General features: G+C 43.8%; 8 non-coding genes across 8 annotated transcripts; all 8 read left to right on the top strand.

Moving 5' to 3' along the window:
* The first annotated feature begins 12,160 nt into the window (after nucleotides 1–12,160).
* On the top strand, nucleotides 12,161–12,233 carry trnav-cac (transfer RNA valine (anticodon CAC)). The gene has a single exon. It is a non-coding gene; the product is annotated as a tRNA-Val (tRNA).
* Nucleotides 12,234–30,689: 18,456 nt separating this feature from the next.
* trnav-cac (transfer RNA valine (anticodon CAC)) lies at nucleotides 30,690–30,762 on the top strand. The gene has a single exon. It is a non-coding gene; the product is annotated as a tRNA-Val (tRNA).
* Nucleotides 30,763–46,068: 15,306 nt separating this feature from the next.
* trnav-cac (transfer RNA valine (anticodon CAC)) lies at nucleotides 46,069–46,141 on the top strand. Its single transcript has one exon. It is a non-coding gene; the product is annotated as a tRNA-Val (tRNA).
* Nucleotides 46,142–46,686: 545 nt separating this feature from the next.
* Nucleotides 46,687–46,759, top strand: trnav-cac (transfer RNA valine (anticodon CAC)). Its single transcript has one exon. It is a non-coding gene; the product is annotated as a tRNA-Val (tRNA).
* A 1,572-nt stretch (nucleotides 46,760–48,331) lies between these two features.
* Nucleotides 48,332–48,404, top strand: trnav-cac (transfer RNA valine (anticodon CAC)). Its single transcript has one exon. It is a non-coding gene; the product is annotated as a tRNA-Val (tRNA).
* A 16,438-nt stretch (nucleotides 48,405–64,842) lies between these two features.
* On the top strand, nucleotides 64,843–64,915 carry trnav-cac (transfer RNA valine (anticodon CAC)). Its single transcript has one exon. It is a non-coding gene; the product is annotated as a tRNA-Val (tRNA).
* A 545-nt stretch (nucleotides 64,916–65,460) lies between these two features.
* On the top strand, nucleotides 65,461–65,533 carry trnav-cac (transfer RNA valine (anticodon CAC)). The gene has a single exon. It is a non-coding gene; the product is annotated as a tRNA-Val (tRNA).
* Nucleotides 65,534–67,105: 1,572 nt separating this feature from the next.
* trnav-cac (transfer RNA valine (anticodon CAC)) lies at nucleotides 67,106–67,178 on the top strand. Its single transcript has one exon. It is a non-coding gene; the product is annotated as a tRNA-Val (tRNA).
* Nucleotides 67,179–72,089: the final 4,911 nt, after the last annotated feature.

Below are 72,089 nucleotides of genomic sequence, written 5' to 3'. Positions count from 1 at the left end.
GTGTGGTACCGTTGTGAGGTAAAGGAAGTATTTGTGAAATTTCAGACACATCCTGAAACCCATACACAGACACTGTTTCTCTTCCTAAGTGATAGTCATTACTTTGGAATAAAGAGTTTGACGGCTTTTTTGGGTTGTTCGTATGTTTGTCATTGGTGTTATAAGGCCTTCAATGATAAGCTTAAGCACCACTGTGACGGTTACTGTAACGTCTGTTTCAATCCGCAATGTCATAAGGATTTGGCCCCTACCATCCGATGTAAAGATTGCTTAAGGATTTGTCTCTCAGCGTTCTGTTTTTCCGAGCATAAGGTACAGAGGGCCGCTGCTGAGGGGGTTAAAAAACTGAGTTATTGTGATCAAACTAAATATTGCCCGCAGTGTTGCCTCCAGTACCGTTTTCATGAGGTTAAACCACACAAATGTCTGGAGCCGAGATGCAGGATCTGTAATGCTGATTTAACCCCGGGGTCCGAACACCAGTGCTTTATTCAGCCGGTTAAAAAGGAGCCGCCGCACAACGGTATGTCTTTTTTGATTTTGAATGCCGGCAAGAAAACGGGGTCCACGTTGCTAATTATATACACTGTATTGACATGTTGGATCGTGAGTGGTCAGCTAGTGGTGAGAGTTGTGTCAGGGATTTCTTTACGCGGTATCGCGGTCCAAAATACCTCAATTACACATTTGTTGCCCACAATGCTAAGGGTTATGATTCTTACATTTTGATGAAGTATCTGGTGGAAAATGGGGTGACCCCAAAAATAATAGCTCAGGGTAGCAAGATCATGTGTTTCACCGACGAAGCTTTCAACTAACGTTACATAGACTCGTTAAATTTCCTCCCCATGAAATTGAGCGCTTTGCCTAAGGCTCTGGGTTTTGAGGCTCAGAAGAAAGGTTGGTTCTGCCATTTTTTTAATACTAAGGACACTCAAAATTATCGAGGGTCCTACCCGCCCGCCTCTTATTATGGGGTTGATACTATGATGTCTCATGAGAGGGAGGAATTCTTTAAATGGTACAATACGGTTAAGGGAGGTGTTTTTGATTTCCGAGAAGAGATGGCCGCTTATTGTAAAAATGATGTGGTGATCCTTAAAGAAGCCTGTGTGCGTTTCCGCGCCGAGGTTATCAACACATCGGGTCTCGACCCTTTGCAAAGTGTGACCATAACGTCTCTCTGCATGAAAATGTATCGGTCCAATTTCTTGCAGAAAAACACTATAGCGGTCACCACTTCTGACAACTATCGTGTTAGACAAAAGAACTTTTCGACTGTCTCCATACAGTGGCTGGAATACCTGAGTGCCCGGGATAACATCTTCATCAGACATGCTTTAAATCAAGGGGAAGTCAAAATGGGGCCTTACTACTTAGACGGTTTTAGCGACGTGTTCGGGCGGCGTACCGCTTATGAGTTTGCAGGTTGTATTTACCATGGCTGTCCTCAGTGCTTCGACCCAAACACCTTTAACCCCGTAACACAAAAACTCTGCGGTGATATGTACTATGATTTCCAGGAACGAATTGAAACTTTAAAAAACACCTATGGTTTGAACGTGCTGGTGATTTGGAAACACGAGTGGACGACCCTGAAGCAACAGGAAGCGGGGGTACAACGGTTTATGGAAACCTTGGACTTTCCTGAACGTCTAGAGCCCCGGGATGCGTTATTTGGGGGTCGAACCAACGCCCTCTGTTTACATTATGAGGTAAAGGAGGGTGAGAGAGTAGATTACTATGATTTCACCAGTCTGTACCCTTATGTCAACAAGACCAAAATGTACCCGGTGGGGCGTCCAACCATTGTTTATCGTGACTTTCTCGAAATTGGACATTACTTTGGTTTGATCAAAGTCACCATGTACCCTCCTCGCGAGCTGTTCTTACCCGTGTTGCCTTACAGGTGTTCGGGAAAATTGATGTTCCCTCTGTGTAGAACGTGTGTGGAAACTGAAAATCAAACTACCTCTTGTCTGCACAGTGATGAAGATAGAGCGCTGACGGGTGTCTGGTGTAGCATTGAGCTTGACAAGGCGGTGTAGAAAGGTTACAGAGTCGGTAAGGTGTATGAGGTTTGGCATTTTTCTGAAAAATCTGATACTCTTTTTGCTGATTACATTATGACCCATCTGAAAGGGAAACAGGAGGCATCGGGCTATCCCTCATGGTGTGTTGACTCCGCGGCCAAAGAGCGATACGTTCATCAATATTTTGAAAAGGAAGGGATCCGTCTAGAGCCGGGGAACATAACTGTAAACCCCGCCAAGAGACAAATGTCCAAACTGATTTTAAACAGTCTGTGGGGTAAGTTTGGGGAAAGAAATTACCGTCTAAACACAACCTTGATTAAAACCCCTGAACAGTTTATAGAATTTACGTTTTCCAAACAACATGCAGTATCACACTTTCAATTCTTAAATGACCACGTGGCACAGGTCCAGTGGAGGGCCCCTAAAGATTTCCCCACCAAACAGGGGAACGTTAATGTTTTCATAGCGGTTTTTACCACGGCTTACGCCCGGCTTGAATTGTACAACTTAATGGATCAGTTGCAGGAACGCACGCTCTATCATGATACTGACTCTGTAATCTTTGTCACCAGGCCAGGGGATTGGGTCCCTCCCCTCGGGGACTACCTTGGGGAGTTAACGAGCGAACTAGATCCTCAGGACCACATAGTGGAGTTTGTTTCAGGGGGTCCTAAGACGCATACAGAACGGCTGCGGGTAAGACCTGTATGAAAGTTAAGGGTTTCACTCTGAACCATTGTAACAACAAGCTCATTAACATCAAGTCTCTGACGACCCTGGTAGAAAGTTTTGTAACCGAGAAAGACGCGCCTCCTCGTGAGATTATTACAGCCGGAAATCATATCTATCGCAATAAAAAGGGGTACACGTTGGAAAATAGATCACTAAACAAACGGTTCAGGGTGGTGTACAATAAAAGAGTCTTGAAGACTGATTATACCACTCTGCCTTATGGATATTAGTGGTGGTTTTGATAACAGACTTCAACACCCTTTCTCCTGTATTATAGCCGGTCCCTCCAATTCGGGGAAGAGCTATCTTATAAAGAACATCATAGAAGATGTGGACGCAACCGTGTCCCAAGCTCTTGACAACATAGTGTGGTGTTACTCTTGCTGGCAACCTCTCTACGATGATTTGGCTTCGAAAAAAAATAATCTGTAATTTGTGCAAGGTCTCCCCGCCTCGTTGTGTGATGATGACTTGTTCCCGCCCGGTCAAACTAATCTAGTGATCCTTGATGACCTGATGGAGCAGGCCGGTGACAACAGTGAAGTGGAAAAAGCTTTCACAAAGTACACTCATCATAGGAATTTAAGTATTATTTATTTAGTTCAAAATCTATTTTTTCAAGGTAAAAAAAGCCGCTCTATTAATTTATATGCCAATTATATAATTCTTTTTAAAAACCCCAGAGATAAACTACAGGTCACCGTCTTGGCTCGTCAAATGTACCCTAACCAGACCAAGTTCTTTTTGGAGGCATTTGAGGATGCCACCAAAAAACCCTACGGGTACTTGATTGCGGACTTAAAAGCACAAACCCCAGAAGACTTTCGCCTCAGAACAGGTTTGTGCCCGCCCGATTGGCCGGCAGTGTATGTGCTAAAGAAAAGGAAATAAATAAGAATGTCTGTTCGGATTAAAAGAAATCTGCCACTTTTGCAAATGTTATTTGAGGGGAGCCCGCGCCATAGGAAAGCTGTTCTGGCAGGGGCCCCCTCGGATTTGATCGAGACCCTGTGTGAAATAGCTTTTAACATCTTACGCGGTAATATACCCCTAACCCCTTCTCAACATTCTAAACTCAAAAAACAAAAAGCGGTTATCAAGATCATCGCTAATAAGAAGTATTCTATTAAAAGAAAAAGAAAGAAGATTAATCAAACCGGGGGTTTTATAGGACCGCTGTTGAGCATAGCCGTGCCTTTCCTAACCAGTCTTCTAGCTTCCAGAGTGGGTTAATAATGGAATATGCTCAGAAAATGTTTTTGATCCCTCAGGAGCAGCTTGAGAAACTGAGAAAAAATGTTGTCGGGCCAGAGCCCATTAGACAAACGGCCGAAAACAACCTGGACTCTGAAATGAAAGCTATACAGGCCAGGGCCGATTTAAATCAGTATTCCAAAGCCCAGTTGTATACCAACATGTTACAGCGCTACCTCCGTCTGGTTAGACAGGGTGAAAAAGATCAATACATTTTAACTTTAACCATGGCCTCTCAAGAAAATGGTTCTGGGGCTGATGCGGGGGGTTCGGTTGATAAAGATGTTGCGGTGACCGAACCTGTTGAGAGTTCAGAGGGAGATGTTGTAACGGATGTTTTGAGAAACATGCCGGCCAGAAGCAAAAGACATGCAGAATATATCCTGCACAAAATGGTTCAGAAACCGCGGGTAACGGCTTGGAATGAACAGGGTGAATTTGTTTTTAAGGGACAACTGATCAAAGGTTCACACGTTTGATTTGTTGAAGAGTGTCACTAGCACTAATAAGGTACCCGATAGTCGCCGACCTGTAGGCTGGAATGCTTTCCTACAGGTGATGGCCTGTCTGAACATGCCCCAATCAACAGTTCCTAACCAGGAAACGCGATAAAAAATCCATCTGTGTAAAGAGGTGGAGCCTGATCTGACTCCGATATCTCATTACTCTGACCGTGCTGAGCGACCATCCTCAGGATCTATCCATCGTTGGGAAGCTTATTAATCTCATGTTTTTATTTGTCTCCCCTGTAAATAATGACCCGACAAACAATTTTTTTTTTTTTTTTTTTTTTTTTTCAAATGTTGTACATTTATTTATACCATAACCCCTGCTTTGTATAAGAATTGTGTTGAATAAAAACAAAACTAATGATTCAAAGGCTGTTTTCATTATTTTTTCACCTTAACACGCATGACATCTTTTAAAATCCTCACAAGAACACCCCATCTGTATACATGGCTGGCTAGGGTCGTAAGTCATTGTGTTATAAGGGGGGGTCCACAGTGTCCTGACAAACTCTGCCACTTTTTTATCATTTTGGCCTAAATCCTCACTGTACAAGGCCATAATATCGGGGTATGACCTTCCTTTAGATCTATGATATAAGAAAAACACACAGTGTTGACCACAAGTGAAGGTCTGAAGACTTTGTACTTGACGACCGCTGTAAATGGTTTCTTGACAGTTGTTGAGCAGAAAGTTATTGATCTTCCGAGGGAAAGGTCTGAAATCCGGGGGGTTTCCATAGGAATCAAAAAATTCACCACGGTGGTCCTCCCTTAGATAAATAGCCAGCCAATGTTCTCCGGGCATATTTTTAGGGTGTGTGTTGATTATGTACATTGCAGGTAAATTCTTGATCTTAAATTTAGGCAGCTGATCGCAGGCGTAGACTCCTTGAAACAGTTTCCGTGAGCTGGCCAGGGCATTCATGATGTGGTTGAGCTCTCTGGTGTTCATTTTTATAATAATCATACATAACGTTTCTCCTCTGATTCACCTCAATAATGTTGTCAAACACAGCATACACGACCATGTTTACAGTGCGTGGTAGAGGCTGCTTGAAACGCATCTCCAAACGCATATTGCCCGTCTTCATCAGTGAAAAATGTTGTCCACACTCTTCGTCAGGGGTCAGGTTGAAACCGTACAGGGTGTAACCGCTGCAGTATTCCCGGCGATCGATCAGCAGAGTTTGATCCTTGAGATGGCGACCCGTAGCCAGTACTAGACTGTAATATTCACGAACCGCATTGCCGTTTTCAAAGTCAGGTTGAAAAGGTCTGGATGGAACCTGCACACCATCGACGTACAACGCAATAAATTCCGGGTTATAATGTTTAAAGTTAAAGGGGTTCTTGTTGTAAACCCCGGTAAATGCATCATTATCCACGAGACCTATAATAACCTGTTTTGGGAGCTGTCCTAGAAACAGATTTTCCTGGTTCATCACCCGTGTCCCTGCGGGGATACTGTGGACTTTCATATAGACTCTTTCGATCGGGTACTCGGCGTTTTCCGTCATTAACGCCTGCGCGTGTCCTAGTTTAACCGCCGGGAAGACGGACACTTTTTTCACAAACAGCGAGGCCGATAATATGGTCAGTTTATATTTTTCCGTATCAGGGGTCATCAGACAAAAAGCACTTTTACTACGGATCATTTTAATTTTAATGTCTACCCCGTTGAGCATGAGTTTTTCTTGGAAAAATATGTCTGCATGGATATGCCCCATTAGCTCAAAGGTCCTCCCTTCTGTTGAAGAGGCCGTTCTTTTTTGCAAACCCTTATTGAGTCCCTCTGGATCCTTATCGTCCATAGCTACCGGGATGTCTTTGAAGAAAAGGCCGGGGCTGAACTGTTTGCTTAGGGTCTCCTCACTATAATTAAGGATACACTCCATCATGGCTCTATAGGGGTAAGTATTGCTGCTTTGACTAATGAGCCGATCTCCAAGGGTCACATCCACCTGTGAAAACATGGTGGCCACCGGGTAATTGATGACCCCAGCGTTGGCCGTCTTCTCGATTGCATCGCCATCCTCATCAGTCACTTTACAGTTCATTAAAATAAATGTGTTATTCAAATCAATATAATCCTCGCCATTGCCAGCTATAAAAAACTCCAGAGGGGCCGTGTCTGAAATTGCAGAAAGAGGGGGAATCTCTACATATATGATCTTATCTATACTCGTTTGAGTGTATGGAACTGTAAACAGATCCAGTTCTGATTTGACGCATTCTTCCGATAGACTGTGGACAAAAGACATGTTTAAAAGATGTATCCTGAGGCTCTATTTTTCTTTCTTTGAGACTTTCTTTTTGCAGGTTTTTTCTTGTGCTGCTTCCTTCTCCGAGTGTATCCACGATATGTTGGAGAATGAGAGATTCTTCGTTTTTTGTTAGCCACGAATCTTCGTCGCCCTGGTGGACACATGCTGTTTCTTCTTTTACCCCCCCTCCTCGCCATTACCATGAGACCCGAACCCTCCTGATGCTCATGGCTAGCTGCCCGGTTCATAACATTGGTGAACACGTCACTAACAATATTTTTAGCCGCTGATTTCAAGTGGGGTCTGGCTATAGCAAAGCCTCTCTTAAGCAGGGGTACGGCCATTCTAAAGAGACCACGAAAGAGTCCCCCTAGACCGGCGCCATACATTGTGGGGGCTCCTACAAAACCGGGCAAGCCGTTCCCGGCTTGCATCTTGTAATAATCCACATAGGCGCTAGGATCTACATAACCCCTCGAGGTAGCCATTTTAATAATGTACACACTGTTTCAGGGGTCGAAAATGTAGTTTGACATTAACTTTACCGAAGCGGAAGGGTACGTTGATATTCTGATCCGATTTTACTTCGATCGTGATGTTGTCAAAGTGGGTCTTTGAGACTGGTACGTAGTGTGGTTTGTCATAAGTAATTGTGACCATGTCATTGCTTTTACCTTTAATAAGTACATTTCTCAAAAGGGGGACATAACTATCCCCGACCCTCTGGTGGGTTATGATATCCGTATACACATAAAGAGTATAAAAGCCGCCCCACCACTTCTGAGAACCTGCTCTCTGTGTCAGAATAGAACCCTAATATACGCCCCAGTTGGCCGCTGGTTTGAATGCTAATACCTGGTTTTGACACCTTGTACACTCTGTTTTTAATAGGGTTGTAATATAGCTTGATGTTGGGGGTGCCTTCTGAGAACTGTTTATGCATCTCATCTAATATTTTATCCACATTGTCATAATAACCTCCTTGTATCGTGAATGTCCATTGACTCTTTTTAACATCATCAAAAATGGCGAAGGTGGCATCCTTATCTTGTAAAACAGCCCAAGTGTAAGGATACTGTATTTCCGCCAACCCCACTTCCCACGACACCCTTAGATCTATAGATTTTCCAAATTGTACCGTGTAACTGGATATTTCATTTTTAGGGTATATATCGAGAGAGGCGTTACTGGGTAGAGTCACGTAGAAGCCTCCTGATTCCATCTTGAGAATCGAAAGTAATGCCCCCAACACACCCGCGGGCATGTTGTTATAAGGATTGAATATCGCAAACCTGTTGTTCCGGGACCCAACTATTGAACTTTTCAGGCCATCCAAGCCATTTCATCAACACATATTTTTTCCGGTTCTGGGTTTTTTCATCTAATATCTTTTCAACTCTGTATACACTGTCTTTACCCACAATAATTTTTTGTAACTTGGCTTCGTAAAACGTTCCTTCTATATCCTCCCCGTCATAGTCTTTTAACCGGTACACGGGGGGGTCTCTAGCCAACTGTTCAGTAACTGTAAAATATTCGTCAGAAAATGTTTGTTCATAACCTTTGGCAAAAGTACTCCTTAGCTTTGAAACGCGAACCACATCACCGATGTTGAACTTATAAGTAGTTTTTCCCTTCTTAATAAATGGTCCGTATAATTTTTTATAGACCTTAAAAGAATTACTTTGATCAACATCTATAGGCTTCATTTTAATACTGGTGTGATACCCTTGGTTGTAAGCATCGATAAAATCTTGAACTTTATCAAAATACTTGAACGTGTTGACCGCTGTAAAATATCTCCACATTTTGGTCTTCATGGTGCGGTTAAACATCTCCACTACCGATGCCTTAAGCTCATTACCGGTGGTGAAATGATGTATTTTGTGTCTCTTCAGTAGATTCTGAAATTCTCTGGTGAGAAACTCTTTTCCTTTATCAGTCTGCAGTTTTTTAGGACATCGACCCTGGGACAATATATCCTCAAAGGCCCTTGTCACCGCCCGACCTGTTTTATTATGTAGAATGCGAGCCCAGGCATATTTTGATAACACATCGATACACATCAACATCAATTTGTGACCATTGTTATGTTTTGATAAATTTGACATATCGACTAGATCCATTTGCCATTGTGAGTCTATGTCAGTTGCATATACGCAGTTTCTTTTAAAGTTAATCCTGAGAGGTTTATGTAAGGTATAGGCGTCTTGTTCCCGTAACCATTCTGAAACAACCACATCATTAACCTTCACTCCGGCCTCAGCGAGTCCTCTTTGAAAACCCTTCTTACCCGCCAAACCCCCAATCTTGGCTGGGTTGTAGTATAGTTCCTGCATTTGGGGAGCTTGCCGAGTCATTCTGTCAAATAACCACACAGACCCACACTATGCGCAAAGTTTTTATACAAGGTTTTTTATTCAACTTCAGGAGAGCAGATACCCCTTTTTAGACATTTGAGAAAAGTATAACATACACAACAATTTTTTCTACGGTCCAGACAAAAAGAAATCAGATGATTGGTTACTTGATCTATATCAACAAATATACCTGTTTCTTTATCTTGTAGGCACACACCTCAGTTACATATGTAAATAAAACAACAATATGACCTATTTTAAAAGTAAACAGAGGTGTATTAAACATGCTCAGTAAAAGGTCATACAGATGTTGATGAAATGGCCTAATATCATTCTTGGCCCCCTTGAGCGCTTCATCCCAGTGTTCGTACCCCCCGGTCTTTGTTACAGCAGCCATTAACTTTTCCAGGTTTGAAAGTTGATCCTCATCGATGGTTAAATCTGTAGAGAAAAGGCTCGCGTTGGCTACTTTTCTGTCAAGCACATGGTGTAATAGCGCTCTCAGGTTAGCTGCAGAGTGTTGATGACAGAACCAGTTGCAGAAGCAGTCCAGAACATTCCCCATGTTCAAAGTCCCTTAGTTCAGGTCAGAGTCTGAATCAGTGGCGTAGATGTCGAATTCTTCGTCGCTGCCCCCAGCTTTAACTTCTTTACGGAAGAAATAAGCTTTTAGCTTGCCAGCGGTTTTTCTACTCGGCTCATCCAGGTCATTGAGCAGCTGCCCAAGTTTCTCTATTATAAACGGCTCCTTTTTCAGCTCCAGCAAAATCTCATCTATGATTTTCTGGACTTGTCCCGCAGTGACATGTATGTGGGAGTAAGACAGCGCCTTGATTAGTGCCGGTTTCAGCCACGGTTTGTTCAGTCTTCTGTAAAACACGTTGAAATAGAACAGGAAATAGTAACGGTCTGGTTCAAACAAACAACTGTGTCTCAACTGACTGGGGTGATTCACTTCACACCCCCGACAGACTTCTTTCAGAGCTTGGTCGATGAGAGCACTCAGAATATACACCAGGGTGCTTTTAACCACTCTGCTTACTTGGTCACATACCCCGGGCATAAATCCTGCGTCTTCATCACGCCCCCGGGACAGTCCGATGCTCATTGGGTCGCCTGGTGGTTTGTGGGGTGTTTCTCCATCCATTGGACTGACCCCCTGCTGAGACGCACAGACGGTAGACAATTCGGCAAAATCGAGGCCCTCCATGAGCTCCAGAGGCTGGGGATCCCCGAGACTCATTTGGACATCCATCGCACCGCATGTTGTTTCGTCCTGAGGGACCGGGGTCTGAGGTCTTGGAGAGTAACCGCAGTCAAAGGGTTCCAGAGTGTATACAAAATCTGGGGAATAGAACCAGGGGTGATCCCGGGTTTGAAGAGGCCTGTAGAGCCTGTCGACGTCCGCAGCTTTCAGGTAAGACATTCTCTTTAATTTTCAACCATGATTGAATTGTTGCGCCTTTTATCCTATCTCTTCACTACGTCACGACACACCGCCCTCTTAGAAGAGAGTAGCCCCTGAGCCGTCAGACCCCCCTCCAAAACCCCACACGTCGTCTGTTTTATCATCGTCGTCGTCATTCAAGGGGGATATATAATCCATAATCCAGCATTTTCTCCTTCTAACCAAATCCAGTTGCGAACATTTGGTCAAGATGTCAAAACCATCATTTATACAGTTTATGACCTCTTTCAAGAACGGCCAGTCCACGGCGTCAAACATAATTTCAGTAACCTGTTTTTCTGGATCCTCCACACCCCCTTCAATAGGGTTTGTAATCAGGGTACTGCTAAACAAAACCTTACGATCTGTAGTTAGAGATAGACTCTTCACCACTCTACCGTAGTTCTGCAAGCTTTCCCATTCACACCTTTCAAAACCCTGAGTCGGAGACTCCATTTCGCATTCTCTTGGACCCTCTTGCAAGCCTTCTAGAGTCTTATCCACAAGCCCCAGATCTCTCCAGGCCATCACCTTCAACCAGTCCTCATAAGAGTATTCAATTACCGTCTCAAAAGGTTCCAACGTACCCTTCTTCTCTCCCAAAGCAAAAAGCTCCACTCCAACATAGCTGGGATACCTTTTAAAGCGGTAACCCCGTCGAGCCCCCCAGAACAACACCCAGGAGCGTTCAATCTTCAAAATGGTGAGTACAGGAACCCTTGCCCGGGATTGTTTCTTGCGGGGTTTCATGTTGATGTCGCTGGACATGTTGAAGAAGCGGGATGTTTCTGATGCTGAGAATTAAAGAGGTATTGCCTAAAAGCAGCGCGGGTTCTTAAATAGAGAGGAGAGTTTCGGGGCGTTGCCTTCAGAGGGGTGGGGGTATTTATGGGTGGCCTTGATGTTCAGGGTTTTATGGGTGTACACTTTCTGACGGATATGACGTAGGAATAATTAAGGAAATAACTCTACCTAAAATCACGCCCCCCAATTATGACGTAGGAATATTAATAAGCTTAGGGCATACGTCATAACAAATAGGCCGCGCCCAAAAAACCCTACTATCTACTCTTATGTAGTTGAAGGCGCAGTATAGCTCTGATAGTCTCTGATAGATGGTCTTTTAATTAAAATCTGATGATGATGATGATGATGATGATATTGTTGTTGTTGTTGTTGTTGTTGTTGTTGTTCTTGTTGTCGTCGTAGTCGCCGTCATTATTATTGTTAAAGTAAAGCAGTAGTTAGATTTGTTGCTACCGTAAGGTGTAGAAGGCACAATAGCTCTGTGATTGTCTGATGGTGGCACAAGACGAGCAGCAACTGTTTGAACAAGCCATTGAGCATCACCTTGTTGGGAAAAGTGTAAGTCTTGTCATAGCTCAGGGCGTTCTTCCTTTGAAAGAGTTTCCAAAGTGTCCTGATGTGCCCTTGAGCAATGCAAAATAGGTCAGTGAAAATAGAAACCTTTATCTCACAGGCTGGCCCACGGGAAACGCCTGTGTGCGTTTTACCAGCCGGCTTCGATGGGAGCCATTCGAAACTCCAGGACGGGTCGGTTTCCGTAGTGTAGTGGCTATCACGTTCGCCTCACACGCGAAAGGTCCCCGGTTCGAAACCGGGCGGAAACAACCCGCGGTGCATGCGTGCCAGTGCTGTGTTACCCGTCCCCATCTCTCTGCCCCGAGGCTGGCCGTCGTTTTCTCTTGCTCGGAGTGGCAAGAAATCCTGACCTTGAGAACAAACGATCGCAGAAGGGTAGCTTTGCGAGGCGCTGGAACTGACACTTTTAAAATCGATACATGTTGTTGCTGTTACAATACGACCGTAGCAGGATCGGCGACATTGCTGTTACTCTTATGTAGTTGAAGGCGCAGTATAGCTCTGATAGTCTGGTGGTGACGGAAGACCACCAGCCGTTTGAACAAGCCATTCAGCATCACCTTGTTGGGCTAAGTGCAGGCACTGTCTGAGCGCAGGGCGTCCTGCCTTTGAAAGAGTTATCGAAGTGTCCCGAAATCGGTGCACTCAGAGCGTCCGTCCGTCGACAGGTTGAAATTGTTAACGCTCGTGTAGCCACTTTTAATTAAAATCTAATGATAATGATGATGATGATGATGATGTTGTTGTTCTTGTTGATGTTGTTGTTGTTCTTGTTGTTCTTGTTGTCGTCGTAGTCGCCGTCATTATTATTGTTAAAGTAAAGCAGTAGTTAGATTTGTTGCTACCGTAAGGTGTAGAAGGCACAATAGCTCTGTGATTGTCTGATGGTGGCACAAGACGAGCAGCAGCTGTTTGAACAAGCCATTGAGCATCACCTTGTTGGGGTAAGTGTAAGTCTTGTCATAGCTCAGGACGTTCTTCCTTTGAAAGAGTTTCCAAAGTGTCCTGATGTGCCCTTGAGCAATGCAAAATAGGTCAGTGAAAATAGAAACCTTTATCTCACAGGCTGGCCCACGGGAAACGCCTGTGCACGTTTTACCTGCCGGCTTCGATGGGAGCCATTCGAAACACCAGGACGGGTTGGTTTCTGTAGTTTGCCTCACACGCGAAAGGTCCCTGGTTTGAAACCGGGCGGAAACAACCCGCGGTGCACGCGTGCCAGTGCCGTGTTACCTGTCCCCATCTCTCTGCCCCAAGGCTGGATGTCGTTTTCTCTTCCTCGGAGTGGCAAGAAATCCTGACCTTGAGAACAAACGATGTAAGAAGGGTAGCTTTGCGAGGCGCAGGAACTGACACTTTTAAAATCGATACATGTTGTTGCTGTTACAATACGACCGTAGCAGGATCGGCGACATTGCTGTTACTCTTATGAGTAGATAGTAGGGTTTTTTGGGCGCGGCCTATTTTGTTATGACGTATGCCCTAAGCTTATTAATATTCCTACGTCATAATTGGGGGGCGTGATTTTAGGTAGAGTTATATCCTTAATTATTCCTACGTCATATCCGTCAGAAAGTGTACACCCATAAAACCCTGAACAACAAGGCCGCCCATAACCTGTTGTTCTTGTTGTTCTTGTTGGTCAACTGTAGAGTGTGAATGGGTCGGCTCTTCCTGTAGTGGTTGGGGGTCTTTTTTAAATATACATGTAATGGTTTAGTAAATCTAAACCGTTATAAGATCAACAAGTTCTGTTGTCTGTAATGGTCCCAGGTCTTAACAATGCCAGTTTTGAATAGTGCGTTTATCATATTCACACTGTCTCTGTCTGTCTCTCTCTCTATCTCGCCCAATCATTTTATAAGATTAACAAGTTCTGTTGTCTGTTATGATCCCAGGTCCTATCAATGCCTGTTTTGCATAGGGTATTTATGTTATCCACACTGTATCTGGCTCTGTCTCTCCCCTCAAATTTAATTAAAAATAAAATTAAAAAAGAGGGTGTGTGTGTGGGTGTTTGTGTGTATAGGTTAATTGTTTTTGTAAAAAAAAAAAAAAAAAGCTGTGGTTATATTTTATCTCTCACATAATGTGTTCAGTCGTTTTACTTAAATACATTCTAGGGTCTTAAAGCTCATAAGAGTTAGACTTAAGATAAGGATATGCTTTTAAGGTATTTTAGCAGTCTCAATCCCTGATGATAAGGAATCGTTTAAAAAATAAAAACAACTGATCACTCAATGCTAAATAGATCACAACACTCAAGGCTAAATCACTCACACCATGGGGGGCGGGGGTGGGCTCAGACAACAGTAGGTATGGCGTGTGGTATCAAAACATTCAGAATACTTTTAACCTATATAATTCATAAGCTTTGTAAAGTAAACCCAAATATCTCTTTTGCGGGGATAAACTCTGTTCTGAGTAGTTTGTGACTTGTTTAATACCAAACAAAGCATCGCTATTAAAAAAAAAAAAAAAAATCACTGTAAAAGCGCTAGTTATTTTAGATCTTTATGGTTATTTTCTTGGCTCAGGTTGTTTTTTAGCGCTTATAAAGGCCTGAAATATTCTTAGTGGTTGTTGACTATAGGTCTTGATGCTTAAAAATGTTTTTTTGAGAGACCAAAAGGTTCTAATAAAAGTTTAGAGTAGAGAGGAGAGAGATCGTCTCCATCTTGGTTTCTATTTGAAATTTGATGCAGTGTCATTTTATTGGTTGGTTTTGATATGTTAATTGGTAACAGGGCGGCACAAAGGCCAGACCAGAACAATGCCTTACAAGAAGATCCGGCATGTGGACATCAGTATAAGTATGAAGGTCTGGTCTTCAGCTCGACAGACTCATACTGACCTTTCGATTTAAGACTAAAGATCAACAGTGTCCGGAAACAACATCTGCGACTTCGATTTAAACGAGTTTTTTGGTAAGTCTTCAGATTATTTTCACTGACTCAGAGCGTGTTGTGTGCATGTATTGTAAATAAGGCTATAACATCTGTTTTAAGTTCTGTAAAATTATTTTTCAGCCAGTCAACAGGAGTTAATTCCCAACGCTGAGGAGATCATCTGGAACAACAACGGTAAGATTTTTGTGTTTGCGCTCATGGGTTCTTATGTATGGGTGTGTGTGGTTTTGAAGCGGCTCATTAGAGTTATGAAAACGTTTTAATACATATTAATGCCGGTCTCTTTAATTACACAGAAACTATCGAAAGGCCTGTGATTAATGTCTCCGAGGATCGACCAAGAGAAGTGGTTGTCCCTAGACAGGCTGTCTGCCGACCGGGTAAGAACTAAACCCCTGTTTGTTTGTATAACGTTTCTGTAAGATGTTTGAGTCCAGTTTTGTTAATTTTAAAAAATTATCCTGTCTAACAGTATTAAGAAACGTGGTTCGAGACAACGAAAGGCCTTCCACATCAAGGGCTTGTTTCGTTTTACCTTCGAGAACCGTAACCTTTCAAGAATCTGAAAGGCCGTCAGCCCCGGTATCTGATAGCTGTGAGTATATATCTGCAGCCTGTAAGAGGTTAAAGCTTTTTATAAAGCGGTGTGGTTAAAGGTTAAACATGTCTCTTACCTTCACAGCGGTGCAAAAAGCTAAACCAGCCGAAAAACTTAAGAAACGATTATTCTGTGGAGGTAAGTAAGATCTTTCAAACTTTAATGTTTTTAAAAGGGCTTTGTTTGCCCGTTGAGGGCTAATATTTAAGCAATGGGTGCCCGTTTCCTGTAGGGCGGGGGGTTCTGGGAAAGATCTTTAGAAGTCCGGACAGGTCTAGGCTTGTTTCTGGGGAACGTGTTTAGAAATGACCGATTGCCGTACCGTCTGGTTAGGAAGTAAAGCCGTCCGAAAGGGTTTAGTAAGTTGTTTGGCTTATCTCCCGCTATTATACTTCTGTTTTAAAGTGGTTGTAGGAAAAGGCTTGAAGGTGTTCATTGTATTTAATATTTAAACAGATCGTGAAAACGTTTGTGAAACAGGAAGTCCCGGGATCAGGAAGCGTTTACACTTGGAAGGTTCGTTTAAAAATGAAATGTTGTTGTGTGTGTGTGTGTTTTATTAACAATATTACAGTTTTTAAAGAAACATTTAAGAAACAGTTTATTTACAGTGGCTTCTCTGTTTTACATTTATTATCAAGTCCTAATAAATATATTGTCTGTAAATAATAAGGCGTTGTAGTGAATGTCTAAGGCTATTTTCAAAGGTCTAAAAAAGCTAAAGGTTTTGAATGTCCTGGACATGTTGTTTTAAGTTTGATTTCTGTCGCCGTTTAAAGATGTAAATGTAATGTATATTTTTATTCTTCCCAAGACTCTTGGGATAGTCATTCTGTGGATGAGCTATTGAGGACAATTACCCCGTCTAAGTGGGATCAAACATCTTCCCCGGTGAGATCACCGAGAGGATCCCCCACGGTGGTCTTGGAGACCCCCCAACATCTACTCAGGCCACAGCCTTCTGGGGGTAATTCAACACCCCAGATTCAGCCCGCCGCATTGTCGGGCGGAACAAATACAGGCATCCAACAACCTCAGGGGTCGCCATCAGTCAGGGCGGTCACACCACCCAACGACGGCCTGGTTTCAACATCGTCCCCCCAGACCCGTTTCTTGGCTACAGAAACGCGGAACAGTACCCCGCGCTTGGCCAGGGTGTCACCGCAAAGGCCTTCTTGGTCTCCGTCCATGAGTATACGCTCGCTCCCTGCCTCCTTCGACCGAGATTTACCGGAGCGACCATCCTTTGAAGCTGAGCCAGGCCACCAGCCCCCGGAGCTACTTCCTGAAAGTCGCCATGAGTTGCTACATACTTTGTTACAAAATCAAAGACTTGTGTTAGTGGGGCAAAACCTGGTGATAGAGAGCCAAAACACCCTTATTAATACCCTTACTAACGAATTGTACCGTATTTAATGTTTTAATAGACACAAAACGCCTTACTATTGTGGGTTGTTGGAAAAATAAAAAATAAATTAAAAAATGTCCTGACTTGGTAAAAGAACTCACAAACTAAAGGATTATGAACAAGCTAGGGCCCCAAAAAGACCTTCCCGAGAGAACATCCCCGGCCCTGTTGTGAACTCCTCTGATGTCCCAATGAACCTGGAACTATTACAAATGATAAATGATTTAAATAACCCCCAATTACCACCGATAGAATGTGAATTAACAGACTTACCGGTGAACCCCGACCTGTTACAGATGGTCAATGATCTAAATAACCACCTCCCACCGGTAGCGCTTATAGAGGTTCACCCCCTAGTTCACCCCGATTTGTTTGAAATGGTGGAGGCTTTGGAGGAGCTACCCCAACCAAATTCTGCCCCTTTTATAAATGATTTGAGACAATTAGAACACAGGATGGCGGCAGAAGCAGCCATCACTATAGAGGAGGGTCTTGGATATCTTTGAAGGACTTTTACAGGCTTTAAATGAGCCTCCTCAAAAAGGGGGTTTTGTAGATGTCAGCAGTGGGGGTGTTCGGAATGTGGAGGGTTCTGAGACTGATAAGGCTGTGGAGGACATGCTCTGTGAGAATGTAGGGGGTGAAGGCTTTGTTCAAAATGATGATGTGTCCAAGAGTACCAGTGATCCCGTGATTATAGATAGACCGGCCTATAACAATTTTGAAATGATTCAGCGTTTTAATTTTGCAGAACTTTTAAATTGTGACAATTATGCAGAAATATTTGTCAACATACACGAGGCCTTGCAGAAAATGCTTGAACAGGTTGCTGAAAGGGTCAGACCTCGAGATGTTGTACAGTTAGAACTCAGAGGGGATGATTTGTTTAGCAACCTATCTGTAATGCTGAGTGGAGATAATTTAGACGTCTGGCTAAAATCGAAGCGTTATTGCAAAGTAACGCAGCCATCATAGCTGATGAAAGTCTGTCTCTGGTAATGAATGTGGTTCGTAACCCTGAGGGTGGGGCGCTTAGAAGACTGTCGAAATGCTTGAAGAACGACATAATTAGGACCAAGCTCAGGCAATTAGTGGTGAGTTCCAGTGGGGACAATAAGCTCTGTTTTGCTTACAGTTTAATAAAACTACTCACCCCCGACATGCCTGAACCCCAAGCTCTGCAAGAAGCTTTAATGCTTCATCAGAGGGCCGGCTTAAACTCTCAACAGATGGTTGCCTTTTCAGACATCACCAAGTTTGAGGAGTTGTTGTCTTTAAAAATTGTTGTGTGGTACCGTTGTGAGGTAAAGGAAGTATTTGTGAAATTTCAGACACATCCTGAAACCCATACACAGACACTGTTTCTCTTCCTAAGTGATAGTCATTACTTTGGAATAAAGAGTTTGACGGCTTTTTTGGGTTGTTCGTATGTTTGTCATTGGTGTTATAAGGCCTTCAATGATAAGCTTAAGCACCGCTGTGACGGTTACTGTAACGTCTGTTTCAATCCGCAATGTCGTAAGGGTTTGGCCCCTACCATCCGATGTAAAGATTGCTTAAGGATTTGTCTCTCAGCGTTCTGTTTTTCCGAGCATAAGGTACAGAGGGCCGCTGCTGAGGGGGTTAAAAAACAGAGTTATTGTGATCAAACTAAATATTGCCCGCAGTGTTGCCTCCAGTACCGTTTTCATGAGGTTAAACCACACAAATGTCTGGAGCCGAGATGCAGGATCTGTAATGCTGATTTAACCCCGGGGTCCGAACACCAGTGCTTTATTCAGCCGGTTAAAAAGGAGCCGCCGCACAACCGGTATGTCTTTTTTGCTTTTGAATGCCGGCAAGAAAACGGGGTCCACGTTGCTAATTATATACTCTGTATTGACATGTTGGATCGTGAGTGGTCAGCTAGCGGTGAGAGTTGTGTCAGGGATTTCTTTACGCGGTATCGCGGTCCAAAATACCTCAATTACACATTTATTGCCCACAATGCTAAGGGTTATGATTCTTACATTTTGATGAAGTATCTGGTGGAAAATGGGGTGACCCCAAAAATAATAGATCAGGGTAGCAAGATCATGTGTTTCACCGACGAAGCTTTCAACTAACGTTACATAGACTCGTTAAATTTCATCCCCATGAAATTGAGCGCTTTGCCTAAGGCTCTGGGTTTTGAGGCTCAGAAGAAAGGTTGGTTCTGCCATTTTTTTAATACTATGGACACTCAAAATTATCGAGGGTCCTACCTGCCCGCCACTTATTATGGGGTTGATACTATGATGTCTCATGAGAGGGAGGAATTCTTTAAATGGTACAATACGGTTAAGGGAGGTGTTTTTGATGACCGAGAAGAGATGGCTGCTTATTGTAAAAATGATGTGGTGATCCTTAAAGAAGCCTGTGTGCGTTTCCGCGCCGAGGTTATCAACACATCGGGTCTCGACCCTTTGCAAAGTGTGACCATAGCGTCTCTCTGCATGAAAATGTATCGGTCCAATTTCTTGCAGAAAAACACTATAGCGGTCACCACTTCTGACAACTATCGTGCTAGACAAAAGAACTTTTCGACTGTCTCCATACAGTGGCTGGAATACCTGAGTGCCCGGGATAACATCTTCATCAGACATGCTTTAAATCAAGGGGAAGTCAAAATGGGGCCTTACTACTTAGACGGTTTTAGCGACGTGTCCGGGCGGCGTACCGCTTATGAGTTTGCAGGTTGTATTTACCATGGCTGTCCTCAGTGCTTCGACCCAAACACCTTTAACCCCGTAACACAAAAACTCTGCAGTGATATGTACTATGATTTCCAGGAACGAATTGAAACTTTAAAAAACACCTATGGTTTGAACGTGCTGGTGATTTGGGAACACGAGTGGACGACCCTGAAGCAACAGGATGCGGGGGTACAACGGTTTATGGAAACCTTGGACTTTCCTGAACGTCTTGAGCCCCGGGATGCGTTATTTGGGGGTCGTACCAACGCCCTCTGTTTACATTATGAGGTAAAGGAGGGTGAGAGAGTAGATTACTATGATTTCATCAGTCTGTACCCTTATGTCAACAAGACCAAAATGTACCCGGTGGGGCGTCCAACCATTGTTTATCGTGACTTTCTCGAAATCGGACATTACTTTGGTTTGATCAAAGTCACCATGTACCCTCCTCGCGAGCTGTTCTTACCCGTGTTGCCTTACAGGTGTTCGGGAAAATTGATGTTCCCTCTGTGTAGAACGTGTGTGGAAACTGAAAATCAAACTACCTCTTGTCTGCACAGTGATGAAGAGAGAGCGCTGACGGGTGTCTGGTGTAGCATTGAGCTTGACAAGGCGGTGGAGAAAGGTTACAGAGTCGGTAAGGTGTATGAGGTTTGGCATTTTTCTGAAAAATCTGATACTCTTTTTGCTGATTACATTATGACCCATCTGAAAGGGAAACAGGAGGCATCGGGCTATCCCTCATGGTGTGTTGACTCCGCGGCCAAAGAGCGATACGTTTAGCAATATTTTGAAAAGGAAGGGATCCGTCTAGAGCTGGGGAACATAACTGTAAACCCCGCCAAGAGACAAATGTCCAAACTGATTTTAAACAGTCTGTGGGGTAAGTTTGGGGAAAGAAATTACCGTCTAAACACAACCTTGATTAAAACCCCTGAACAGTTTATAGAATTTATGTTTTCCAAACAACATGCAGTATCACACTTTCAATTCTTAAATGACCACGTGGCACAGGTCCAGTGGAGGGCCCCTAAAGATTTCCCCACCAAACAGGGGAACGTTAATGTTTTCATAGCGGTTTTTACCACGGCTTACGCCCGGCTTGAACTGTACAACTTAATGGATCAGTTGCAGGAACGCACGCTCTATCATGATACTGACTCTGTAATCTTTGTCACCAGGCCAGGGGATTGGGTCCCTCCCCTCGGGGACTACCTTGGGGAGTTAACGAGCGAACTAGATCCTCAGGACCACATAGTGGAGTTTGTTTCAGGGGGTCCTAAGACTTACGCATACAGAACGGCTGCGGGTAAGACCTGTATGAAAGTTAAGGGTTTCACTCTGAACCATTGTAACAACAAGCTCATTAACATCAAGTCTCTGACGACCCTGGTAGAAAGTTTTGTAACCGAGAAAGACGCGCCTCCTCGTGAGATTATTACAGCCGGAAATCAGATCTATCGCAATAAAAAGGGGTACACGTTGGAAAATAGATCACTAAACAAACGGTTCAGGGTGGTGTACAATAAAAGAGTGTTGAAGACTGATTATACCACTCTGCCTTATGGATATTAGCGGTGGTTTTGAAAACAGACTTCAACACCCTTTCTCCTGTATTATAGCCGGTCCCTCCAATTCGGGGAAGAGCTATCTTATAAAGAACATCATAGAAGATGTGGACGCAACCGTGTCCCAAGCTCTTGACAACATAGTGTGGTGTTTCTCTTGCTGGCAACCTCTCTACGATGATTTGGCTTCGAAAAAAAATAATCTGAAATTTGTGCAAGGTCTCCCCGCCTCGTTGTGTGGCGATGACTTGTTCCCGCCCGGTAATACTAACCTAGTGATCCTTGATGACCTGATGGAGCAGGCCGGTGACAACAGTGAAGTGGAAAAAGCTTTCACAAAGTACACTCATCATAGGAATTTAAGTATTATTTATTTAGTTCAAAATCTATTTTTTCAAGGTAAAAAAAGCCGCACTATTAATTTATATGCCAATTATATAATTCTTTTTAAAAACCCCAGAGATAAACTACAGGTCACCGTCTTGGCTCGTCAAATGTACCCTAACCAGACCAAGTTCTTTTTGGAGGCATTTGAGGATGCCACCAAAAAACCCTACGGGTACTTGATTGCGGAATTAAATGCACAAACCCCAGAAGACTTTCCCCTAAGAACAGGTTTGTGCCCGCACGATTGGCCGGCAGTCTATGTGCTAAAGAAAAGGAAATAAATAAGAATGTCTGTTCGGATTAAAAGAAATCTGCCGCTTTTGCAAATGTTATTTGAGAGGAGCCCGCGCCATAGGAAAGCTGTGCTGGCAGGGGCCCCCTCGGATTTGATCGAGACCCTGTGTGAAATAGCTTTTAACATCTTACGCGGTAATATACCCCTAACCCCTTCTCAACATTCTAAACTCAAAAAACAAAAAGCGGTTATCAAGATCATCGCTAATAAGAAGTATTCTATTAAAAGAAAAAGAAAGAAGATTAATCAAACCGGGGGTTTTATAGGACCGCTGTTGAGCATAGCCGTGCCTTTCCTAACCAGTCTTCTAGCTTCCAGAGTGGGTTAATAATGGAATATGCTCAGAAAATGTTTTTGATCCCTCAGGAGCAGCTTGAGAAACTGAGAAAAAATGTTGTCGGGCCAGAGCCCATTAGACAAACGGCCGAAAACAACCTGGACTCTGAAATGAAAGCTATACAGGCCAGGGCCGATTTAAATCAGTATTCCAAAGCCCAGTTGTATACCAACACGTTACAGCGCTACCTCCGTCTGGTTAGACAGGGTGAAAAAGATCAAAACATTTTAACTTTAACCATGGCCTCTCAAGAAAATGGTTCTGGGGCTGATGCGGGGGGAACGGTTGATAAAGATGTTGCGGTGATCAAAGGTTCACACATGTTTGATTTGTTGAAGAGTGTCACTAGCACTAATAAGGTACCCGATAGTCGCCGACCTGTAGGCTGGAATGCTTTCCTACAGGCGATGGCCTGTCTGAACATGCCCCAATCAACAGTTCCTAACCAGGAAACGCGACAAAAAATCCGTCTGTGTAAAGAGGTGGAGCCTGATCTGACTCCGATATCTCATTACTCTGACCATGCTGAGCGACCATCCTCAGGATCTATCCATTGTTGGGAAGCTTATTAATCTCATGTTTTTATTTGTCTCCCCTGTAAATAATGACCCGACAAACAATTTTTTATTTTTATTTTTTATTTTTCAAATGTTGTACATTTATTTATACCATAACCCCTGCTTTGTATAAGAATTGTGTTGAATAAAAACAAAACTAATGATTCAAAGGCTGTTTTCATTATTTTTTCACCTTAACACGCATGACATCTTTTAAAATCCTCACAAGAACACCCCATCTGTATACACGGCTGGCTAGGGTCGTAAGTCATTGTGTTATAAGGGGGGGTCCACAGTGTCCTGACAAACTCTGCCACTTTTTTATCATTTTGGCCTAAATCCTCACTGTACAAGGCCATAATATCGGGGTATGACCTTCCTTTAGATCTATGATATAAGAAAAACACACAGTGTTGACCACAAGTGAAGGTCTGAAGACTTTGTACTTGACGACCGCTGTAAATGGTTTCTTGACAGTTGTTGAGCAGAAAGTTATTGATCTTCCGAGGGAAAGGTCTGAAATCCGGGGGGTTTGCATAGGAATCAAAAAATTCACCACGGTGGTCCTCCCTTAGATAAATAGCCAGCCAATGTTCTCCGGGCATGTTTTTAGGGTGTGTGTTGATTATGTACATTGCAGGTAAATTCTTGATCTTAAATTTAGGCAGCTGATCGCAGGTGTAGACTCCTTGAAACAGTTTCCGTGAGCTGGCCAGGGCATTCATGATGTGGTTGAGCTCTCTGGTGTTCATTTTAATAATAATCATACATAACGTTTCTCCTCTGATTCACCTCAATAATGTTGTCAAACACTGCATACACGACCATATTTACAGTGCGTGGTAGAGGCTGCTTGAAACGCATCTCCAAACGCATATTGCCCGTCTTCATCTGTGAAAAATGTTGTCCACACTCTTCGTCAGGGGTCAGGTTGAAACCGTACAGGGTGTAACCGCTGCAGTATTCCCGGCGATCGATCAGCCGGGAGTTTGATCCTTGAGATGGCGACCCGTAGCCAGTACTAGACTGTCATATTCACGAACCGCATTGCCGTTTTCAAAGTCAGGTTGAAAAGGTCTGGATGGAACCTGCACACCATCGACGTACAACGCTATAAATTCCGCGTTATAATGTTTAAAGTTAAAGGGGTTCTTGTTGTAAACCCCGGTAAATGCATCATTATCTTCGAGACCTATAATAACCTGTTTTGGGAGCTGTCCTAGAAACAGATTTTCCTGGTTCATCACCCGTGTCCCTGCGGGGATACTGTGGACTTTCATATAGACTCTTTCGATCGGGTACTTGGTGTTTGCCGTCATTAACGCCTGCGCGTGTCCTAGTTTAACCGCCGGGGAGACGGACACTTTTTTCACAAACAGCGAGGCCGATAATATGGTCAGTTTATATTTTTCAGTATCAGGGGTCATCAGACAAAAAGCACTTTTACTACGGATCATTTTAATTTTAATGTCTACCCCGTTGAGCATGAGTTTTTCTTGGAAAAATATGTCTGCATGGATATGCCCCATTAGCTCAAAGGTCCTCCCTTCTGTTGAAAAGGCCATTCTTTTTTGCAAACCCTTATTGAGTCCCTCTGGATCCTTGTCGTCCATAGCTTCCGGGATGTCTTTGAAGAAAAGGCCGGGGCTGAACTGTTTGCTTAGGGTCTCCTCACTATAATTAAGTATACACTCCATCATGGCTCTATAGGGGTAAGTATTGCTGCTTTGACTAATGAGCCGATCTCCCAGGGTCACATCCACCTGTGAAAACATGGTGGCCACCGGGTAATTGATGACCCCAGCGTTGGTCGTCTTCTCGATTGCATCGCCATCCTCATCAGTCACTTTACAGTTCATTAAAATAAATGTGTTATTCAAATCAATATAATCCTCGCCATTGCCAGCTATAAAAAACTCCAGAGGGGCCGTGTCTGAAATTGCAGAAAGAGGGGGAATCTCTACATATATGATCTTATCTATACTCGTTTGAGTGTATGGAACTGTAAACAGATCCAGTTCTGATTTGACGCATTCTTCCGATAGACTCTTCCGATGGACAAAAGACATGTTTAAAAGATGTATCCTGAGGCTCTATTTTTCTTTCTTTGAGACTTTCTTTTTGCAGGTTTTTTCTTGTGCTGCTTCCTTCTCCGAGTGTTTCCACGATATGTTGGAGAATGAGAGATTCTTCGTTTTTTGTTAGCCACGGATCTTTGTCGCCCCCTGGTGGACACATGCTGTTTCTTCTTTTACCCCCCCCTCCTCGCCATTACCATGAGACCCGAACCCTCCTGATGCTCATGGCTAGCTGGCCGGTTCATAACATTGGTGAACACGTCACTAACAATATTTTTAGCCGCTGATTTCAAGTGGGGTCTGGCTATAGCAAAGCCTCTCTTAAGCAGGGGTATGGCCATTCTAAAGAGACCACGAAAGAGTCCTCCTAGACCGGCGCCATACATTGTGGGGGCTCCTACAATACCGGGCAAGCCGTTCCATCTTGCATCTTGTAATAATCCACATAGGCGCTAGGATCTACATAACCCCTCGAGGTAGCCATTTTAATAATGTACAAACTGTTTCAGGGGTCGAAAATGTAGTTTGACATTAACTTTACTGAAGCGGAAGGGTACGTTGATATTCTGATCCGATTTTACTTCGATCGTGATGTTGTCAAAGTGGGTATTTGAGACTGGTACGTAGTGTGGTTTGTCATAAGTAATTGTGACCATGTCATTGCTTTTACCTTTAATAAGTACATTTCTCAAAAGGGGGACATAACTATCCCCGACCCTCTGGTGGGTTATGATATCCGTATACACATAAAGAGTGTAAAAGCCGCCCCACCACTTCTGAGAACCTGCTCTCTGTGTCAGAATAGAACCCAAATATACGCCCCAGTTGGCCGCTGGTTTGAATGCTAATACCTGGTTTTGACACCTTGTACACTCTGTTTTTAATAGGGTTGTAATATAGCTTGATGTTGGGGGTGCCTTCTGAGAACTGTTTATGCATCTCATCTAATATTTTATCCACATTGTCATAATAACCTCCTTGTATCGTGAATGTCCATTGACTCTTTTTAACATCATCAAAAATGGCGAAGGTGGCATCCTTATCTTGTAAAACAGCCCAAGTGTAAGGATACTGTATTTCCGCCAACCCCACTTCCCACGACCCCCTTAGATCTATAGATTTTCCAAATTGTACCGTGTAACTGGATATTTCATTTTTAGGATATATATCGAGATAGGCATTACTGGGTAGAGTCACGTAGAAGCCTCCTGATTCCATCTTGAGAATCGAAAGTAATGCCCCCAACACACCCGCGGGCATGTTGTAATAAGGATTGAATATCGCAAACCTGTTGTTCCGGGACCCAACTATTGAACTTTTCAGGCCATCCAAGCCATTTCATCAACACATATTTTTTCCGGTTCTGGGTTTTTTCAGCTAATATCTTTTCAACTCTGTATACACTGTCTTTACCCACAATAATTTTTTGTAACTCGGCTTCGTAAAACGTTCCTTCTATATCCTCCCTGTCATAGTCTTTTAACCGGTACACGGGGGGGTCTCTAGCCAACTGTTCGGTAACTGTAAAATATTCGTCAGAAAATGTTTGTTCATAACCTTTGGCAAAAGTACTCCTTAGCTTTGAAACGCGAACCACATCACCGATGTTGAACTAATAAGTAGTTTTTCCCTTCTTAATAAATGGTCGGTATAATTTTTTATAGACCTTAAAAGAATTACTTTGATCAACATCTAAAGGCTTCATTTTAATACTGGTGTGATACCCTTGGTTGTAAGCATCGATAAAATCCTGAACTTTATCAAAATACTTGAACGTGTTGACCGCTGTAAAATATCTCCACATTTTGGTCTTTATGGTGCGGTTAAACCTCTCCACTACCGATGCCCTAAGCTCATTACCGGTGGTGAAATGATGTATTTTGTGTCTCTTCAGTAGATTCTGAAATTCTCTGTTGAGAAACTCTTTTCCTTTATCAGTCTGCAGTTTTTTAGGACATCGACCCTGGGACAATATATCCTCAAAGGCCCTTGTCACCGCCCGACCTGTTTTATTATGTAGAATGCGAGCCCAGGCATATTTTGATAACACATCGATACACATCAACATCAATTTGTGACCATTGTTATGTTTTGATAAATTTGACATATCGACTAGATCCATTTGCCATTGTGAATCTATGTCAGTTGCATATACGCGGTTTCTTTTAAAGTTAATCCTGAGAGGTTTATGTAAGGTATAGGCGTCTTGTTCCCGTAACCATTCTGAAACAACCACATCATTAACCTTCACTCCGGCCTCAGCGAGTCCTCTTTGAAAACCCTTCTTACCCGCCAAACCCCCAATCTTGGCTGGGTTGTAGTATAGTTCCTGCATTTGGGGAGCTTGCCGAGTCATTCTGTCAAATAACCACACAGACCCACACTATGCGCAAAGTTTTTATACAAGGTTTTTTATTCAACTTCAGGAGAGCAGATACCCCTTTTTACACATTTGAGAAAAGTATAACATACACAACAATTTTTTCTACGGTCCAGACAAAAAGAAATCAGATGATTGGTTACTTGATCTATATCAACAAATATACCTGTTTCTTTATCTTGTAGGCACACACCTCAGTTACATATGTAAATAAAACAACAATATGACCTATTTTAAAAGTAAACAGAGGTGTATTAAACATGCTCAGTAAAAGGTCATACAGATGTTGATGAAATGGCCTAATATCATTCTTGGCCCCCTTGAGCCCTTCATCCCAGTGTTCGTACCCCCCGGTCTTTGTTACAGCAGCCATTCACTTTTCCAGGTTTGAAAGTTGATCCTCATCGATGGTTAAATCTGTAGAGAAAAGGCTCGCGTTGGCTACTTTTCTGTCAAGCACATGGTGTAATAGCGCTCTCAGGTTAGCTGCTGAGTGTTGATGACAGAACCAGTTGCAGAAGCAGTCCAGAACATTCCCCATGTTCAAAGTCCCTTAGTTCAGGTCAGAGTCTGAATCAGTGGCGTAGATGTCGAATTCTTCGTCGCTGCCCCCAGCTTTAACTTCTTTACGGAAGAAATAAGCTTTTAGCTTGCCAGCGGTTTTTCTACTCGGCTCATCCAGGTCATTGAGCAGCTGCCCAAGTTTCTCTATTATAAACGGCTCCTTTTTCAGCTCCAGCAAAATCTCATCTATGATTTTCTGGACTTGTCCCACAGTGACATGTATGTGGGAGTAAGAGAGCGCCTTGATTAGTGCCGGTTTCAGCCACGGTTTGTTCAGTCTTCTGTAAAACACGTTGAAATAGAACAGGAAATAGTAACGGTCTGGTTCAAACAAACAACTGTGTCTCAACTGACTGGGGTGATTCACTTCACACCCCCGACAGACTTCTTTCAGAGCTCGGTCGATGAGAGCACTCAGAATATACACCAGGGTGCTTTTAACCACTCTGCTTACTTGGTCACATACCCCGGGCAAGAATCCTGCGTCTTCATCACGCCCCCGGGACAGTCCGATGCTCATTGGGTCGCCTGGTGGTTTGTGGGGTGTTTCTCCATCCATTGGACTGACCCCCTCCTGAGACGCACAGACGTTAGACAATTCGGCAAAATCGAGGCCCTCCATGAGCTCCAGAGGCTGGGGATCCCCGAGACTCATTTGGACATCCATCGCACCGCATGTTGTTTCGTCCTGAGGGACCGGGGTCTGAGGTCTTGGAGAGTAACCACAGTCAAAGGGTTCCAGAGTGTATACAAAATCTGGGGAATAGAACCAGGGGTGATCCCGGGTTTGAAGAGGCCTGTAGAGCCTGTCGACGTCCGCAGCTTTCGGGTAAGACATTCTCTTTAATTTTAAACCATGAATGAATTGTTGCACCTTTTATCCTATCTCTTCACTACGTCACGACACACCGCCCTCTTAGAAGAGAGTAGCCCCTGAGCCGTCAGACCCCCCTCCAAAACCCCACACGTCGTCTGTCGTAGTTCTGCAAGCTTTCCCATTCACACCTTTCAAAACCCTGAGTCGGAGACTCCATTTCGCATTCTCTTGGACCCTCTTGCAAGCCTTCTAGAGTCTTATCCACAAGCCCCAGATCTCTCCAGGCCATCACCTTCAACCAGTCCTCATAAGAGTATTCAATTACCGTCTCAAAAGGTTCCAACGTACCCTCCTTCTCTCCCAAAGCAAGAAGCTCCACTCCAACATAGCTGGGATCCCTTTTAAAGCGGTTACCCCGTCGAGCCCCCCAGAACAACACCCAGGAGCGTTCAATCTTCAAATTGGTGAGTACAGGAACCCTTGCCCGGGATTGTTTCTTGCGGGGTTTCATGTTGATGTCGCTGGACATGTTGAAGAAGCGGGATGTTTCAGAAGCTGAGAATTAAAGAGGTATTGCCTAAAAGAAGCGCGGGTTCTTAAATAGAGAGGAGAGTTTCGGGGCATTGCCTTCAGAGGGGTGGGGGTATTTATGGGTGGCCTTGTTGTTCAGGGTTTTATGGGTGCACACTTTCTGACGGATATGACGTAGGAATAATTAAGGAAATAACTCTACCTAAAATCACGCCCCCCAATTATGACGTAGGAATATTAATAAGCTTAGGGCATACGTCATAACAAAATAGGCCGCGCCCAAAAACCCCTACTATCTACTCTTATGTAGTTGAAGGCGCAGTATAGCTCTCATAGTCTGGTGGTGACGGAAGACCACCAGCCGTTTGAACAAGCCATTCAGCATCACCTTGTTGGGTTAAGTGCAGGCACTGTCAGAGCGCAGGGCGTCCTGCCTTTGAAAGAGTTTCCGAAGTGTCCTGATGTGCCCTTTAGCAATGCAAAATAGGTCAGTGAAAATAGAAACCTTTATCTCACAGGCTGGCCCACGGGAAACGCCTGTGCGCGTTTTATCAGCCTGCTTCGATGGGAGGCATTCGAAACGCCAGGACGGGTCGTTTTCCGTAGTGTAGTGGCTATCACGTTTGCCTCACACGCGAAAGGTCCCCGGTTCGAAACCGGGCGGAAACAACCCGCGGTGCACGCGTGCCAGTGCCATGTTACCCGTCGCCATCTCTCTGCCCCAAGGCCGGCCGTCATTTTCTCTTCCTCGGAGTGGCAAGAAATCCTGACCTTGAGAATAAACGATCGCAGAAGGGTAGCTTTGCGAGGCGCTGGAACTCACACTTTTAAAATCGATACATGTTGTAGCTGTTACAATACGACCGTAGCAGGATCAGCGACATTGCTGTTACTCTTATGTAGTCGAAGGCGCAGTATAGCTCTGATAGTCTGGTGGTGACGGAGGACCTCCAGCCGTTTGAACAAGCCATTCAGCATCACCTTGTTGGGCTAAGTGCAGGCACTGTCAGAGCGCAGGGCGACCTGCCTTTGATAGAGTTTCCTAAGTGTCCCGAAATTGGTGCACTCAGAGCGTCCGTCCGTCGACAGGTTGAAATTGTAAACGCTGGTGTAGCCACTTTTAATTGAAATATGATGATGATGATGATGATGATGTTGTTGTTCTTGTTCTTGTTGTTGTTGTTGTTCTTGTTTTTCTTGTTGTCGTCGTGGTCGCCGTCATTATTATTGTTAAAGTAAAGCAGTAGTTAGATTTGTTGCTACCGTAAGGTGTAGAAGGCACAATAGCTTTGTGATTGTCTGATGGTGGCACAAGACGAGCAGCAGCTGTTTGAACAAGCCATTGAGCATCACCTTGTTGGGGTAAGTGTAAGTCTTGTCATAGCTCAGGGCGTTCTTCCTTTGAAAGAGTTTCCAAAGTGTCCTGATGTGCCCTTGAGCAATGCAAAATAGGTCAGTGAAAATAGAAACCTTTATCTCACAGGCTGGCCCACGGGAAACCCCTGTGCGCGTTTTACCAGCCGGCTTCGATGGGAGCCATTTGAAACACCAGGACGGGTCGGTTTCCGTAGTGTAGTGGCTATCACGTTCGCCTCACACGCGAAAGGTCCCTGGTTCGAAACCGGGCGGAAACAACCCGCGGTGCACGCGTGCCAGTGCCGTGTTACCCCTTCGCCATCTCTCTGCCCCAAGGCCGGCCGTCGTTTTCTCTTCCTCGGAGTGGCAAGAAATCCTGACCTTGAGAACAAACGATCGCAGAAGGGTAGCTTTGCGAGGCACTGGAACTGACACTTTTAAAATCGATACATGTTATTGCGTTACAATACGACCGTAGCAGGATCGGCGACATTGCTGTTACTCTTATGTAGTTGAAGGCGCAGTATAGCTCTGATAGTCTGGTGGTGACGGAAGACCACCAGCCGTTTGAACAAGCCATTCAGCATCACCTTGTAGGGCTAAACGCAGGCACTGTCAGAGCGCAGGTCGTCCTGCCTTTGAAAGAGTTTCCGAAGTGTCCCGAAATCGGTGCACTCAGAGCGTTCGTCCATCGACAGGTTGAAATTGTAAACGCTGGTGTAGCCACTTTTAATTAAAATCTGATGATGATGATGTTGTTGTTGTTATTCTTGTTGTCGTCGTAGTCGCCGTCATTATTAATGTTAAAGTAAAGCAGTAGTTAGATTTGTTGCTACCGTAAGGTGTAGAAGGCACAATAGCTTCAGATTATTTTCATTGACTCAGAGCGTGTTGTGTGCATGTATTGTAAATAAGGCTATAACATCTGTTTTAAGTTCTGTAAAATTATTTTTCAGCCAGTCAACAGCAGTTATTTCCCAACGCTGAGGAGATAATCTGGAACAACGACGGTAAGATTTTTGTGTTTGCGCTCATGGGTTCTTATGTATGGGTGTGTGTGGTTTTGAAGAGGCTCATTAGAGTTATGAAAACGTTTTAATATATATTAATGCCGGTCTCTTTAATTACACAGATACTATCGAAAGGCCTGTGATTAATGTCTCCGAGGATCGACCAAGAGAAGTGGTTGTCCCTAGACAGGCTGTCTGCCGACCGGGTAAGAACTAAACCCCTGTTTGTTTGTATAACGTTTCTGTAAGATGTTTGAGTCCAGTTTTGTTAATTTTAAAAAATTATCCTGTCTAACAGTATTAAGAAACGTGGTTCGAGACAACGAAAGGCCTTCCACATCGAGGGCTTGTTTCGTTTTACCTACTAGAACAGTAACCTTTCAAGAATCTGAAAGGCCGTCAGCCCCGGTATCTGATAGCTGTGAGTATATATCTGCAGCCTGTAAGAGGTTAAAGCTTTTTATAAAGCGGTGTGGTTAAAGGTTAAACATGTCTCTTACCTTCACAGCGGTGCAAAAAGCTAAACCAGCCAAAAAAAATAAGAAACGATTATTCTGTGGAGGTAAGTAAGATCTTTCAAACTTTAATGTTTTTAAAAGGGCTTTGTTTGCCCGTTGAGGGCTAATATTTAAGCGATTTAAGCGTTTCCTATAGGGCGGGGGGTTCTGGGAAAGATCTTTAGAAGTCCGGACAGGTCTAGGCTTGTTTCTGGGGAACGTGTTTAGAAATGACCGATTGCCGTACCGTCTGGTTAGGAAGTAAAGCCGTCCGAAAGGGTTTAGTAAGTTGTTTGACTTATCTCCCGCTATTATACTTCTGTTTTAAAGTGGTTGTAGGAAAAGGCTTGAAGGTGTTCATTGTATTTAATATTTAAACAGATCGTGAAAACGTTTGTGAAACAGGAAGTCCCGGGATCAGGAATCGTTTACACTTGGAAGGTTCGTTTAAAAATGAAATGTTGTTGTGTGTGTGTGTGTTTTATTAACAATATTACAGTTTTTAAAGAAACATTTAAGAAACAGTTTATTTACAGTTTATTTACAGCGGCTTCTCTGTTTTACATTTATTATCAAGTCCTAATAAATATATTGTCTGTAAATAATATTGCGTTGTATTGAATGTCTAAGGCTATTTTCAAAGGTCTAAAAAAGCTAAAGGTTTTGAATGTCCTGGACATGTTGTTTTAAGTTTGATTTCTGTCGCCGTTTAAAGATGTAAATGTAATGTATATTTTTATTCTTCCCAAGACTCTTGGGATAGTCATTCTGTGGATGAGCTATTGAGAACAATTACCCCGTCTAAGTGGGATCAAACATCTTCCCCGGTGAGATCACCAAGAGGATCCCCCACGGTGGTCATGGAGACCCCCCAACATCTACTCAGGCCACAGCCTTCTGGGGGTAATTCAACACCCCAGATTCAGCCCGCCGCATTGTCGGGCGGAACAAATAGAGGCATCCAACAACCTCATGGGTCGCCGTCAGTCAGGGCTGACACACCACCCAACGACGGCCTGGTTTCAACATCGTTCCCCCAGACCCATTTCTTGGCTACAGAAACGCGGAACAGTACCCCGCGCTTGGCCAGGGTGTCACCGCAAGGGCCTTCTTGGTCTCCGTCCATGAGTATACGCTCGCTCCCTGCCTCCTTCGACCGAGATTTACCGGAGCGACCATCCTTTGAAGCTGAGCCAGGCCACCAGCCCCCGGAGCTACTTCCTGAAGGTCAGCATGAGTTGCTACATACTTTGTTACAAAATCAAAGACTTGTGTTAGTGGGGCAAAACCTGGTGATAGAGAGCCAAAACACCCTTATTAATACCCTTACTAACGAATTGTACAGTATTTAATGTTATAATAGACACAAAACGCCTTACTATTGTGGGTTGTTGGAAAAATAAAAAATAAATTAAAAAATGTCCTGACTTGGTAAAAGAACTCACAAACTAAAGGATTATGAACAAGCTAGGGCCCCAAAAAGACCTTCCCGAGAGAACATCCCCGGCCCTGTTGTGAACTCCTCTGATGTCCCAATGAACCTGGAACTATTACAAATGATAAATGATGTAAATAACCCCCAATTACCACCGATAGAATGTGAATTAACAGACTTACCGGTGAACCCCGACCTGTTACAGATGGTCAATGATCTAAATAACCACCTCCCACCGGTAGCGCTTATAGAGGCTCACCCCCTAGTTCACCCCGATTTGTTTGAAATGGTGGAGGCTTTGGAGGAGCTACCCCGACCAAATTCTGCCCCTATTATAAATGATTTGAGACAATTAGAACACAGGATGGCGGCAGAAGCAGCCATCACTATAGAGGAGGGTCTTGACATTAACCGGTTGGATATCTTTGAAGGACTTTTACAGGCTTTAAATGAGCCTCCTCAAAAAGGGGGTTTTGTAGATGTCAGCAGTGGGGGTGTTCGGAATGTGGAGGGTTCTGAGACTGATAAGGCTGTGGAGGACATGCTCTGTGAGAATGTAGGGGGTGAAGGCTTTGTTCAAAATGATGATGTGTCCAAGAGTACCAGTGATCCCGTGATTATAGATAGACCGGCCTATAACAATTTTGAAATGATTCAGCGTTTTAATTTTGCAGAACTTTTAAATTGTGACAATTATGCAGAAATATTTGTCAACATACACGAGGCCTTGCAAAAAATGCTTGAACAGGTTGCTGAAAGGGTCAGACCTCGAGATGTTGTACAGTTAGAACTCAGAGGGGATGATTTGTTTAGCAACCTATCTGTAATGCTGAGTGGAGATAATTTAGATGTCTGGCTAAAATCGAAGCGTTATTGCAAAGTAACGCAGCCATCTTAGCTGATGAAAGTCTGTCTCTGGTAATGAATGTGGTTCGTAACCCTGAGGGTGGGGCGCTTAGAAGACTGTCGAAATGCTTGAAGAACGTCATAATTAGGACCAAGCTCAGGCAATTAGTGGTGAGTTCCAGTGGGGACAATAAGCTCTGTTTTGCTTACAGTTTAATAAAACTACTCACCCCCGACATGCCTGAACCCCAAGCTCTGCAAGAGGCTTTAATGCTTCATCAGAGGGCCGGCTTAAACTCTCAACAGATGGTTGCCTTTTCAGACATCACCAAGTTTGAGGAGTTGTTGTCTTTAAAAATTGTTGTGTGGTACCGTTGTGAGGTAAAGGAAGTATTTGTGAAATTTCAGACACATCCTGAAACCTATACACAGACACTGTTTCTCTTCCTAAGTGATAGTCATTACTTTGGAATAAAGAGTTTGACGGCTTTTTTGGGTTGTTCGTATGTTTGTCATTGGTGTTATAAGGCCTTCAATGATAAGCTTAAGCACCGCTGTGACGGTTACTGTAACGTCTGTTTCAATCCGCAATGTCTTAAGGGTTTGGCCCCTACCATCCGATGTAAAGATTGCTTAAGGATTTGTCTCTCAGCGTTCTGTTTTTCCGAGCATAAGGTACAGAGGGCCGCTGCTGAGGGGGTTTAAAAACGGAGTTATTGTGATCAAACTAAATATTGCCCGCAGTGTTGCCTCCAGTACCGTTTTCATGAGGTTAAACCACACAAATATCTGGAGCCGAGATGCAGGATCTGTAATGCTGATTTAACCCCGGGGTCCGAACACCAGTGCTTTATTCAGCCGGTTAAAAAGGAGCCGCCGCACAACCGGTATGTCTTTTTTGATTTTGAATGCCGGCAAGAAAACGGGGTCCACGTTGCTAATTATATACACTGCATTGACATGTTGGATCGTGAGTGGTCAGCTAGCGGTGAGAGTTGTGTCAGGGATTTCTTTACGCGGTATCGCGGTCCAAAATACCTCAATTACACATTTGTTGCCCACAATGCTAAGGGTTATGATTCTTACATTTTGATGAAGTATCTGGTGGAAAATGGGGTGACCCCAAAAATAATAGCTCAGGGTAGCAAGATCATGTGTTTCACCGACGAAGCTTTCAACTAACGTTACATAGACTCGTTAAATTTCCTCCCCATGAAATTGAGCGCTTTGCCTAAGGCTCTGGGTTTTGAGGCTCAGAAGAAAGGTTGGTTCTGCCATTTTTTTAATACTAAGGACACTCAAAATTATCGAGGGTCCTACCCGCCCGCCTCTTATTATGGGGTTGATACTATGATGTCTCATGAGAGGGAGGAATTCTTTAAATGGTACAATACGGTTAAGGGAGGTGTTTTTGATTTCCGAGAAGAGATGGCCGCTTATTGTAAAAATGATGTGGTGATCCTTAAAGAAGCCTGTGTGCGTTTCCGCGCCGAGGTTATCAACACATCGGGTCTCGACCCTTTGCAAAGTGTGACCATAGCGTCTCTCTGCATGAAAATGTATCGGTCCAATTTCTTGCAGAAAAACACTATAGCGGTCACCACTTCTGACAACTATCGTGCTAGACAAAAGAACTTTTCGACTGTCTCCATACAGTGGCTGGAATACCTGAGTGCCCGGGATAACATCTTCATCAGACATGCTTTAAATCAAGGGGAAGTCAAAATGGGGCCTTACTACTTAGACGATTTTAGCGACGTGTCCGGGCGGCGTACCGCTTATGAGTTTGCAGGTTGTATTTACCATGGCTGTCCTCAGTGCTTCGACCCAAACACCTTTAACCCCGTAACACAAAAACTCTGCGGTGATATGTACTATGATTTCCAGGAACGAATTGAAACTTTAAAAAACACCTATGGTTTGAACGTGCTGGTGATTTGGAAACACGAGTGGACGACCCTGAAGCAACAGGATGCGGGGGTACAACGGTTTATGGAAACCTTGGACTTTCCTGAACGTCTAGAGCCCCGGGATGTGTTATTTGGGGGTCGTACCAACGCCCTCTGTTTACATTATGAGGTAAAGGAGGGTGAGAGAGTAGATTACTATGATTTCACCAGTCTGTACCCTTATGTCAACAAGACCAAAATGTACCCGGTGGGGCGTCCAACCATTGTTTATCGTGACTTTCTCGAAATCGGACATTACTTTGGTTTGATCAAAGTCACCATGTACCCTCCTCGCGAGCTGTTCTTACCCGTGTTGCCTTACAGGTGTTCGGGAAAATTGATGTTCCCTCTGTGTAGAACGTGTGTGGAAACTGAAAATCAAACTACCTCTTGTCTGCACAGTGATGAAGAGAGAGCGCTGACGGGTGTCTAGTGTAACATTGAGCTTGACAAGGCGGTGGAGAAAGGTTACAGAGTCGGTAAGGTGCATGAGGTTTGGCATTTTTCTGAAAAATCTGATACTCTTTTTGCTGATTACATTATGACCCATCTGAAAGGGAAACAGGAGGCATCGGGCTATCCCTCATGGTGTGTTGACTCCGCGGCCAAAGAGCGATACGTTCAGCAATATTTTGAAAAGGAAGGGATCCGTCTAGAGCCGGGGAACATAACTGTAAACCCCGCCAAGAGACAAATGTCCAAACTGATTTTAAACAGTCTGTGGGGTAAGTTTGGGGAAAGAAATTACCGTCTAAACACAACCTTGATTAAAACCCCTGAACAGTTTATAGAATTTATGTTTTCCAAACAACATGCAGTATCACACTTTCAATTCTTAAATGACCACGTGGCACAGGTCCAGTGGAGGGCCCCTAAAGATTTCCCCACCAAACAGGGGAACGTTAATGTTTTCATAGCGGTTTTTACCACGGCTTACGCCCGGCTTGAACTGTACAACTTAATGGATCAGTTGCAGGAACGCACGCTCTATCATGATACTGACTCTGTAATCTTTGTCACCAGGCCAGGGGATTGGGTCCCTCCCCTCGGGGACTACCTTGGGGAGTTAACGAGCGAACTAGATCCTCAGGACCACATAGTGGAGTTTGTTTCAGGGGGTCCTAAGACTTACGCATACAGAACGGCTGCGGGTAAGACCTGTATGAAAGTTAAGGGTTTCACTCTGAACCATTGTAACAACAAGCTCATTAACATCAAGTCTCTGACGACCCTGGTAGAAAGTTTTGTAACCAAGAAAGACGCGCCTCCTCGTGAGATTATTACAGCCGGAAATCAGATCTATCGCAATAAAAAGGGGTACACGTTGGAAAATAGATCACTAAACAAACGATTCAGGGTGGTGTACAATAAAAGAGTGTTGAAGACTGATTATACCACTCTGCCTTATGGATATTAGCGGTGGTTTTGATAACAGATTTAACACCCTTTCTCCTGTATTATAGCCGGTCCCTCCAATTCGGGGAAGAGCTATCTTATAAAGAACATCATAGAAGATGTGGACGCAACCGTGTCCCAAGCTCTTGACAACATAGTGTGGTGTTACTCTTGCTGGCAACCTCTCTACGATGATTTGGCTTCGAAAAAAAATAATCTGAAATTTGTGCAAGGTCTCCCCGCCTCGTTGTGTGACGATGACTTGTTCCCGCCCGGTCAAACTAATCTAGTGATCCTTGATGACCTGATGGAGCAGGCCGGTGACAACAGTGAAGTGGAAAAAGCTTTCACAAAGTGCACTCATCATAGGAATTTAAGTATTATTTATTTAGTTCAAAATCTATTTTTTCAAGGTAAAAAAAGCCGCACTATTAATTTAAATGCCAATTATATAATTCTTTTTAAAAACCCCAGAGATAAACTACAGGTCACCGTCTTGGCTCGTCAAATGTACCCTAACCAGACCAAGTTCTTTTTGGAGGCATTTGAGGATGCCACCAAAAAACCCTACGGGTACTTGATTGCGGACTTAAAAGCACAAACCCCAGAAGACTTTCGCCTCAGAACAGGTTTGTGCCCGCCCGATTGGCCGGCAGTGTATGTGCTAAAGAAAAGGAAATAAATAAGAATGTCTGTTCGGATTAAAAGAAATCTGCCGCTTTTGCAAATGTTATTTGAGGGGAGCCCGCGCCATAGGAAAGCTGTGCTGGCAGGGGCCCCCTCGGATTTGATCGAGACCCTGTGTGAAATAGCTTTTAACATCTTACGTGGTAATATACCCCTAACCCCTTCTCAACATTCTAAACTCAAAAAACAAAAAGCGGTTATCAAGATCATCGCTAATAAGAAGTATTCTATTAAAAGAAAAAGAAAGAAGATAAATCAAACCGGGGGTTTTATAGGACCGCTGTTGAGCATAGCCGTGCCTTTCCTAACCAGTCTTCTAGCTTCCAGAGTGGGTTAATAATGGAATATGCTCAGAAAATGTTTTTGATCCCTCAGGAGCAGCTTGAGAAACTGAGAAAAAATGTTGTCGGGCCAGAGCCCATTAGACAAACGGCCGAAAACAACCTGGACTCTGAAATGAAAGCTATACAGGCCAGGGCCGATTTAAATCAGTATTCCAAAGCCCAGTTGTATACCAACACGTTACAGCGCTACCTCCGTCTGGTTAGACAGGGTGAAAAAGATCATAACATTTTAACTTTAACCATGGCCTATCAAGAAAATGGTTCTGGGGCTGATGCGGGGGGTACGGTTGATAAAGATGTTGCGGTGACCGAACCTGTTGAGAGTTCAGAGGGAGATGTTGTAACGGATGTTTTGAGAAACATGCCGGCCAGAAGCAAAAGACATGCACAATATATCCTGCACAAAATGGTTCAGAAACCGCGGGTAACTGCTTGGAATGAACAGGGTGAATTTGTTTTTAAAGGACAACTGATCAAAGGTTCACACATGTTTGATTTGTTGAAGAGTTTCACTAGCACTAATAAGGTACCCGATAGTCGCCGACCTGTAGGCTGGAATGCTTTCCTACAGGCGATGGCCTGTCTGAACATGCCCCAATCAACAGTTCCTAACCAGGAAACGCTACAAAAAATCCGCCCCTTGTAAAGAGGTGGAGCCTGATCTGACTCCGATATCTCATTACTCTGACCGTGCTGAGCGACCATCCTCAGGATCTATCCATCGTTGGGAAGCTTATTAATATCATGTTTTTATTTGTCTCCCATGTAAATAATGACCCGACAAACAATTTTTTTTTTTTTTTTTTTTTCAAATGTTGTACATTTATTTATACCATAACCCCTGCTTTGTATAAGAATTGTGTTGAATAAAAACAAAACTAATGATTCAAAGGCTGTTTTCATTATTTTTTCAACTTAACACGCATGACATCTTTTAAAATCCTCACAAGAACACCCCATCTGTATACATGGCTGGCTAGGGTCGTAAGTCATTGTGTTATAAGGGGGGGTCCACAGTGTACTGACAAACTCTGCCACTTTTTTATCATTTTGGCCTAAATCCTCACTGTACAAGGCCATAATATCGGGGTATGACCTTCCTTTAGATCTATGATATAAGAAAAACACACAGTGTTGACCACAAGTGAAGGTCTGAAGACTTTGTACTTGACGACCGCTGTAAATGGTTTCTTGACAGTTGTTGAGCAGAAAGTTATTTATCTTCCGAGGGAAAGGTCTGAAATCCGGGGGGTTTGCATAGGAATCAAAAAATTCACCACGGTGGTCCTCCCTTAGATAAATAGCCAGCCAATGTTCTCCGGGCATATTTTTAGGGTGTGTGTTGATTATGTACATTGCAGGTAAATTCTTGATCTTAAATTTAGGCAGCTGATCGCAGGCGTAGACTCCTTGAAACAGTTTCCGTGAGCCGGCCAGGGCATTCATGATGTGGTTGAGCTCTCTGGTGTTCATTTTAATAATAATCATACAGAACGTTTCTCCTCTGATTCTCCTCAATAATGTTGTCAAACACAGCATTCACGACCATATTTACAGTGCGTGGTAGAGGCTGCTTGAAACGCATCACCAAACGCATATTGCACGTCTTCATCAGTGAAAAATGTTGTCCACACTCTTCGTCAGGGGTCAGGTTGAAACCGTACAGGGTGTAACCGCTGCAGTATTCCCGGCGATCGATCAGCAGAGTTTGATCCTTGAGATGGCGACCCGTAGCCAGTACTAGACTGTAATATTCACGAACCGCATTGCCGTTTTCAAAGTCAGGTTGAAAAGGTCTGGATGGAACCTGCACACCATCGATGTACAACGCTATAAATTCCGCGTTATAATGTTTAAAGATAAAGGGGTTCTTGTTGTAAACCCCGGTAAATGCATCATTATCCACGAGACCTATAATAACCTGTTTTGGGAGCTGTCCTAGAAACAGATTTTCCTGGTTCATCACCCGTGTCCCTGCGGGGATACTGTGGACTTTCATATAGACTCTTTCGATCGGGTACTTGGCGTTTGCCGTCATTAACGCCTGCGCGTGTCCTAGTTTAACCGCCGGGGAGACGGACACTTTTTTCACAAACAGCGAGGCCGATAATATGGTCAGTTTATATTTTTCAGTATCAGGGGTCATCAGACAAAAAGCACTTTTACTACGGATCATTTTAATTTTAATGTCTACCCCGTTGAGCATGAGTTTTTCTTGGAAAAATATGTCTGCATGGATATGCCCCATTAGCTCAAAGGTCCTCCCTTCTGTTGAAAAGGCCGTTCTTTTTTGCAAACCCTTATTGAGTCCCTCTGGATCCTTGTCGTCCATAGCTTCCGGGATGTCTTTGAAGAAAAGGCCGGGGTTGAACTGTTTGCTTAGGGTCTCCTCACTATAATTAAGGATACACTCCATCATGGCTCTATAGGGGTAAGTATTGCTGCTTTGACTAATGAGCCGATCTCCCAGGGTCACATCCACCTGTGAAAACATGGTGGCCACCGGGTAATTGATGACCCCAGCGTTGGTCGTCTTCTCGATTGCATCGCCATCCTCATCAGTCACTTTACAGTTCATTAAAATAAATGTGTTATTCAAATCAATATAATCCTCGCCATTGCCAGCCATAAAAAACTCCAGAGGGGCCGTGTCTGAAATTGCAGAAAGAGAGGGAATCTCTACATATATGATCTTATCTATACTCGTTTGAGTGTATGGAACTGTAAACAGATCCAGTTCTGATTTGACGCATTCTTCCGATAGACTGTGGACAAAAGACATGTTTAAAAGATGTATCCTGAGGCTCTATTTTTCTTTCTTTTAGACTTTCTTTTTGCAGGTTTTTTCTTGTGCTGCTTCCTTCTCCGAGTGTTTCCACGATATGTTGGAGAATGAGAGATTCTTCGTTTTTTGTTAGCCACGGATCTTCGTCTCCCCCTGGTGGACACATGCTGTTTCTTCTTTTACCCCCCCTCCTCGCCATTACCATGAGACCCGAACCCTCCTGATGCTCATGGCTAGCTGCCCGGTTCATAACATTGGTGAACACGTCACTAACAATATTTTTAGCCGCTGATTTCAAGTGGGGTCTGGCTATAGCAAAGCCTCTCCTAAGCAGGGGTACGGCCATTCTAAAGAGACCACGAAAGAGTCCTCCTAGACCGGCGCCATACATTGTGGGGGCTCCTACAATACCGGGCAAGCCGTTCCCGGCTTGCATCTTGTAATAATCCACATAGGCGCTAGGATCTACATAACCCCTCGAGGTAGCCATTTTAATAATGTACACACTGTTTCAGGGGTCGAAAATGTAGTTTGACAATAACTTTACCGAAGCAGAAGGGTACGTTGATATTCTGATCCGATTTTACTTCGATCGTGATGTTGTCAAAGTGGGTCTTTGAGACTGGTACGTAGTGTGGCTTGTCATAAGTAATTGTGACCATGTCATTGCTTTTACCTTTAATAAGTACATTTCTCAAAAGGGGGACATAACTATCCCCGACCCTCTGGTGGGTTATGATATCCGTATACACATAAAGAGTGTAAAAGCCGCCCCACCACTTCTGAGAACCTGCTCTCTGTGTCAGAATAGAACCCTAATATACGCCCCAGTTGGCCGCTGGTTTGAATGCTAATACCTGGTTTTGACACCTTGTACACTCTGTTTTTAATAGGGTTGTAATATAGCTTGATGTTGGGGGTGCCTTCTGAGAACTGTTTATGCATCTCATCTAATATTTTATCCACATTGTCATAATAACCTCCTCGTATCGTGAATATCCATTGATTTTAACATCATCAAAAATGGCGAAGGTGGCATCCTTATCTTGTAAAACAGCCCAAGTGTAAGGATACTGTATTTCCGCCAACCCCACTTCCCACGACCCCCTTAGATCTATAGATTTTCCAAATTGTACCGTGTAACTGGATATTTCATTTTTAGGGTATATATCGAGAGAGGCGTTACTGGGTAGAGTCACGTAGAAGCCTCCTGATTCCATCTTGAGTACCGAAAGTAATGCCCCCAACACACCCACGGGCATGTTGTTATAAGGATTGAATATCGCAAACCTGTTGTTCCGGGACCCAACTATTGAACTTTTCAGGCCATCCAAGCCATTTCACCAACACGTATTTTTTCCGGTTCTGGGTTTTTTCAGCTAATATCTTTTCAACTCTGTATACACTGTCTTTACCCACAATCATTTTTTGTAACTCGGCTTCGTAAAACGTTCCTTCTATATCCTCCCCGTCATAGTCTTTTAACCGGTACACGGGGGGGTCTCTAGCCAACTGTTCGGTAACTGTAAAATATTCGTCAGAAAATGTTTGTTCATAACCTTTGGCAAAAGTACTCCTTAGCTTTGAAACGCGAACCACATCACCGATGTTGAACTTATAAGTAGTTTTTCCCTTCTTAATAAATGGTCCGTATAATTCTTTATAGACCTTAAAAGAATTACTTTGATCAACATCTATAGGCTTCATTTTAATACTGGTGTGATACCCTTGGTTGTAAGCATCGATAAAATCCTGAACTTTATCAAAATACTTGAACGTGTTGACCGCTGTAAAATATCTCCAGATTTTGGTCTTCATGGTGCGGTTAAACCTCTCCACTACCGATGCCTTAAGCTCATTACCGGTGGTGAAATGATGTATTTTGTGTCTCTTCAGTAGATTCTGAAATTCTCTGTTGAGAAACTCTTTTCCTTTATTAGTCTGCAGTTTTTTAGGACATCGACCCTGGGACAATATATCCTTGTCACCGCCCGACCTGTTTTATTATGTAGAATGCGAGCCCAGGCATATTTTGATAACACATCGATACACATCAACATCAATTTGTGACCATTGTTATGTTTTGATAAATTTGACATATCGACTAGATCCATTTGTCATTGTGAGTCTATGTCAGTTGCATATACGCGGTTTCTTTTAAAGTTAATCCTGAGAGGTTTATGTAAGGTATAGGCGTCTTGTTCCCGTAACCATTCTGAAACAACCACATCATTAACCTTCACTCCGGCCTCAGCGAGTCCTCTTTGAAAACCCTTCTTACCCGCCAAACCCCCAATCTTGGCTGGGTTGTAGTATAGTTCCTGCATTTGGGGAGCTTGCCGAGTCATTCTGTCAAATAACCACACAGACCCACACTATGCGCAAAGTTTTTATACAAGGTTTTTTATTCAACTTCAGGAGAGCAGATACCCCTTTTTAGACATTTGAGAAAAGTATAACATACACAACAATTTTTTCTACGGTCCAGACAAAAAGAAATCAGATGATTGGTTACTTGATCTATATCAACAAATATACCTGTTTCTTTATCTTGTAGGCACACACCTCAGTTACATATGTAAATAAAACAACAATATGACCTATTTTAAAAGTAAACAGAGGTGTATTAAACATGCTCAGCAAAAGGTCATACAGATGTTGATGAAATGGCCTAATATCATTCTTGGCCCCCTTGAGCGCTTCATCCCAGTGTTCGTACCCCCCGGTCTTTGTTACAGCAGCCATTCACTTTTCCAGGTTTGAAAGTTGATCCTCATCGATGGTTAAATCTGTAGAGAAAAGGCTCGCGTTGGCTACTTTTCTGTCAAGCACATGGTGTAATAGCGCTCTCAGGTTAGCTGCAGAGTGTTGATGACAGAACCAGTTGCAGAAGCAGTCCAGAACATTCCCCATGTTCAAAGTCCCTTAGTTCAGGTCAGAGTCTGAATCAGTGGCGTAGATGTCGAATTCCTCGTCGCTGCCCCCAGCTTTAACTTCTTTACCGAAGAAATAAGCTTTTAGCTTGCCAGCGGTTTTTCTACTCGGCTCATCCAGGTCATTGAGCAGCTGCCCAAGTTTCTCTATTATAAACGGCTCCTTTTTCAGCTCCAGCAAAATCTCATCTATGATTTTCTGGACTTGTCCCACAGTTACATGTATGTGGGAGTAAGACAGCGCCTTGATTAATGCCGGTTTCAGCCACGGTTTGTTCAGTCTTCTGTAAAACACGTTGAAATACAACAGGAAATAGTAACGGTCTGGTTCAAACAAACAACTGTGTCTCAACTGACTGGCGTGATTCACTTCACACCCCCGACAGACTTCTTTCAGAGCTCGGTCGATGAGAGCACTCAGAATATACACCAGGGTGCTTTTAACCACTCTGCTTACTTGGTCACATACCCCGGGCATAAATCCTGCATCTTCATCACGCCATTGGGACAGTCCGATGCTCATTGGGTCGCCTGGTGGTTTGTGGGGTGTTTCTACATCCATTGGACTGACCCCCTCCTGAGACGCACAGACGGTAGACAGTTCGGCAAAATCGAGGCCCTCCATGAGCTCCAGAGGCTGGGGATCCCCGAGACTCATTTGGACATCCATCGCACCGCATGTTGTTTCGTCCTGAGGGACCGGGGTCTGAGGTCTTGGAGAGTAACCGCAGTCAAAGGGTTCCAGAGTGTATACAAAATCTGGGGAATAGAACCAGGGGTGATCCCGGGTTTGAAGAGGCCTGTAGAGCCTGTCGACGTCCGCAGCTTTCGGGTAAGACATTCTCTTTAATTTTAAACCATGAATGAATTGTTGCGCCTTTTATCCTATCTCTTCACTACGTCACGACACACCGCCCTCTTAGAAGAGAGTAGCCCCTGAGCCGTCAGACCCCCCTCCAAAACCCCACACGTCGTCTGTTTTATCATCGTCGTCGTCATTCAAGGGGGATATATAATCCATAATCCAGCATATTCTCCTTCTAACCAAATCCAGTTGCGAACATTTGGTCAAGATGTCAAAACCATCATTTATACAGTTTATGACCTCTTTCAAGAACGGCCAGTCCACGGCGTCAAACATAATTTCAGTAACCTGTTTTTCTGGATCCTCCACACCCCCTTCAATAGGGTTTGTAATCAGGGTACTGCTAAACAAAACCTTACGATCTGTAGTTTGAGTTAGACTCTTCACCACTCTACCGTAGTTCTGCAAGCTTTCCCATTCACACCTTTCAAAACCCTGAGTCGGAGACTCCATTTCGCATTCTCTTGGACCCTCTTGCAAGCCTTCTAGAGTCTTATCCACAAGCCCCAGATCTCTCCAGGCCATCACCTTCAACCAGTCCTCATAAGAGTATTCAATTACCGTCTCAAAAGGTTCCAACGTACCCTCCTTCTCTCCCAAAGCAAAAAGCTCCACTCCAACATAGCTGGGATCCCTTTTAAAGCGCAGGGCGACCTGCCTTTGAAAGAGTTTCCAAAGTGTCCTGATGTGCCCTTTAGCAATGCCAAACAGGTCTGTGAAAATGGCATCCTTTCGCGGCACTTCAGACGCCATCTCACAGTCTAGCCGACCTGAAATGCCTGAGCCCGTTTTACCAGCCGGCTTTGATAGGAGTTATTCGAAACACCAGGACGGGTTGGTTTCCGTAGTGTAGTGGCTATCACGTTTGCCTCACACGCGAAAGGTCCCCGGTTTGAAACCGGGCGGAAACAGCCTGCTGTGGGCCGGCCCTTTTCGTCCTGCTTGCCCTCGTGGTTCCCCGGAGGCGGTAGGTGGCTTTTCTTCATTGGAGTGCCCGAAATTGGTGCACTCAGAGCGTCCGTCAATCGACAGGTTGAAATTGTAAATGCTGGTGTAGGCACTTTTAATTAAAATCTGATGATGAAGTTATTGTTGTTGTTGTTGTTGTTCTTGTTGTCGTCGTGGTCGCCGTCATTATTATTGTTAAAGTAAAGCTACCGTAAGGTGTAGAAGGCACAATAGCTCTGTGATTGTCTGATGGTGGCACAAGACAAGCAGCAGCTGTTTGAACAAGCCATTGAGCATCACCTTGTTGGGGTAAGTGTAAGTCTTGTCATAGCTCAGGGCGTTCTTCCTTTGAAAGAGTTTTCAAAGTGTCCTGATGTGCCCTTGAGCAATGCAAAATAGGTCAGTGAAAATAGAAACCTTTATCTCACAGGCTGGCCCACGGGAAACGCCTGTGTGCGTTTTACCAGCCGGCTTCGATAGGAGTTATTCGAAACACCAGGACGGGTCGGTTTCTGTAGTGTAGTGGCTATCACGTTCGCCTCACACGCGAAAGGTCCCCGGTTCGAAACCGGGCGGAAACAACCCGTGGTGCACGCGTGCCAGTGCCGTGTTACCCGTCCCCCATCTCTCTGCCCCAAGGGTGGCTGTCGTTTTCTCTTCCTCGGAGTGGCAAGAAATCCTGACCTTGAGAACAAACGATGTAAGAAGGGTAGCTTTGCGAGGCGCTGGAACTGACACTTTTAAAATCGATACATGTTGTTGCTGTTACAATACGACCGTAGCAGGATCGGCGACATTGCTGTTACTCTTATGTAGTTGAAGGCGCAAAATAGCTCTGATAGTCTGGTGGTGACGGAAGACCACCAGCCGTTTGAACAAGCCATTCAGCATCACCTTGTTGGGCTAAGTGCAGGCACTGTCTGATCGCAGGGCGTCCTGCCTTTGAAAGAGTTTCCGAAGTATCCCGAAATCGGTGCACTCAGAGCGTCCGTCCGTCGACAGGATGAAATTGTAAACGCTGGTGTAGCCACTTTTAATTAAAATCTGATGATGATGATGATGATGATGTTGTTGTTCTTGTTGATGTTGTTGTTCTTGTTGTTGTTCTTGTTGTCGTCGTGGTCGCCGTCATTATTATTGTTAAAGTAAAGCAGTAGTTAGATTTGTTGCTACCGTAAGGTGTAGAAGGCACAATAGCTCTGATAGTCTGGTGGTGAAGGAAGACCACCAGCCGTTTGAACAAGCCATTCAGCATCACCTTGTTGGGTTAAGTGCAGGCACTGTCAGAGCGCAGGGCGTCCTGCCTTTGATAGAGTTTCCAAAGTGTCCTGATGTGCCCTTGAGCAATGCAAAATAGGTCAGTGAAAATAGAAACCTTTATCTCACAGGCTGGCCCACGGGAAACGCCTGTGCGCGTTTTACCAGCCTGCTTCGATGGGAGCCATTCGAAACGCCAGGACGGGTCGGTTTTACCAGCAGTCTCCAACGGTAACCGTTCTAAGCAAGAGGTGACGGTGTCAGTTTCCGAAGTGTAGCGGTTATCACGTTCTCCTAACGCACGAAAGGTCCCCGGTTTGAAACCGGGCGGAAAGAGCCTGCTGTGGGCCGGCCCTTTTCGTCCTGCTTGCCCTCGTGGTTCCCCGGAGGCGGTAGGTGGCTTTTCTTCATTGGAGTTCCCGAAATTGGTGGACTCAGAGCGTCCGTCCGTCGACAGGTTGAAATTGTAAACGCTGGTGTAGCCACTTTTAATTAAAATCTGATGATGATGTTATTGTTCTTGTTGTTGTTGTTGTTGTTCTTGTTTTTCTTTTTGTCGTCGAGGTCGCCGTCATTATTATTGTTAAAGTAAAGCTACCGTAAGGTGTAGAAGGCACAATAGCTCTGTGATTGTCTGATGGTGGCACAAGATGAGCAGCAGCTGTTTGAACAAGCCAGTGAGCATGACCTTGTTGGGGTAAGTGTAAGTCTTGTCATAGCTCAGGGCGTTCTTCCTTTGTAAGAGTTTCCAAAGTGTCCTGATGTGTCCTTGAGCAATGCAAAATAGGTCAGTGAAAATAGAAACCTTTATCTCACAGGCTGGCCCACGGGAAACGCCTGTGCGCGTTTTACCAGCCGGCTTCGATGGGAGCCATTCGAAACACCAGGACAGGTCGGTTTCCGTAGTGTAGTGGCTATCACGTTCGCCTCACACGCGAAAGGTCCCTGGTTCGAAACCGGGCGGAAACAACCCGCGGTGCACGCGTGCTAGTGCTTTGTTATCTGTCCCTGTAACGCGGCCGGCCATCGTTTTCTCTTCCTCGGAGTGTCAAGAAATCCTGACCTTGAGAACAAACGATCACAGAAGGGTAGCTTTGCGAGGCGCTGGAACTGACAGTTTTAAAATCGATACATGTTGTTGCTGTTACAATACGACCGTAGCAGGATCGGCGACATTGCTGTTACTCTTATGAGTAGATAGTAGGGTTTTATGGGCGCGGCCTATTTTGTTATGACGTATGCCCTAAGCTTATTAATATTCCTACGTCATAATTGGGGGGCGTGATTTTAGGTAGAGTTATTTCCTTAATTATTCCTACGTCATATCCGTCAGAAAGTGTACACCCATAAAACCCTGAACAACAAGGCCGCCCATAACCTGTTGTTCTTGTTGTTCTTGTTGGTCAACTGTAGAGTGTGAATGGGTCGGCTCTTCCTGTAGTGTTTGGGGGTCTTTTTTAAATATACATGTAATGGTTTAGTAAATCTAAACCGTTATAAGATCAACAAGTTCTGCTGTCTGTAATGGTCCCAGGTCTTAACAATGCCAGTTTTGAATAGTGCGTTTATCATATTCACACTGTCTCTGTCTGTCTCTCTCTCTCTCTCGCCCAATCATTTTATAAGATCAACAAGTTCTGTTGTCTGTTATGATCCCAGGTCCTAACAATGCCTGTTTTGCATAGGGTACTTATGTTATCCACACTGTATCTGGCTCTGTCTCTCCCCTCAAATTTAATTAAAAATAAAATTAAAAAAGAGGGTGTGTGTGTGGGTGTTTGTGTGTATAGGTTAATTGTTTAAAAAAAAAAAAAAAAAAAGCTGTGGTTATATTTTATCTCTCACATAATGTGTTCAGTCGTTTTACTTAAATACATTCTAGGGTCTTAAAGCTCATAAGAGTTAGACTTAAGATAAGGATATGCTTTTAAGGTATTTTAGCAGTCTCAATCCCTGATGATAAGGAATCGTTTAAAAAATAAAAACAACTGATCACTCAATGCTAAATAGATCACAACACTCAAGGCTAAATCACTCACACCACGGGTGGCGGGGGTGGGCTCAGACAACAGTACGTATGGCATGTGGTATCAAAACATTAAGAATACTTTTAACCTATATAATTTATAAGCTTTGTAAAATAAACCCAAATATCTCTTTTGCGGGGATAAACGCTGTTCTGAGTAGTTTGTGACTTGTTTAATACCAAACAAAGCATCGCTATTAAAAAAAAAAAAAAAATCACTGTAAAAGCGCTAGTTATTTTTGATCTTTATAGTTATTTTCTTGGCTCAGGTTGTTTTTTAGCGCTTATAAAGGCCTGAAATATTCTTAGTGGTTTGTTGACTATAGGTCTTGATGCTTAAAAATGTTTTTTTGAGAGACCTAAAGGTTCTAATAAAAGTTTAGAGTAGAGAGGAAGAGATCGTCTCCATCTTGGTTTCTATTTGAAATTTGATGCAGTGTCATTTTATTGGTTGGTTTTGATATGTTAATTGGTAACAGGGCGGCACAAAGGCCAGACCAGAACAATGCCTTACAAGCAGATCCGGCATGTGGCCATCAGTATAAGTATGAAGGTCTGGTCTTCAGCTCGACAGACTCATACTGACCTTTCGATTTAAGACTAAAGATCAACAATGTCCGGAAACAACATCAGCGACTTCGATTTAACGAGTTTTTAGGCAAGTCTTCAGATTATTTTCATTGACTCAGAGCGTGTTGTGTGCATGTATTGTAAATAAGGCTATAACATCTGTTTTAAGTTCTGTAAAATTATTTTTCAGCCAGTCAACAGGAGTTAATTCCCAACGCTGAGGAGATCATCTGGAACAACGACGGTAAGATTTTTGTGTTTGCGCTCATGGGTTCTTATGTATGGGTGTGTGTGGTTTTGAAGCGGCTCATTAGAGTTATGAAAACATTTTAATATATATTAATGCCGGTCTCTTTAATTACACAGAAACTATCGAAAGGCCTGTGATTAATGTCTCCGAGGATCGACCAAGAGAAGTGGTTGTCCCTAGACAGGCTGTCTGCCGACCGGGTAAGAACTAAACCCCTGTTTGTTTGTATAACGTTTCTGTAAGATGTTTGAGTCCAGTTTTGTTAATTTAAAAAAATTATCCTGTCTAACAGTATTAAGAAACGTGGTTCGAGACAACGAAAGGCCTTCCACATCGAGGGCTTGTTTCGTTTTACCTTCGAGAACCGTAACCTTTCACGAATCTGAAAGGCCGTCAGCCCCGGTATCTGATAGCTGTGAGTATATGTCTGCAGCCTGTAAGAGGTAAAAGCTTTTTATAAAGCGGTGTGGTTAAAGGTTAAACATGTCTCTTACCTTCACAGCGGTGCAAAAAGCTAAACCAGCCGAAAAACATAAGAAACGATTATTCTGTGGAGGTAAGTAAGATCTTTCAAACTTTAATGTTTTTAAAAGGGCTTTGTTTGCCCGTTGAGGGCTAATATTTAAGCCATGGGTGACCGTTTCCTGTAGGGCGGGGGCTTCTGGGAAAGATCTTTAGAAGTCCGGACAGGTCTAGGCTTGTTTCTGGGGAACGTGTTTAGAAATGACCGATTGCCGTACCGTCTGGTTAGGAAGTAAAGCCGTCTGAAAGGGTTTAGTAAGTTGTTTGGCTTATCTCCCGCTATTATACTTCTGTTTTAAAGTGGTTGTAGGAAAAGGCTTGAAGGTGTTCATTGTATTTAATATTTAAACAGATCGTGAAAACGTTTGTGAAACAGGAAGTCCCGGGATCAGGAAGCGTTTACACTTGGAAGGTTCGTTTAAAAATGAAATGTTGTTGTGTGTGTGTGTGTTTTATTAACAATATTACAGTTTTTAAAGAAACATTTAAGAAACAGTTTATTTACAGCGGCTTCTCTGTTTTACATTTATTATCAAGTCCTAATAAATATATTGTCTGTAAATAATAAGGTGTTGTAGTGAATGTCTAAGGCTATTTTCAAAGGTCTAAAAAAGCTAAAGGTTTTGAATGTCCTGGACATGTTGTTTTAAGTTTGATTTCTGTCGCCGTTTAAAGATGTAAATGTAATGTATATTTTTATTCTTCCCAAGACTCTTGGGATAGTCATTCTGTGGATGAGCTATTGAGAACAATTACCCCGTCTAAGTGGGATCAAACATCTTCCCCGGTGAGATCACCAAGAGGATCCCCCACGGTGGTCATGGAGACCCCCCAACATCTACTCAGGCCACAGCCTTCTGGGGGTAATTCAACACCCCAGATTCAGCCCGCCGCATTGTCGGGCGGAACAAATAGAGGCATCCAACAACCTCATGGGTCGCCGTCAGTCAGGGCTGACACACCACCCAACGACGGCCTGGTTTCAACATCGTTCCCCCAGACCCATTTCTTGGCTACAGAAACGCGGAACAGTACCCCGCGCTTGGCCAGGGTGTCACCGCAAGGGCCTTCTTGGTCTCCGTCCATGAGTATACGCTCGCTCCCTGCCTCCTTCGACCGAGATTTACCGGAGCGACCATCCTTTGAAGCTGAGCCAGGCCACCAGCCCCCGGAGCTACTTCCTGAAGGTCAGCATGAGTTGCTACATACTTTGTTACAAAATCAAAGACTTGTGTTAGTGGGGCAAAACCTGGTGATAGAGAGCCAAAACACCCTTATTAATACCCTTACTAACGAATTGTACAGTATTTAATGTTATAATAGACACAAAACGCCTTACTATTGTGGGTTGTTGGAAAAATAAAAAATAAATTAAAAAATGTCCTGACTTGGTAAAAGAACTCACAAACTAAAGGATTATGAACAAGCTAGGGCCCCAAAAAGACCTTCCCGAGAGAACATCCCCGGCCCTGTTGTGAACTCCTCTGATGTCCCAATGAACCTGGAACTATTACAAATGATAAATGATGTAAATAACCCCCAATTACCACCGATAGAATGTGAATTAACACACTTACCGGTGAACCCCGACCTGTTACAGATGGTCAATGATCTAAATAACCACCTCCCACCGGTAGCGCTTATAGAGGCTCACCCCCTAGTTCACCCCGATTTGTTTGAAATGGTGGAGGCTTTGGAGGAGCTACCCCGACCAAATTCTGCCCCTATTATAAATGATTTGAGACAATTAGAACACAGGATGGCGGCAGAAGCAGCCATCACTATAGAGGAGGGTCTTGACATTAACCGGTTGGATATCTTTGAAGGACTTTTACAGGCTTTAAATGAGCCTCCTCAAAAAGGGGGTTTTGTAGATGTCAGCAGTGGGGGTGTTCGGAATGTGGAGGGTTCTGAGACTGATAAGGCTGTGGAGGACATGCTCTGTGAGAATGTAGGGGGTGAAGGCTTTGTTCAAAATGATGATGTGTCCAAGAGTACCAGTGATCCCGTGATTATAGATAGACCGGCCTATAACAATTTTGAAATGATTCAGCGTTTTAATTTTGCAGAACTTTTAAATTGTGACAATTATGCAGAAATATTTGTCAACATACACGAGGCCTTGCAAAAAATGCTTGAACAGGTTGCTGAAAGGGTCAGACCTCGAGATGTTGTACAGTTAGAACTCAGAGGGGATGATTTGTTTAGCAACCTATCTGTAATGCTGAGTGGAGATAATTTAGATGTCTGGCTAAAATCGAAGCGTTATTGCAAAGTAACGCAGCCATCTTAGCTGATGAAAGTCTGTCTCTGGTAATGAATGTGGTTCGTAACCCTGAGGGTGGGGCGCTTAGAAGACTGTCGAAATGCTTGAAGAACGTCATAATTAGGACCAAGCTCAGGCAATTAGTGGTGAGTTCCAGTGGGGACAATAAGCTCTGTTTTGCTTACAGTTTAATAAAACTACTCACCCCCGACATGCCTGAACCCCAAGCTCTGCAAGAGGCTTTAATGCTTCATCAGAGGGCCGGCTTAAACTCTCAACAGATGGTTGCCTTTTCAGACATCACCAAGTTTGAGGAGTTGTTGTCTTTAAAAATTGTTGTGTGGTACCGTTGTGAGGTAAAGGAAGTATTTGTGAAATTTCAGACACATCCTGAAACCTATACACAGACACTGTTTCTCTTCCTAAGTGATAGTCATTACTTTGGAATAAAGAGTTTGACGGCTTTTTTGGGTTGTTCGTATGTTTGTCATTGGTGTTATAAGGCCTTCAATGATAAGCTTAAGCACCGCTGTGACGGTTACTGTAACGTCTGTTTCAATCCGCAATGTCTTAAGGGTTTGGCCCCTACCATCCGATGTAAAGATTGCTTAAGGATTTGTCTCTCAGCGTTCTGTTTTTCCGAGCATAAGGTACAGAGGGCCGCTGCTGAGGGGGTTTAAAAACGGAGTTATTGTGATCAAACTAAATATTGCCCGCAGTGTTGCCTCCAGTACCGTTTTCATGAGGTTAAACCACACAAATATCTGGAGCCGAGATGCAGGATCTGTAATGCTGATTTAACCCCGGGGTCCGAACACCAGTGCTTTATTCAGCCGGTTAAAAAGGAGCCGCCGCACAACCGGTATGTCTTTTTTGATTTTGAATGCCGGCAAGAAAACGGGGTCCACGTTGCTAATTATATACACTGCATTGACATGTTGGATCGTGAGTGGTCAGCTAGCGGTGAGAGTTGTGTCAGGGATTTCTTTACGCGGTATCGCGGTCCAAAATACCTCAATTACACATTTGTTGCCCACAATGCTAAGGGTTATGATTCTTACATTTTGATGAAGTATCTGGTGGAAAATGGGGTGACCCCAAAAATAATAGCTCAGGGTAGCAAGATCATGTGTTTCACCGACGAAGCTTTCAACTAACGTTACATAGACTCGTTAAATTTCCTCCCCATGAAATTGAGCGCTTTGCCTAAGGCTCTGGGTTTTGAGGCTCAGAAGAAAGGTTGGTTCTGCCATTTTTTTAATACTAAGGACACTCAAAATTATCGAGGGTCCTACCCGCCCGCCTCTTATTATGGGGTTGATACTATGATGTCTCATGAGAGGGAGGAATTCTTTAAATGGTACAATACGGTTAAGGGAGGTGTTTTTGATTTCCGAGAAGAGATGGCCGCTTATTGTAAAAATGATGTGGTGATCCTTAAAGAAGCCTGTGTGCGTTTCCGCGCCGAGGTTATCAACACATCGGGTCTCGACCCTTTGCAAAGTGTGACCATAGCGTCTCTCTGCATGAAAATGTATCGGTCCAATTTCTTGCAGAAAAACACTATAGCGGTCACCACTTCTGACAACTATCGTGCTAGACAAAAGAACTTTTCGACTGTCTCCATACAGTGGCTGGAATACCTGAGTGCCCGGGATAACATCTTCATCAGACATGCTTTAAATCAAGGGGAAGTCAAAATGGGGCCTTACTACTTAGACGATTTTAGCGACGTGTCCGGGCGGCGTACCGCTTATGAGTTTGCAGGTTGTATTTACCATGGCTGTCCTCAGTGCTTCGACCCAAACACCTTTAACCCCGTAACACAAAAACTCTGCGGTGATATGTACTATGATTTCCAGGAACGAATTGAAACTTTAAAAAACACCTATGGTTTGAACGTGCTGGTGATTTGGAAACACGAGTGGACGACCCTGAAGCAACAGGATGCGGGGGTACAACGGTTTATGGAAACCTTGGACTTTCCTGAACGTCTAGAGCCCCGGGATGTGTTATTTGGGGGTCGTACCAACGCCCTCTGTTTACATTATGAGGTAAAGGAGGGTGAGAGAGTAGATTACTATGATTTCACCAGTCTGTACCCTTATGTCAACAAGACCAAAATGTACCCGGTGGGGCGTCCAACCATTGTTTATCGTGACTTTCTCGAAATCGGACATTACTTTGGTTTGATCAAAGTCACCATGTACCCTCCTCGCGAGCTGTTCTTACCCGTGTTGCCTTACAGGTGTTCGGGAAAATTGATGTTCCCTCTGTGTAGAACGTGTGTGGAAACTGAAAATCAAACTACCTCTTGTCTGCACAGTGATGAAGAGAGAGCGCTGACGGGTGTCTAGTGTAACATTGAGCTTGACAAGGCGGTGGAGAAAGGTTACAGAGTCGGTAAGGTGCATGAGGTTTGGCATTTTTCTGAAAAATCTGATACTCTTTTTGCTGATTACATTATGACCCATCTGAAAGGGAAACAGGAGGCATCGGGCTATCCCTCATGGTGTGTTGACTCCGCGGCCAAAGAGCGATACGTTCAGCAATATTTTGAAAAGGAAGGGATCCGTCTAGAGCCGGGGAACATAACTGTAAACCCCGCCAAGAGACAAATGTCCAAACTGATTTTAAACAGTCTGTGGGGTAAGTTTGGGGAAAGAAATTACCGTCTAAACACAACCTTGATTAAAACCCCTGAACAGTTTATAGAATTTATGTTTTCCAAACAACATGCAGTATCACACTTTCAATTCTTAAATGACCACGTGGCACAGGTCCAGTGGAGGGCCCCTAAAGATTTCCCCACCAAACAGGGGAACGTTAATGTTTTCATAGCGGTTTTTACCACGGCTTACGCCCGGCTTGAACTGTACAACTTAATGGATCAGTTGCAGGAACGCACGCTCTATCATGATACTGACTCTGTAATCTTTGTCACCAGGCCAGGGGATTGGGTCCCTCCCCTCGGGGACTACCTTGGGGAGTTAACGAGCGAACTAGATCCTCAGGACCACATAGTGGAGTTTGTTTCAGGGGGTCCTAAGACTTACGCATACAGAACGGCTGCGGGTAAGACCTGTATGAAAGTTAAGGGTTTCACTCTGAACCATTGTAACAACAAGCTCATTAACATCAAGTCTCTGACGACCCTGGTAGAAAGTTTTGTAACCAAGAAAGACGCGCCTCCTCGTGAGATTATTACAGCCGGAAATCAGATCTATCGCAATAAAAAGGGGTACACGTTGGAAAATAGATCACTAAACAAACGATTCAGGGTGGTGTACAATAAAAGAGTGTTGAAGACTGATTATACCACTCTGCCTTATGGATATTAGCGGTGGTTTTGATAACAGATTTCAACACCCTTTCTCCTGTATTATAGCCGGTCCCTCCAATTCGGGGAAGAGCTATCTTATAAAGAACATCATAGAAGATGTGGACGCAACCGTGTCCCAAGCTCTTGACAACATAGTGTGGTGTTACTCTTGCTGGCAACCTCTCTACGATGATTTGGCTTCGAAAAAAAATAATCTGAAATTTGTGCAAGGTCTCCCCGCCTCGTTGTGTGACGATGACTTGTTCCCGCCCGGTCAAACTAATCTAGTGATCCTTGATGACCTGATGGAGCAGGCCGGTGACAACAGTGAAGTGGAAAAAGCTTTCACAAAGTGCACTCATCATAGGAATTTAAGTATTATTTATTTAGTTCAAAATCTATTTTTTCAAGGTAAAAAAAGCCGCACTATTAATTTAAATGCCAATTATATAATTCTTTTTAAAAACCCCAGAGATAAACTACAGGTCACCGTCTTGGCTCGTCAAATGTACCCTAACCAGACCAAGTTCTTTTTGGAGGCATTTGAGGATGCCACCAAAAAACCCTACGGGTACTTGATTGCGGACTTAAAAGCACAAACCCCAGAAGACTTTCGCCTCAGAACAGGTTTGTGCCCGCCCGATTGGCCGGCAGTGTATGTGCTAAAGAAAAGGAAATAAATAAGAATGTCTGTTCGGATTAAAAGAAATCTGCCGCTTTTGCAAATGTTATTTGAGGGGAGCCCGCGCCATAGGAAAGCTGTGCTGGCAGGGGCCCCCTCGGATTTGATCGAGACCCTGTGTGAAATAGCTTTTAACATCTTACGTGGTAATATACCCCTAACCCCTTCTCAACATTCTAAACTCAAAAAACAAAAAGCGGTTATCAAGATCATCGCTAATAAGAAGTATTCTATTAAAAGAAAAAGAAAGAAGATAAATCAAACCGGGGGTTTTATAGGACCGCTGTTGAGCATAGCCGTGCCTTTCCTAACCAGTCTTCTAGCTTCCAGAGTGGGTTAATAATGGAATATGCTCAGAAAATGTTTTTGATCCCTCAGGAGCAGCTTGAGAAACTGAGAAAAAATGTTGTCGGGCCAGAGCCCATTAGACAAACGGCCGAAAACAACCTGGACTCTGAAATGAAAGCTATACAGGCCAGGGCCGATTTAAATCAGTATTCCAAAGCCCAGTTGTATACCAACACGTTACAGCGCTACCTCCGTCTGGTTAGACAGGGTGAAAAAGATCATAACATTTTAACTTTAACCATGGCCTATCAAGAAAATGGTTCTGGGGCTGATGCGGGGGGTACGGTTGATAAAGATGTTGCGGTGACCGAACCTGTTGAGAGTTCAGAGGGAGATGTTGTAACGGATGTTTTGAGAAACATGCCGGCCAGAAGCAAAAGACATGCACAATATATCCTGCACAAAATGGTTCAGAAACCGCGGGTAACTGCTTGGAATGAACAGGGTGAATTTGTTTTTAAAGGACAACTGATCAAAGGTTCACACATGTTTGATTTGTTGAAGAGTTTCACTAGCACTAATAAGGTACCCGATAGTCGCCGACCTGTAGGCTGGAATGCTTTCCTACAGGCGATGGCCTGTCTGAACATGCCCCAATCAACAGTTCCTAACCAGGAAACGCTACAAAAAATCCGCCCCTTGTAAAGAGGTGGAGCCTGATCTGACTCCGATATCTCATTACTCTGACCGTGCTGAGCGACCATCCTCAGGATCTATCCATCGTTGGGAAGCTTATTAATATCATGTTTTTATTTGTCTCCCATGTAAATAATGACCCGACAAACAATTTTTTTTTTTTTTTTTTTTTTCAAATGTTGTACATTTATTTATACCATAACCCCTGCTTTGTATAAGAATTGTGTTGAATAAAAACAAAACTAATGATTCAAAGGCTGTTTTCATTATTTTTTCAACTTAACACGCATGACATCTTTTAAAATCCTCACAAGAACACCCCATCTGTATACATGGCTGGCTAGGGTCGTAAGTCATTGTGTTATAAGGGGGGGTCCACAGTGTACTGACAAACTCTGCCACTTTTTTATCATTTTGGCCTAAATCCTCACTGTACAAGGCCATAATATCGGGGTATGACCTTCCTTTAGATCTATGATATAAGAAAAACACACAGTGTTGACCACAAGTGAAGGTCTGAAGACTTTGTACTTGACGACCGCTGTAAATGGTTTCTTGACAGTTGTTGAGCAGAAAGTTATTTATCTTCCGAGGGAAAGGTCTGAAATCCGGGGGGTTTGCATAGGAATCAAAAAATTCACCACGGTGGTCCTCCCTTAGATAAATAGCCAGCCAATGTTCTCCGGGCATATTTTTAGGGTGTGTGTTGATTATGTACATTGCAGGTAAATTCTTGATCTTAAATTTAGGCAGCTGATCGCAGGCGTAGACTCCTTGAAACAGTTTCCGTGAGCCGGCCAGGGCATTCATGATGTGGTTGAGCTCTCTGGTGTTCATTTTAATAATAATCATACAGAACGTTTCTCCTCTGATTCTCCTCAATAATGTTGTCAAACACAGCATTCACGACCATATTTACAGTGCGTGGTAGAGGCTGCTTGAAACGCATCACCAAACGCATATTGCACGTCTTCATCAGTGAAAAATGTTGTCCACACTCTTCGTCAGGGGTCAGGTTGAAACCGTACAGGGTGTAACCGCTGCAGTATTCCCGGCGATCGATCAGCAGAGTTTGATCCTTGAGATGGCGACCCGTAGCCAGTACTAGACTGTAATATTCACGAACCGCATTGCCGTTTTCAAAGTCAGGTTGAAAAGGTCTGGATGGAACCTGCACACCATCGATGTACAACGCTATAAATTCCGCGTTATAATGTTTAAAGATAAAGGGGTTCTTGTTGTAAACCCCGGTAAATGCATCATTATCCACGAGACCTATAATAACCTGTTTTGGGAGCTGTCCTAGAAACAGATTTTCCTGGTTCATCACCCGTGTCCCTGCGGGGATACTGTGGACTTTCATATAGACTCTTTCGATCGGGTACTTGGCGTTTGCCGTCATTAACGCCTGCGCGTGTCCTAGTTTAACCGCCGGGGAGACGGACACTTTTTTCACAAACAGCGAGGCCGATAATATGGTCAGTTTATATTTTTCAGTATCAGGGGTCATCAGACAAAAAGCACTTTTACTACGGATCATTTTAATTTTAATGTCTACCCCGTTGAGCATGAGTTTTTCTAGGAAAAATATGTCTGCATGGATATGCCCCATTAGCTCAAAGGTCCTCCCTTCTGTTGAAAAGGCCGTTCTTTTTTGCAAACCCTTATTGAGTCCCTCTGGATCCTTGTCGTCCATAGCTTCCGGGATGTCTTTGAAGAAAAGGCCGGGGTTGAACTGTTTGCTTAGGGTCTCCTCACTATAATTAAGGATACACTCCATCATGGCTCTATAGGGGTAAGTATTGCTGCTTTGACTAATGAGCCGATCTCCCAGGGTCACATCCACCTGTGAAAACATGGTGGCCACCGGGTAATTGATGACCCCAGCGTTGGTCGTCTTCTCGATTGCATCGCCATCCTCATCAGTCACTTTACAGTTCATTAAAATAAATGTGTTATTCAAATCAATATAATCCTCGCCATTGCCAGCCATAAAAAACTCCAGAGGGGCCGTGTCTGAAATTGCAGAAAGAGAGGGAATCTCTACATATATGATCTTATCTATACTCGTTTGAGTGTATGGAACTGTAAACAGATCCAGTTCTGATTTGACGCATTCTTCCGATAGACTGTGGACAAAAGACATGTTTAAAAGATGTATCCTGAGGCTCTATTTTTCTTTCTTTTAGACTTTCTTTTTGCAGGTTTTTTCTTGTGCTGCTTCCTTCTCCGAGTGTTTCCACGATATGTTGGAGAATGAGAGATTCTTCGTTTTTTGTTAGCCACGGATCTTCGTCTCCCCCTGGTGGACACATGCTGTTTCTTCTTTTACCCCCCCTCCTCGCCATTACCATGAGACCCGAACCCTCCTGATGCTCATGGCTAGCTGCCCGGTTCATAACATTGGTGAACACGTCACTAACAATATTTTTAGCCGCTGATTTCAAGTGGGGTCTGGCTATAGCAAAGCCTCTCCTAAGCAGGGGTACGGCCATTCTAAAGAGACCACGAAAGAGTCCTCCTAGACCGGCGCCATACATTGTGGGGGCTCCTACAATACCGGGCAAGCCGTTCCCGGCTTGCATCTTGTAATAATCCACATAGGCGCTAGGATCTACATAACCCCTCGAGGTAGCCATTTTAATAATGTACACACTGTTTCAGGGGTCGAAAATGTAGTTTGACAATAACTTTACCGAAGCGGAAGGGTACGTTGATATTCTGATCCGATTTTACTTCGATCGTGATGTTGTCAAAGTGGGTCTTTGAGACTGGTACGTAGTGTGGCTTGTCATAAGTAATTGTGACCATGTCATTGCTTTTACCTTTAATAAGTACATTTCTCAAAAGGGGGACATAACTATCCCCGACCCTCTGGTGGGTTATGATATCCGTATACACATAAAGAGTGTAAAAGCCGCCCCACCACTTCTGAGAACCTGCTCTCTGTGTCAGAATAGAACCCTAATATACGCCCCAGTTGGCCGCTGGTTTGAATGCTAATACCTGGTTTTGACACCTTGTACACTCTGTTTTTAATAGGGTTGTAATATAGCTTGATGTTGGGGGTGCCTTCTGAGAACTGTTTATGCATCTCATCTAATATTTTATCCACATTGTCATAATAACCTCCTCGTATCGTGAATATCCATTGATTTTAACATCATCAAAAATGGCGAAGGTGGCATCCTTATCTTGTAAAACAGCCCAAGTGTAAGGATACTGTATTTCCGCCAACCCCACTTCCCACGACCCCCTTAGATCTATAGATTTTCCAAATTGTACCGTGTAACTGGATATTTCATTTTTAGGGTATATATCGAGAGAGGCGTTACTGGGTAGAGTCACGTAGAAGCCTCCTGATTCCATCTTGAGTACCGAAAGTAATGCCCCCAACACACCCACGGGCATGTTGTTATAAGGATTGAATATCGCAAACCTGTTGTTCCGGGACCCAACTATTGAACTTTTCAGGCCATCCAAGCCATTTCACCAACACGTATTTTTTCCGGTTCTGGGTTTTTTCAGCTAATATCTTTTCAACTCTGTATACACTGTCTTTACCCACAATCATTTTTTGTAACTCGGCTTCGTAAAACGTTCCTTCTATATCCTCCCCGTCATAGTCTTTTAACCGGTACACGGGGGGGTCTCTAGCCAACTGTTCGGTAACTGTAAAATATTCGTCAGAAAATGTTTGTTCATAACCTTTGGCAAAAGTACTCCTTAGCTTTGAAACGCGAACCACATCACCGATGTTGAACTTATAAGTAGTTTTTCCCTTCTTAATAAATGGTCCGTATAATTCTTTATAGACCTTAAAAGAATTACTTTGATCAACATCTATAGGCTTCATTTTAATACTGGTGTGATACCCTTGGTTGTAAGCATCGATAAAATCCTGAACTTTATCAAAATACTTGAACGTGTTGACCGCTGTAAAATATCTCCAGATTTTGGTCTTCATGGTGCGGTTAAACCTCTCCACTACCGATGCCTTAAGCTCATTACCGGTGGTGAAATGATGTATTTTGTGTCTCTTCAGTAGATTCTGAAATTCTCTGTTGAGAAACTCTTTTCCTTTATTAGTCTGCAGTTTTTTAGGACATCGACCCTGGGACAATATATCCTTGTCACCGCCCGACCTGTTTTATTATGTAGAATGCGAGCCCAGGCATATTTTGATAACACATCGATACACATCAACATCAATTTGTGACCATTGTTATGTTTTGATAAATTTGACATATCGACTAGATCCATTTGTCATTGTGAGTCTATGTCAGTTGCATATACGCGGTTTCTTTTAAAGTTAATCCTGAGAGGTTTATGTAAGGTATAGGCGTCTTGTTCCCGTAACCATTCTGAAACAACCACATCATTAACCTTCACTCCGGCCTCAGCGAGTCCTCTTTGAAAACCCTTCTTACCCGCCAAACCCCCAATCTTGGCTGGGTTGTAGTATAGTTCCTGCATTTGGGGAGCTTGCCGAGTCATTCTGTCAAATAACCACACAGACCCACACTATGCGCAAAGTTTTTATACAAGGTTTTTTATTCAACTTCAGGAGAGCAGATACCCCTTTTTAGACATTTGAGAAAAGTATAACATACACAACAATTTTTTCTACGGTCCAGACAAAAAGAAATCAGATGATTGGTTACTTGATCTATATCAACAAATATACCTGTTTCTTTATCTTGTAGGCACACACCTCAGTTACATATGTAAATAAAACAACAATATGACCTATTTTAAAAGTAAACAGAGGTGTATTAAACATGCTCAGCAAAAGGTCATACAGATGTTGATGAAATGGCCTAATATCATTCTTGGCCCCCTTGAGCGCTTCATCCCAGTGTTCGTACCCCCCGGTCTTTGTTACAGCAGCCATTCACTTTTCCAGGTTTGAAAGTTGATCCTCATCGATGGTTAAATCTGTAGAGAAAAGGCTCGCGTTGGCTACTTTTCTGTCAAGCACATGGTGTAATAGCGCTCTCAGGTTAGCTGCAGAGTGTTGATGACAGAACCAGTTGCAGAAGCAGTCCAGAACATTCCCCATGTTCAAAGTCCCTTAGTTCAGGTCAGAGTCTGAATCAGTGGCGTAGATGTCGAATTCCTCGTCGCTGCCCCCAGCTTTAACTTCTTTACCGAAGAAATAAGCTTTTAGCTTGCCAGCGGTTTTTCTACTCGGCTCATCCAGGTCATTGAGCAGCTGCCCAAGTTTCTCTATTATAAACGGCTCCTTTTTCAGCTCCAGCAAAATCTCATCTATGATTTTCTGGACTTGTCCCACAGTTACATGTATGTGGGAGTAAGACAGCGCCTTGATTAATGCCGGTTTCAGCCACGGTTTGTTCAGTCTTCTGTAAAACACGTTGAAATACAACAGGAAATAGTAACGGTCTGGTTCAAACAAACAACTGTGTCTCAACTGACTGGCGTGATTCACTTCACACCCCCGACAGACTTCTTTCAGAGCTCGGTCGATGAGAGCACTCAGAATATACACCAGGGTGCTTTTAACCACTCTGCTTACTTGGTCACATACCCCGGGCATAAATCCTGCATCTTCATCACGCCATTGGGACAGTCCGATGCTCATTGGGTCGCCTGGTGGTTTGTGGGGTGTTTCTACATCCATTGGACTGACCCCCTCCTGAGACGCACAGACGGTAGACAGTTCGGCAAAATCGAGGCCCTCCATGAGCTCCAGAGGCTGGGGATCCCCGAGACTCATTTGGACATCCATCGCACCGCATGTTGTTTCGTCCTGAGGGACCGGGGTCTGAGGTCTTGGAGAGTAACCGCAGTCAAAGGGTTCCAGAGTGTATACAAAATCTGGGGAATAGAACCAGGGGTGATCCCGGGTTTGAAGAGGCCTGTAGAGCCTGTCGACGTCCGCAGCTTTCGGGTAAGACATTCTCTTTAATTTTAAACCATGAATGAATTGTTGCGCCTTTTATCCTATCTCTTCACTACGTCACGACACACCGCCCTCTTAGAAGAGAGTAGCCCCTGAGCCGTCAGACCCCCCTCCAAAACCCCACACGTCGTCTGTTTTATCATCGTCGTCGTCATTCAAGGGGGATATATAATCCATAATCCAGCATATTCTCCTTCTAACCAAATCCAGTTGCGAACATTTGGTCAAGATGTCAAAACCATCATTTATACAGTTTATGACCTCTTTCAAGAACGGCCAGTCCACGGCGTCAAACATAATTTCAGTAACCTGTTTTTCTGGATCCTCCACACCCCCTTCAATAGGGTTTGTAATCAGGGTACTGCTAAACAAAACCTTACGATCTGTAGTTTGAGTTAGACTCTTCACCACTCTACCGTAGTTCTGCAAGCTTTCCCATTCACACCTTTCAAAACCCTGAGTCGGAGACTCCATTTCGCATTCTCTTGGACCCTCTTGCAAGCCTTCTAGAGTCTTATCCACAAGCCCCAGATCTCTCCAGGCCATCACCTTCAACCAGTCCTCATAAGAGTATTCAATTACCGTCTCAAAAGGTTCCAACGTACCCTCCTTCTCTCCCAAAGCAAAAAGCTCCACTCCAACATAGCTGGGATCCCTTTTAAAGCGCAGGGCGACCTGCCTTTGAAAGAGTTTCCAAAGTGTCCTGATGTGCCCTTTAGCAATGCCAAACAGGTCTGTGAAAATGGCATCCTTTCGCGGCACTTCAGACGCCATCTCACAGTCTAGCCGACCTGAAATGCCTGAGCCCGTTTTACCAGCCGGCTTTGATAGGAGTTATTCGAAACACCAGGACGGGTTGGTTTCCGTAGTGTAGTGGCTATCACGTTTGCCTCACACGCGAAAGGTCCCCGGTTTGAAACCGGGCGGAAACAGCCTGCTGTGGGCCGGCCCTTTTCGTCCTGCTTGCCCTCGTGGTTCCCCGGAGGCGGTAGGTGGCTTTTCTTCATTGGAGTGCCCGAAATTGGTGCACTCAGAGCGTCCGTCAATCGACAGGTTGAAATTGTAAATGCTGGTGTAGGCACTTTTAATTAAAATCTGATGATGAAGTTATTGTTGTTGTTGTTGTTGTTCTTGTTGTCGTCGTGGTCGCCGTCATTATTATTGTTAAAGTAAAGCTACCGTAAGGTGTAGAAGGCACAATAGCTCTGTGATTGTCTGATGGTGGCACAAGACAAGCAGCAGCTGTTTGAACAAGCCATTGAGCATCACCTTGTTGGGGTAAGTGTAAGTCTTGTCATAGCTCAGGGCGTTCTTCCTTTGAAAGAGTTTTCAAAGTGTCCTGATGTGCCCTTGAGCAATGCAAAATAGGTCAGTGAAAATAGAAACCTTTATCTCACAGGCTGGCCCACGGGAAACGCCTGTGTGCGTTTTACCAGCCGGCTTCGATAGGAGTTATTCGAAACACCAGGACGGGTCGGTTTCTGTAGTGTAGTGGCTATCACGTTCGCCTCACACGCGAAAGGTCCCCGGTTCGAAACCGGGCGGAAACAACCCGTGGTGCACGCGTGCCAGTGCCGTGTTACCCGTCCCCCATCTCTCTGCCCCAAGGGTGGCTGTCGTTTTCTCTTCCTCGGAGTGGCAAGAAATCCTGACCTTGAGAACAAACGATGTAAGAAGGGTAGCTTTGCGAGGCGCTGGAACTGACACTTTTAAAATCGATACATGTTGTTGCTGTTACAATACGACCGTAGCAGGATCGGCGACATTGCTGTTACTCTTATGTAGTTGAAGGCGCAAAATAGCTCTGATAGTCTGGTGGTGACGGAAGACCACCAGCCGTTTGAACAAGCCATTCAGCATCACCTTGTTGGGCTAAGTGCAGGCACTGTCTGATCGCAGGGCGTCCTGCCTTTGAAAGAGTTTCCGAAGTATCCCGAAATCGGTGCACTCAGAGCGTCCGTCCGTCGACAGGATGAAATTGTAAACGCTGGTGTAGCCACTTTTAATTAAAATCTGATGATGATGATGATGATGATGTTGTTGTTCTTGTTGATGTTGTTGTTCTTGTTGTTGTTCTTGTTGTCGTCGTGGTCGCCGTCATTATTATTGTTAAAGTAAAGCAGTAGTTAGATTTGTTGCTACCGTAAGGTGTAGAAGGCACAATAGCTCTGATAGTCTGGTGGTGAAGGAAGACCACCAGCCGTTTGAACAAGCCATTCAGCATCACCTTGTTGGGTTAAGTGCAGGCACTGTCAGAGCGCAGGGCGTCCTGCCTTTGATAGAGTTTCCAAAGTGTCCTGATGTGCCCTTGAGCAATGCAAAATAGGTCAGTGAAAATAGAAACCTTTATCTCACAGGCTGGCCCACGGGAAACGCCTGTGCGCGTTTTACCAGCCTGCTTCGATGGGAGCCATTCGAAACGCCAGGACGGGTCGGTTTTACCAGCAGTCTCCAACGGTAACCGTTCTAAGCAAGAGGTGACGGTGTCAGTTTCCGAAGTGTAGCGGTTATCACGTTCTCCTAACGCACGAAAGGTCCCCGGTTTGAAACCGGGCGGAAAGAGCCTGCTGTGGGCCCGCCCTTTTCGTCCTGCTTGCCCTCGTGGTTCCCCGGAGGCGGTAGGTGGCTTTTCTTCATTGGAGTTCCCGAAATTGGTGGACTCAGAGCGTCCGTCCGTCGACAGGTTGAAATTGTAAACGCTGGTGTAGCCACTTTTAATTAAAATCTGATGATGATGTTATTGTTCTTGTTGTTGTTGTTGTTGTTCTTGTTTTTCTTTTTGTCGTCGAGGTCGCCGTCATTATTATTGTTAAAGTAAAGCTACCGTAAGGTGTAGAAGGCACAATAGCTCTGTGATTGTCTGATGGTGGCACAAGATGAGCAGCAGCTGTTTGAACAAGCCAGTGAGCATGACCTTGTTGGGGTAAGTGTAAGTCTTGTCATAGCTCAGGGCGTTCTTCCTTTGTAAGAGTTTCCAAAGTGTCCTGATGTGTCCTTGAGCAATGCAAAATAGGTCAGTGAAAATAGAAACCTTTATCTCACAGGCTGGCCCACGGGAAACGCCTGTGCGCGTTTTACCAGCCGGCTTCGATGGGAGCCATTCGAAACACCAGGACAGGTCGGTTTCCGTAGTGTAGTGGCTATCACGTTCGCCTCACACGCGAAAGGTCCCTGGTTCGAAACCGGGCGGAAACAACCCGCGGTGCACGCGTGCTAGTGCTTTGTTATCTGTCCCTGTAACGCGGCCGGCCATCGTTTTCTCTTCCTCGGAGTGTCAAGAAATCCTGACCTTGAGAACAAACGATCACAGAAGGGTAGCTTTGCGAGGCGCTGGAACTGACAGTTTTAAAATCGATACATGTTGTTGCTGTTACAATACGACCGTAGCAGGATCGGCGACATTGCTGTTACTCTTATGAGTAGATAGTAGGGTTTTATGGGCGCGGCCTATTTTGTTATGACGTATGCCCTAAGCTTATTAATATTCCTACGTCATAATTGGGGGGCGTGATTTTAGGTAGAGTTATTTCCTTAATTATTCCTACGTCATATCCGTCAGAAAGTGTACACCCATAAAACCCTGAACAACAAGGCCGCCCATAACCTGTTGTTCTTGTTGTTCTTGTTGGTCAACTGTAGAGTGTGAATGGGTCGGCTCTTCCTGTAGTGTTTGGGGGTCTTTTTTAAATATACATGTAATGGTTTAGTAAATCTAAACCGTTATAAGATCAACAAGTTCTGCTGTCTGTAATGGTCCCAGGTCTTAACAATGCCAGTTTTGAATAGTGCGTTTATCATATTCACACTGTCTCTGTCTGTCTCTCTCTCTCTCTCGCCCAATCATTTTATAAGATCAACAAGTTCTGTTGTCTGTTATGATCCCAGGTCCTAACAATGCCTGTTTTGCATAGGGTACTTATGTTATCCACACTGTATCTGGCTCTGTCTCTCCCCTCAAATTTAATTAAAAATAAAATTAAAAAAGAGGGTGTGTGTGTGGGTGTTTGTGTGTATAGGTTAATTGTTTAAAAAAAAAAAAAAAAAAAGCTGTGGTTATATTTTATCTCTCACATAATGTGTTCAGTCGTTTTACTTAAATACATTCTAGGGTCTTAAAGCTCATAAGAGTTAGACTTAAGATAAGGATATGCTTTTAAGGTATTTTAGCAGTCTCAATCCCTGATGATAAGGAATCGTTTAAAAAATAAAAACAACTGATCACTCAATGCTAAATAGATCACAACACTCAAGGCTAAATCACTCACACCATGGGTGGCGGGGGTGGGCTCAGACAACAGTACGTATGGCATGTGGTATCAAAACATTAAGAATACTTTTAACCTATATAATTTATAAGCTTTGTAAAATAAACCCAAATATCTCTTTTGCGGGGATAAACGCTGTTCTGAGTAGTTTGTGACTTGTTTAATACCAAACAAAGCATCGCTATTAAAAAAAAAAAAAAAATCACTGTAAAAGCGCTAGTTATTTTTGATCTTTATAGTTATTTTCTTGGCTCAGGTTGTTTTTTAGCGCTTATAAAGGCCTGAAATATTCTTAGTGGTTTGTTGACTATAGGTCTTGATGCTTAAAAATGTTTTTTTGAGAGACCTAAAGGTTCTAATAAAAGTTTAGAGTAGAGAGGAAGAGATCGTCTCCATCTTGGTTTCTATTTGAAATTTGATGCAGTGTCATTTTATTGGTTGGTTTTGATATGTTAATTGGTAACAGGGCGGCACAAAGGCCAGACCAGAACAATGCCTTACAAGCAGATCCGGCATGTGGCCATCAGTATAAGTATGAAGGTCTGGTCTTCAGCTCGACAGACTCATACTGACCTTTCGATTTAAGACTAAAGATCAACAATGTCCGGAAACAACATCAGCGACTTCGATTTAACGAGTTTTTAGGCAAGTCTTCAGATTATTTTCATTGACTCAGAGCGTGTTGTGTGCATGTATTGTAAATAAGGCTATAACATCTGTTTTAAGTTCTGTAAAATTATTTTTCAGCCAGTCAACAGGAGTTAATTCCCAACGCTGAGGAGATCATCTGGAACAACGACGGTAAGATTTTTGTGTTTGCGCTCATGGGTTCTTATGTATGGGTGTGTGTGGTTTTGAAGCGGCTCATTAGAGTTATGAAAACATTTTAATATATATTAATGCCGGTCTCTTTAATTACACAGAAACTATCGAAAGGCCTGTGATTAATGTCTCCGAGGATCGACCAAGAGAAGTGGTTGTCCCTAGACAGGCTGTCTGCCGACCGGGTAAGAACTAAACCCCTGTTTGTTTGTATAACGTTTCTGTAAGATGTTTGAGTCCAGTTTTGTTAATTTAAAAAAATTATCCTGTCTAACAGTATTAAGAAACGTGGTTCGAGACAACGAAAGGCCTTCCACATCGAGGGCTTGTTTCGTTTTACCTTCGAGAACCGTAACCTTTCACGAATCTGAAAGGCCGTCAGCCCCGGTATCTGATAGCTGTGAGTATATGTCTGCAGCCTGTAAGAGGTAAAAGCTTTTTATAAAGCGGTGTGGTTAAAGGTTAAACATGTCTCTTACCTTCACAGCGGTGCAAAAAGCTAAACCAGCCGAAAAACATAAGAAACGATTATTCTGTGGAGGTAAGTAAGATCTTTCAAACTTTAATGTTTTTAAAAGGGCTTTGTTTGCCCGTTGAGGGCTAATATTTAAGCCATGGGTGACCGTTTCCTGTAGGGCGGGGGCTTCTGGGAAAGATCTTTAGAAGTCCGGACAGGTCTAGGCTTGTTTCTGGGGAACGTGTTTAGAAATGACCGATTGCCGTACCGTCTGGTTAGGAAGTAAAGCCGTCTGAAAGGGTTTAGTAAGTTGTTTGGCTTATCTCCCGCTATTATACTTCTGTTTTAAAGTGGTTGTAGGAAAAGGCTTGAAGGTGTTCATTGTATTTAATATTTAAACAGATCGTGAAAACGTTTGTGAAACAGGAAGTCCCGGGATCAGGAAGCGTTTACACTTGGAAGGTTCGTTTAAAAATGTTGTTGTGTGTGTGTGTGTTTTATTAACAATATTACAGTTTTTAAAGAAACATTTAAGAAACAGTTTATTTACAGCGGCTTCTCTCTTTTACATTTATTATCAAGTCCTAATAAATATATTGTCTGTAAATAATAAGGTGTTGTAGTGAATGTCTAAGGCTATTTTCAAAGGTCTAAAAAAGCTAAAGGTTTTGAATGTCCTGGACATGTTGTTTTAAGTTTGATTTCTGTCGCCGTTTAAAGATGTAAATGTAATGTATATTTTTATTCTTCCCAAGACTCTTGGGATAGTCATTCTGTGGATGAGCTATTGAGGACAATTACCCCGTCTAAGTGGGATCAAACATCTTCCCCGGTGAGATCACCGAGAGGATCCCCCACGGTGGTCTTGGAGACCCCCCAACATCTACTCAGGCCACAGCCTTCTGGGGGTAATTCAACACCCCAGATTCAGCCCGCCGCATTGTCGGGCGGAACAAATACAGGCATCCAACAACCTCAGGGGTCGCCGTCAGTCAGGGCTGACACACCACCCAACGACGGCCTGGTTTCAACATCGTCCCCCCAGACCCGTTTCTTGGCTACAGAAACGCGGAACAGTACCCCGCGCTTGGCCAGGGTGTCACCGCAAAGGCCTTCTTGGTCTCCGTCCATGAGTATACGCTCGCTCCCTGCCTCCTTCGACCGAGATTTACCGGAGCGACCATCCTTTGAAGCTGAGCCAGGCCACCAGCCCCCGGAGCTACTTCCTGAAGGTCGGCATGAGTTGCTACATACTTTGTTACAAAATCAAAGACTTGTGTTACTGGGGCAAAACCTGGTGATAGAGAGCCAAAACACCCTTATTAATACCCTTACTAACGAATTGTACCGTATTTAATGTTTTAATAGACACAAAACGCCTTACTATTGTGGGTTGTTGGAAAAATAAAAAATAAATTAAAAAATGTCCTGACTTGGTAAAAGAACTCACAAACTAAAGGATTATGAACAAGCTAGGGCCCCAAAAAGACCTTCCCGAGAGAACATCCCCGGCCCTGTTGTGAACTCCTCTGATGTCCCAATGAACCTGGAACTATTACAAATGATAAATGATTTAAATAACCCCCAATTACCACCGATAGAATGTGAATTAACACACTTACCGGTGAACCCCGACCTGTTACAGATGGTCAATGATCTAAATAACCACCTCCCACCGGTAGCGCTTATAGAGGTTCACCCCCTAGTTCACCCCGATTTGTTTGAAATGGTGGAGGCTTTGGAGGAGCTACCCCGACCAAATTCTGCCCCTATTATAAATTATTTGAGACAATTAGAACACAGGATGGCGGCAGAAGCAGCCATCACTATAGAGGAGGGTCTTGACATTAACCGGTTGGATATCTTTGAAGGACTTTTACAGGCTTTAAATGAGCCTCCTCAAAAAGGGGGTTTTGTAGATGTCAGCAGTGGGGGTGTTCGGAATGTGGAGGGTTCTGAGACTGATAAGGCTGTGGAGGACATGCTCTGTGAGAATGTAGGGGGTGAAGGCTTGGTTCAAAATGATGATGTGTCCAAGAGTACCAGTGATCCCGTGATTATAGATAGACCGGCCTATAACAATTTTGAAATGATTCAGCGTTTTACTTTTGCAGAACTTTTAAATTGTGACAATTATGCAGAAATATTTGTCAACATACACGAGGCCTTGCAGAAAATGCTTGAACAGGTTGCTGAAAGGGTCAGACCTCGAGATGTTGTACAGTTAGAACTCAGAGGGGATGCTTTGTTTAGCAACCTATCTGCAATGCTGAGTGGAGATAATTTAGATGTCTGGCTAAAATCGAAGCGTTATTGCAAAGTAACGCAGCCATCTTAGCTGATGAAAGTCTGTCTCTGGTAATGAATGTGGTTCGTAACCCTGAGGGTGGGGCGCTTAGAAGACTGTCGAAATGCTTGAAGAACGACATAATTAGGACCAAGCTCAGGCAATTAGTGGTGAGTTCCAGTGGGGACAATAAGCTCTGTTTTGCTTACAGTTTAATAAAACTACTCACCCCCGACATGCCTGAACCCCAAGCTCTGCAAGAGGCTTTAATGCTT

This window comes from Amia ocellicauda (genome assembly GCF_036373705.1).
Source record: "Amia ocellicauda isolate fAmiCal2 chromosome 11 unlocalized genomic scaffold, fAmiCal2.hap1 SUPER_11_unloc_2, whole genome shotgun sequence".
NCBI lineage: Eukaryota > Metazoa > Chordata > Actinopteri > Amiiformes > Amiidae > Amia > Amia ocellicauda.
Note: the sequence above shows the minus strand (reverse complement) of the source record. Positions and strands in the feature narration are given on the sequence as shown.